The sequence below is a fragment of the Salmo salar genome, chromosome ssa03 (genome assembly GCF_905237065.1).
Source record: "Salmo salar chromosome ssa03, Ssal_v3.1, whole genome shotgun sequence".
In the NCBI taxonomy this organism is placed as follows: domain Eukaryota; kingdom Metazoa; phylum Chordata; class Actinopteri; order Salmoniformes; family Salmonidae; genus Salmo; species Salmo salar.
The window spans coordinates 10,396,059-10,467,840 of NC_059444.1; the positions used below are offsets into that span (position 1 = coordinate 10,396,059).

The 71,782-nt window shown below is 44.1% G+C and overlaps 4 protein-coding genes across 8 annotated transcripts in view; 3 read left to right on the forward strand and 1 right to left on the reverse strand.

Annotated features, from left to right (window-relative positions):
• Window positions 1-5,511: 5,511 nt before the first annotated feature.
• parla (presenilin associated, rhomboid-like a) lies at window positions 5,512-21,171 on the forward strand. Of its 4 annotated transcripts, none has more exons than XM_014189309.2 (10): window positions 5,512-5,722; window positions 9,137-9,365; window positions 11,132-11,236; window positions 14,064-14,196; window positions 14,783-14,878; window positions 15,199-15,363; window positions 17,907-17,977; window positions 18,243-18,344; window positions 18,618-18,715; window positions 20,139-21,171. In XM_014189309.2, the coding sequence occupies exons 1-10, from the start codon at window positions 5,643-5,645 to the stop codon at window positions 20,284-20,286; spliced, it is 1,227 nt and encodes a 408-aa protein (XP_014044784.1). In that variant the 5' UTR covers window positions 5,512-5,642; the 3' UTR covers window positions 20,287-21,171. The 4 variants fall into 4 exon arrangements, with proteins under 4 accessions (XP_014044784.1, XP_014044788.1, XP_045570435.1 ...); XM_014189313.2 differs by having other exon boundaries at window positions 15,199-15,348; XM_045714479.1 differs by having other exon boundaries at window positions 14,792-14,878.
• A 25,976-nt stretch (window positions 21,172-47,147) lies between these two features.
• Window positions 47,148-56,843, forward strand: LOC106598299 (vascular cell adhesion protein 1). 2 transcript variants are annotated; one of them, XM_014189350.2, is made up of 8 exons: window positions 47,148-47,684; window positions 47,778-48,059; window positions 50,075-50,371; window positions 50,908-51,168; window positions 51,505-51,828; window positions 52,154-52,414; window positions 53,998-54,237; window positions 56,174-56,843. In XM_014189350.2, the coding sequence occupies exons 1-8, from the start codon at window positions 47,546-47,548 to the stop codon at window positions 56,308-56,310; spliced, it is 1,941 nt and encodes a 646-aa protein (XP_014044825.2). In that variant the 5' UTR covers window positions 47,148-47,545; the 3' UTR covers window positions 56,311-56,843. The 2 variants fall into 2 exon arrangements, with proteins under 2 accessions (XP_014044825.2, XP_014044829.2); XM_014189354.2 differs by lacking the exon at window positions 53,998-54,237.
• Window positions 56,844-63,838: 6,995 nt separating this feature from the next.
• extl2 (exostosin-like glycosyltransferase 2) lies at window positions 63,839-70,228 on the reverse strand. The gene is given in 7 exon segments (NM_001173745.1): window positions 63,839-64,893; window positions 65,170-65,626; window positions 67,442-67,557; window positions 68,599-68,669; window positions 69,107-69,435; window positions 69,437-69,562; window positions 70,122-70,228. Coding segments are annotated over 6 exon segments (1,047 nt in total). The 5' UTR covers window positions 70,127-70,228; the 3' UTR covers window positions 63,839-64,893; window positions 65,170-65,226.
• A 145-nt stretch (window positions 70,229-70,373) lies between these two features.
• The window catches only part of zgc:110366 (oxidoreductase ZK1290.5), a 12,779-nt gene continuing 11,370 nt past the window's right edge, over window positions 70,374-71,782 (forward strand). The window contains 2 exon segments of the mRNA NM_001173792.1: window positions 70,374-70,510; window positions 71,195-71,782. The exon segment at window positions 71,195-71,782 is cut by the window's right edge and continues 776 nt beyond it. Coding sequence (NP_001167263.1) covers window positions 70,438-70,510; window positions 71,195-71,469 — 348 coding nt within the window. The 5' untranslated portion in view covers window positions 70,374-70,437 and the 3' untranslated portion in view covers window positions 71,470-71,782.

Below are 71,782 nucleotides of genomic sequence, written 5' to 3' on the forward strand. Positions count from 1 at the left end.
GGTGGGTGGGAGTGTCTGTCAGTCTGGTGGTGGGTGGGAGTGTCTGTCAGTCTGGTGGTGGGTGGGAGTGTCTGTCAGTATGGTGGTGGGTGGGAGTGTGTCAGTCTGGTGGTGGGTGGGTGGGAGTGTCTGTCAGTCTGGTGGTGTGTCAGTCTGGTGGTGGGTGGGAGTGTCTGTCAGTCTGGTGGTAGGTGGGAGTGTCTGTCAGTCTGGTGGTGGGTGGGAGTGTCTGTCAGTCTGGTGGTGGGTGGGAGTGTCTGTCAGTCTGGTGGTGGGTGGGAGTGTCTGTCAGTATGGTGGTGGGTGGGAGTGTGTCAGTCTGGTGGTGGGTGGGAGTGTCTGTCAGTCTGGTGGTGGGTGGGAGTGTCTGTCAGTCTGGTGGTGGGTGGGAGTGTCTGTCAGTCTGGTGGTGGGTGGGAGTGTGTCAGTCTGGTGGTGGGTGGGAGTGTCTGTCAGTCTGGTGGTGGGGGGAGTGTCTGTCAGTCTGGTGGTGGGTGGGAGTGTCTGTCAGTCTGGTGGTGGGTGGGAGTGTGTCAGTCTGGTGGTGGGTGGGAGTGTCTGTCAGTCTGGTGATGGGTGGGAGTGTCTGTCAGTCTGGTGGTGGGTGGGAGTGTCTGTCAGTCTGGTGGTGGGTGGGAGTGTCTGTCAGTATGGTGGTGGGTGGGAGTGTGTCAGTCTGGTGGTGGGTGGGAGTGTGTCAGTCTGGTGGTGGGTGGGAGTGTGTCAGTCTGGTGGGTGGGTGGGTGGAAGTGTCTGTCAGTCTGGTGGTGGTGGGTGGGAGTGTCTGTCAGTCTAGTGGTGGGTGGGAGTGTTTCAGTCTGGTGGTGGGTGGGAGTGTGTCAGTCTGGTGGTGGGTGGGAGTGTCTGTCAGTCTGGTGGTGGGTGGGAGTGTGTCAGTCTGGTGGTGGGTGGGAGTGTCTGTCAGTCTGGTGGTGGGTGGGAGTGTGTTAGTATGGTGGTGGGTGGGAGTGTCTGTCAGTCTGGTGGTGGGTGGGAGTGTCTGTCAGTCTAGTGGTGGGTGGGAGTGTCTGTCAGTCTGGTGGTGGGTGGGAGTGTGTCAGTCTGGTGGTGAGTGGGAGTGTCTGTCAGTGTGGTGGTGGGTGGGAGTGTCTGTCAGTCTGGTGGTGGGTGGGAGTGTCTGTCAGTGTGGTGGTGGGTGGGAGTGTCTGTCAGTCTGGTGGTGGGTGGGAGTGTGTCAGTCTGGTGGTGGGTGGGAGTGTCTGTCAGTCTGGTGGTGGGTGGGAGTGTCTGTCAGTCTGGTGGTGGGTGGGAGTGTCTGTCAGTCTGGTGGTGGGTGAGAGTGTCTGTCAGTCTGGTGGTAGGTGGGAGTGTCTGTCAGTCTGGTGGTGGGTGGGAGTGTCTGTCAGTCTGGTGGTGGGTGGGAGTGTCTGTCAGTCTGGTGGTGGGTGGGAGTGTCTGTCAGTCTGGTGGTGGGTGGGAGTGTCTGTCAGTCTGGTGGTGGGTGGGAGTGTCTGTCAGTCTGGTGGTGGGTGGGTGGGAGTGTCTATCACTCTGGTCAGACTTTTAAACAGGTTAACATTCACAAGGCTGCAGGGCCAGACTCCTGACTGGACGCCGCGAGGTGGTAAGTGTAGGCAACAACACATCCGCCACACTAACCCTCAACACGGGGGCCCCTCAGGGGTACGTGCTTAGTCCCCTTGACCTCCTGGTCAAGCACAACTCCAAAATTATCATTAAGTTTGCCGACGACACGACGGTGGTAGGCCTGATCACTGACGACAATAAGACAGCCTATAGGGAGGAGGTCAGAGACCTGGCAGTGTGGTGCCAGGACAACAACCTCTCCCTCAATGTGATCAAGACAAAGGAGCTGATTGTGGACTACAGGAAAAGGAGGGCCGAGCACGCCCCCATTCGCATCGACGGGGCTGTAGTGGAGCAGGTTGAGAGCTTCAAGTTCCTTGGTGTCCAAATCACTAAGGACCTGTCATGGTCCAAACACACCAACACAGTCGTGAAGAGGGCACAACAAAGCCTATTCCCCCTCAGGAGACTGAAAAGATTTGGCATGGGTCCTCAGATCCTCAAAAGGTTCTACAGCTGCAACATCGAGAGCATCCTGACTGGTTGTATCACTGCCTGGTACGGTAACTGCTCAGCCTCCGACCGCAAGGCACTACAGAGGGTAGTGCGTACGGCCCAGTACATCACTGGGGCTAAGCTGCCTGCCATCCAGGACCTCTATACCAGGCTGTGTCAGAGGAAGGTCCTAAAATTGTCAAAGACCCCAGCCACCCCAGCCATAGACTGTTCTCTCTACTACCGCATGGCAAGCAGTACCAGAGCGCCAAGTCTAGGACCAAAAGGCTTCTCAACAGCTTTTACCCCCAAGCCATAAGACTCCTGAACAGGTAATCAAATGGCTACCTGGACTATTTGCATTGTGTGCCCCCCCCCCCCAACCCCTCTTTTACGCAGCTGCTACTCTCTGTTTATCATATATGCATAGTCACTTTAACTATACATTCATGTACATACTACATCAATTAGCCCGACTAGCACATTGCCTCCCCGGTCTATCAGCATTGTGTCCCACCACCCGCCAACCCCTCTTTTAAGCTACTGCGACTCTCTGTTTATCATATATGCATAGTCACTTTAACCATACCTACATGTACATTCTACCTCAATTAGCCTGACTAACTGGTGCCTGTATATAGCCTCACTACTGTATATAGCCTCGCTACTGTAATTTTTCACTGTCTTTTTACTGTTGTTTTTATTTCTTTACTTAAGTATTGTTCACCTAATACCTATTTTTTTACTTAAAAATTGCACTGTTGGTTAGAGCTTGTAAGTAAGCATTTCACTGTAAGGTCTACACCTGTTGTATTCGGCTCACGTGACAAATAAACTTTGATTTGCTGAACAGTTAATCAAATGGCCATCAGGGCTATTTACATTGACCCCCTTATTTTACTCTTATTTATTACGATTTTTTGCACTCTTGCATAGGCTCGATGTACACTCACTGGACTCTACCCACACACTCATTCATACTACACTGACACTCCAACACACACACAGACAAACAAACACGGACACACACAAAACACACACATGCATATTGATGCTACACACACACCGCTGCTACTCTCTGTTTATTATCTATGTATAGTCACTTTACCCATACCTACATGTACAAATTACCCGTACCCCTGCACATTGGTACCAGTACCCCTTGTATATACTGTAGCCTTGTTATTGTTACTTTATTGTGTTACTATTTTTCCTTTAGTTTATTTAGCACATTTTTCTTAGTTACTTTTTTAAAACTCTGCATTGTTGGTTAAGGGCTCTTAAGTCAGCATTTCAGGGAAAGGTCTACCTATACCTATTGTATTTACATACTGTATATAGACTTTTGTTCTACTGTATTATTGACTGTATGTTTGCTTATTCCATGTGTAACTCTGTGTTGTTGTATGTGTCGAACTGCTTTGCTTTATACTTGGCCAGGTCGCAGTTGCAAATGAGAACTTGTTCTCAACTAGCTTACCTGGTTAAATAAAGGTGAAATAAAAAAATAAAAGTATTCGGCGCATGTGACAAATACAATTTGATTTGATTTGTCCTTCGAACTGGCCACCGTCTGTACCCTTGTGGGGATTATTGGGATATGAGGGAGAGAAAGAAGCTAGAGATAGAAGGGGTTGCAAGTTATATCCATCCATTCCAGACACACAGGCTGTGTTTATACAGGCAGCCTATTTTGGTCTTTAGCCACTAATTGGCCTTTTGACAGATCAGATATTTTGCCAATAGTTGGGCAAAATAATAGAATTGGGTTACCTGTTTAAATACAGCCACAGAGACACACCCAGACAAGACACTTCCTGTCACATGACTGATGCCATTGCCAGCCCTTATGCAGACAGAAGAGGACCCTGGTTGGCGTCTGTTCATGGGAGATCGATAAGAGGACCTGAAAGAAGACACCAGACCACTGCTGGGAAAAATGCACTGTATCGATCAGGGAGGAACCCAGAGTCCTCTATAGACTTTTCCACCACAGGGGGAGAGAGAGTGAAAGAGAGTGTGTGTGCAATTGTGCGTGTGTGTCTGTTGTTGCAGTGCTGAAGGGTTGAGCAGACTTGTGCGGTACACTAATGCAGTGGTTCTCAAACCTCTCCTCGGGGGATATTTCACAATTTTGTTGTAGCTCTGGACTAGCTCACCAGATTCACCTATTGAAGGGCTTGATGATTAGTTGCCAAGTTGAATGAGAATAGCTGTAGAATAGATCAAATACATGGAATGGCTGGGGATCCCTGAGGAGAGGTTAGAGAACCACTGCACTAATGTAATCATGCATGCTTAATAGAGCTTAACAGCCAACTCTAAACCACCAACAGCTTTTACCTAAGTCTACTTCTGGGGCCTCTCAAATATTTATGCCTCTCCCCTCTGTTCTTTTCTTCTTCTCCTTTCCATCTTGACATCTCCAATCTTTCTGTCGTTTCTCCTCCCCTGTACCTTCTCTCCTCTTCCCTCACCATCTCGCCTCATCCCTCTCCTCTCTTCAGACCTAGACCTGCAGAATATCATCTAACTTGACAGCGTGTCCTTGGGGTTTACACTCTCTGGCAAAGTTAGACTCTATCTCTCTCTACCCCTCGCTTTCTGTTTTTCATTTTCCTCTCTCACTATCTCTGTCCTAAAGTATCTCACTTTCTCTACTGGATCTGTCCGATTAGTTTCCAAACACAACAATGCTCCAACATCAACTCCTCTCGTCTTTCTTTCCTGTGTCTTTCCCCCTCTTAATTGCCTCGTATGTTCTTGTTCTCTCCCTATTGTCTTTCCTGTACACAACAAAGTAATACTAAATGGGGTACATTAAAGGTTAGCAGAGTGAAAGGATGAAATGTACAGTTAGTTACAGTAGCAAGCTCTGAGCAAGTCAAGCATGTGACGTGCAAGTTGTGGGACAGCACAATGGTGTGGGGCAGTTCCTTTTTCAAAGACTGCAGTGCAGCTATTCTAGAGGTAAATTCCACCTTAAGCCTACCTATTTCTGGGATCATTGGCAAGCTTTGTGAAAACTTTGTGGAGTCTGTCCAGGTGCCAATAATCAAGCCCAGGGCGGTCGATACTCTTAACCTCGTCCCAGTCGAGACAACACTCCTCTCCTGGTGGTCCTATGAATAAAGCCTATACATTTTATCTTGCTCCCTCTCCCCCCTCTCTCTCGCTCAACCATATTCTCACATCTCTTTGGTCCTCAGCCAGATGTTGCACAGTTGTTAGAACATTTCCCACTAGGGGGCAGTAAAATATGATAAATATTACTAACATGAGGTGGTTAGACTGTCTACTACTCTCAGTTCTGTTTTCCTATGTTTTGGGGGGAATGCACAAAGATTTCACATTTGCACATGTCTGATGTCTACACGCAGAAAATGAATTATACTGTAAAGTGTAGCTCTCTGTTCAAGATAGTCCTACTTACTCAGCACTGAATCCGAACGAAGATGTTCTAGAATTCTAAGATAACCTACCCTTCTCTGCTACGGTCGAACGTAGGCTACAGACTGTGTCTGTAATCTCGGTAACCATAGGATCTTTGTCCCAACCCGGCAGTGACGGTTGTGCGACGTTTGGTTGGGGTCATAAACATGGCGTGGAGAGGATATTTTGTCAAATGGACCAAAACAGAATGTATAAATTCTGTCTCCACAGTTTCGAGAGGTAGCAGGTGAGCAATTGAGACCCGGATGCGCGATATATTCACGTTGGAACATTGTTGCGAACAACGGCGAAGTTACGACATTGGTTGTTGCGCTGGTTACCTAAACATCTTCTGACTGTCATTTTTAGATCACTTTACTGCATTAATTGCGGTAGTTAAGTGTTTAAATACTATTGCTACAATTGTAGCTTTGTTCAATATCAAAGCTGTACAGTTGTCTCGTCATATATTTAGAATGACACTGGCCGTGTTCGAGAGCATCAAATTCATGATGAATAATGGGTAAATGGTCACTGACTGACTGACCTATAAATAATAATGAATAGTTATTTATGATGCATGGTGATTTGTAGATTAGTCAGTCGGCAGTCTCCTGGGATGTCGAATAAACCCAATGACAGTCGCATTCAAATCTAGTCAGCATAACGACACTTCCCTGTATTGTGTTTGGCTATTGCTTTGCAAAATAGGCCTAGTCCGTTACACTGTTATTATGCATCAACGATTTTTGAGGAATAAATTAATGGTAAACCGCAAAGAAATATCTGCAACATAGGCTAGGGAAAGATCTCAGTTGCATACACCTCGCGTCCTCTCTCCTTCTCAAAACCCACTGGATGAGAAAGCCAGAGATCCCGCCCCTCTGACCTTCTCCTCCAATGGGTTTTGAGAAGGAGACGAGGAGTGAGGAAGTAATATGCAATAGTGGTGAGGAGGAGGAGGAGTCTCCAGCTGTGTTGAATACTTATACTAACCGCACTATTTGTGACGTGAATTGAGTATATAGTATGCTTATTTGTCATAGTATGGATATAGTTAGTATGCCAGAAGTTCCCAGATGTCGTACAAAATTCTCCAAAATATGAAGTATACACGCAGAGGACACAATTTTCACACTTTTAGGGCCCATAATACAATTCTTCAGCAAATGGACGTGGCTACACATCGTTTTCAGATTTGAAGAAAATGGCAGAAAATATGCAGCCGAAGTACAACGAGAGCGGATACAAAATCATTGCTTTAACTAATTACTGACAAATGTTAAGAAAATGTTGAGCAATGTAATAAAGTAATGACTTTTCAAATAAGTTACCTTACACGTTATGTTGGCTGACAATGTGTTAGCTATGCTGTCCTTACGAACCACATAGCATATCATTACATCTGTATGTACCGGGATGTTAACTAGCTACCTAACGTTAGTTGGCTACTTATACATCAAACTTGCCAGTATATTAACTATAGGCTATCTAACTACCCAACGTTTATTGACTTGATTATTCCCGTCATTCTTAGCTTAACTAAATGGTATAGTCGTTGTGCAATCTGATAAAGCTCTGAACATACAAACTGACAACGCTCAGAACATACAAACTGACAATCTGACAACGCTCTGAACATACAAACTGACAATGCTCTGAACATACAAACTGACAATCTGACAACGCTCTGAACATACAAACTGACAATCTGACAACGCTCAGAACAGACAAACTGACAACGCTCAGAACATACAAAGACAATCTGACTACGCTCTGAACATACAAACTGACAACGCTCAGAACATACAAACTGACAATCTGACAATGCTCTGAACATACAATCTGACAATCTGACAACGCTCTGAACATACAAACTGACAATCTGACAACGCTCTGAACATACAAACTGACAATGCTCTGAACATACAAACTGACAATGCTCTGAACATACAAACTGACAATGCTCTGAACATACAAACTGACAAAGCTCTGAACATACAAACTGACAATCTGACAACGCTCTGAACATACAAACTGACAATCTGACAACGCTCTGAACATACAAACTGACAACGCTCTGAACATACAATCTGACAACGCTCTGAACATACAAACTGACAACGCTCTGAACATACAAACTGACAACGCTCTGAACATACAAACTGACAATCTGACAACGCTCTGAACATACAAACTGACAATCTGACAACGCTCTGAACATACAAACTGACAATCTGACAACGCTCTGAACATACAAACTGACAATCTGACAACGCTCTGAACATACAAACTGACAATCTGACAACGCTCTGAACAAACGCTCTGAACATACAAACTGACAATCTGACAACGCTCTGAACATACAATCTGACAACGCTCTGAACATACAAATTGACAATCTGACAACGCTCTGAACATACAATCTGACAACGCTCTGAACATACAAACTGACAATCTGACAACGCTCTGAACATACAAACTGACAACGCTCTGAACATACAATCTGACAACGCTCTGAACATACAAACTGACAATCTGACAACGCTCTGAACATACAATCTGACGCTCTGAACATACAAGCTGACAATCTGACAATGCTCTGATCATACAAATTGACAATCTGACAACGCTCTGAACATACAAACTGACAATCTGACAACGCTCTGAACATACAAACTGACAATCTGACAACGCTCTGAATTTACGAGCGCACTCTGGCACTCCACATTGAATTTAAGAACACACCCGAAGTCCTAAGATGTCAAACTATTCATGTGTTATGCTAACTAGCTAGCAAGAGGTTGCATAGCAACAGCATCAACTTCCGGTAGACAGGTTAAGAGCTAGTACGCCCAACTGAAAGCATACTGTTTGTTTACGAACTTGGCAAAACTAGGAATTTGTGGTAAATTCATGGGGGCCGCCATCTTTTTCACCTCTGCTATAGAGCTCACCGGCTTGTATCCCAAAACCCGGAAATTAGTTACCTCTGGTTCGTTCAGCCATCTGTACGGGGGAAAATGTTTTGGGATAAACGCTGAAGATGTTATGCGTTTTGTTCTATGAGATATAGTTATAAAAAAATATATCAGTCAGTTAACATGACCTTTTATGAATTATGAAGATTTGGCCTTGTTTTGATTACATAAATGCTTCAAAATTCACAAAAAGTAATATTAGCTGATGTCATAGAACAAAACGTATAAGATCTCCTAAGCACGTTACTCGTTTTACCACAAACATTATTCTCAGTGTTTATCCAAAAACCCTACAAAAACGGCATTCATTTCTCCATAGGCTTTGTCCAACGAACCATGGCAGAGTTAGTGCCTACAAAAAGACACCATTACTATTTCCCTAGGTCTTAACGTTAATCCGCATTGTGGCTGCCAGGAATTTACCAAACTGGGGTGTGGCCAGTGTGTTAAGGTTAAGAGGGTGCATCAGCAGTAGAGACCTGAAGTACAATGAGATATACTATTCTTGCAAAACCCATTTCGTCAGCGTTCGATGAGCTGTGACCTATGACCTACTCATCTGGATGAAACCAATGAAAAGATGAATGAAAACATCCACACATCCGCATAATCTGTAGATTTATGGATCATCTGTTCCCAACCAATGTGTGTTAACAAGTTGTCTTCCTGTCCTTCTAAAGGTTTACCCTCCACCCCCAGCAGAGGTGTGGTTTCCGGAAAGAAGCGAGGAAACCAGAGACATGGAAGAGGGACCGGGGCATCCCAGAAGAAACAGGCCCTCCCCCCTCTGAGGCTGCCGATGCGGTGGTGTCTCGGAAAGCGGTGCCCCCTAAAACAGGACCCCCACCCCCTGGCGCGGCCCCCAGGCGTACGGGGAAGCTGTTCAAGCCCTTTATGTTCACAATAGGGGTAAGTTCTAGCAAGACAGACCTTTTTTTTTATTCCCAAAGAATTGTCATATGGGAAGTCACCGTTCTATAGTTTTCATGCATTTGATTCATATGTATTCATATTTAACATAGTGAATCATATACAGTTGAAGTGGGAAGTTTAAATACACTTAGGTTGGAGTCATTAAAACAAATTTTTTCAACCACTCCACACATTTTTTGGCAAGTCGGTTAGGACATCTACTTTGTGCATGACACAAGTCATTTTTCCAACAATTGTTTACAGACAAATTATTTCACTTATTTCACTGTATCACAATTCCAGTGGGTCAGAAGTTTACATAAACTAAGTTGACTGTGCCTTTAAACAGCTTGGAAAATTCCAGAAAATGATGTCATGGCTTTATAATCTTCTGATAGGCTAATTGACATAATTTGAGTCAATTAGAGGTGTACCTGTGGATGTATTTCAAGGCCTACCTTCAAACTTAGTGGCTCTTTGCTTGACATAATGGGAAAATCAAAAGAAATCAGCCAAGACCTCAGAAAATTGAAGACCTCCACAAGTCTGGTTCATCATTGGGAGCAATTTCCAAACGCCTGAAGGTACTACGTTCATCTGTACAAACAATAGTACACAAGTATAAACACCATGGGACCACGCAGCCGTCATACCGCTCAGGAAGGAGACGCGTTCTGTCTCCTAGAGACAAACGTACTTTGGTGCGAAAAGTGCAAATCAATCCCAGAACAACAGCAAAGGACCTTGTGAAGATGCTGGAGGAAACAGGTACAAAAGTATCTATATCCATATAACCTGAAAGGCCTTTCAGCAAGGAAGAAGCCGCTGCTCCAAAACCGCCATAAAAAAGGCAGACTACGGTTTGCAACTGCACATGTGGACAAAGATTGTATCACTTTTTGGCTATAATGACCACCGTTATGTTTGGAGGAAAAAGGAGAAGGCTTGCAAGCCGAAGAACACCATCCCAACCGTGAAGCACAGGGGTGGCAGCATCATGTTGTAGGAGTGCTTTGCTGCAGGAGGGACTGGTGCACTTCACAAAATAGATGGCATCATGAGGGAGGGAAATTATGTGGATATATTGAAGCAACGTCTCAAGACATCAGTCAGGAAGTTAAAGCTTGGTCGCAAATGGGTCTTCTAAATGGACAATGACCCCAAGCATACTTCCAGAGTTGTGGCAAAATGGCTTAAGGAGTGGCCATCACAAAGCCCTGACCTTAATCCTATAGAAAATCTGTGGTCAGAACAGAAAAAGCGTGTGTGTGAGCAAGGAGTCCTACAAACCTGACTCAGTTACACCAGCTCTGTCAGGAGGAATGGGCCAAAATTCACCCAACTTATTGTGGGAGGCTTGTGGAAGGCTACCCAAAACGTTTGACCCAAGTTAAACAATTTAAAGGCAATGCTACCATATACTAATTGAGTGTATGTAAACTTCTGACCCACTGGGAATGTGATGAAAGAAATAAAAGCTGAAATAAATCATTCTCTCTACTATTATTCTGACATTTCACATTCTTAAAATAAAGTGGTGATCCTAACTAACCTAAAATAGAGAATTTTTACCAGGATTAAATGTCAGAAATTGTGAAAAATGTATTTGGCTAAGGTGTATGTAAACTTCCGACTTCAACTGTATAACATGCAATTCAATGTCTTTAAAGAGTAACTTACAAGTACATGTTCATCCAGTGAACAAAGCTGCACGGTGGGCAGTCCAAGAAAAAGGAAGGTAAGCTTGTCTGACTCCATGTTAGTTTACAGGGTGCTCCTTTGGTGCGGCCGCCATCTTGCAATACGAGTCCTTGAAGTCACGAGTGAAGACGGCCAGGGACGAGGCTGAGCAAGAGAAAAGCGAAAAGGTAAGGGTGTGATGGAGATGTATTGTGTGTGACAAAATGCAGGGTTTTGTACAAGATGCTTGAGGTGCTTGAATTTGGAACTTAAATACCTCAAATCTGACATTTTCTCAAGTTGGTACTTGAAAAGTACTTGAATTAAGAGGAGAACAGAAAATGGTCAAATATGTTAATATGAAAAATATTAGAACAGTTTAGTGGTTTTGCTAATTAATTTCCAGGCAGACTACTGAGTTTTATTTCCTCACGTGTTTCGCACTCTGGTTGGGTTGCCAGGCGAGCTCATTCCCCCCACAATACCACTCAACCAGGCAGGTACAGAACTGAGTGATTAGGTGCCGCCAAAACGTCACATCGATAGCTAGAATGCTGCGCAAATGTAGATTCCAATATTTTTTTATTGTCTTTAAAAAAAACTTTTACCCCTATTTCTCCCCAAGTTATAGACTTGTCCCATCGTTGCAACTCCCGTACGCACTCGGGAGAGGCGAAGGTCGAGAGCTATGCGTCCTTCGAAACACCACCCTGCCAAGCCGCACTGCTTCTTGACATACTGCTTGATTAACCCGGAAGCCAGCCGCACCAATGTGTCGGAGGAAACACCATACGCCTGGTGACAGTGTCAGCGTGCATTGTGCCCGGCCCGCCACAGGAGTCGCTCGTGTGCGATGGGACAAGAACATCCCTGCCAGCCAAACCCTCCCCTAACCCGGACGATGCTGGGCCAATTGTGCGCTGCCCCATGGGTCCCCTGGTCACGACTGAGCCTGGACCTCTAGTGGCACAGCTAGCACTGCGCCACTCGGGAGGCCCCATAAATTCAAACCTGCCTGGCAGGATATTGATGTTTATGAATGGGTTTTGCCAGAACCAACCAGGGATGTAGTTGGAGGGTGAATGTCGTTTATTCACCTTTTCTTTTGTTCATTATCGTTTATCCACTTATTATTGCTTTCCCAGTGTTGATCAACGCTCAGAAGGATTCTTGATCCGAGTTCTAGTTGCATCCCCTACCTCTACAAACGAGTGGAATCATGAATGATTCACGAGTGATTCACTAATGATTCATGTATTCTCGTTATGTTCGACCTCTCCCTCCGGATTTTCCTTTTTTTGAGCAGCGCCTTCATTCACCACTCTGTCCAAAGGGAAACTCTGCCCATGACATAGGCCAAGAGGTGAAATGAACTACCTCAGCCCAGACCTACAGTGGGCAAGTAGCAGAGAGACGCAGCTGACAGTGGGAATTATTGTAACATCCCTCGACTCCTGCCCTCTCAACAGACATTCTTCAAACAACACCCCCCTCCCCACAACTGGTAAATAGTTGCTGATATTTCAGTCAGATGTCTAACTAGCTCAAGGGCTCTGTCTTTTAGCTAGCTAGCTATAACTAGCTGGCTAGAAGGATGAAGTTGGAAGCTAACGGTGAACGGAGCCTGACTTCAGCAGGAGCAGTTGACTGAAATGAAGATAGCTATAATCAAAAGATGGGCTACTTTAAGTTCTCATAACAAAATAACTTTTCTTTATAGAGAGTAGTGAGACAGACAGTGGTGAGTCAGGCTGCAATGAAGGAGGCAAAGGAGATACACAGAGAGAGGAAGCATTGAAGCCAGCAGGGAGAGAGGTTAGTAGTACAGTGGTTCCCAAACTAGGGGGCCAGGACCCATGTGGGGTCCTCTGAGAAAATCTTTAATCTTATCAAACACATTAATAACTTGTTTCTCTTCAAATGGGTTGAGAACACAACATTTCAGAGTCAACTAAGATAATTTTATACTGTCAGAATTCACTTTCATGTCATTATGTGTTGGGACAGCCTGTGGGACCTAAAATTGTGTGAAATTTTAAGACATTTAATATGTACACTGAACAGAAATATAAACGCAACATGCAACAATTTCAAAGATTTTACTGAGTTACAGTTCATATGAGGAAATCAGTCAACATCATCAGTCCTGACTTACCACTCATGTATGTAGTAAATAAGTAGTGAAACGCGTATTATTGAGCAGTGGTGTAAAGTACTTAAGTAAAAATACTTTAAAGTACTACTTAAATCGTTTTTCAGACTATCTGTACTATACTATTTATATTTTTGACAACTTTTACTTCACTACATTCCTTATGAAAATAATGTACTTTTTACTCCATACATTTTCCCTGACACCCAGAAGCACTAGCTACATTTTGAATGCTTAGCAGGACAGGAAAATGATCCAATTCACGCACTTATCAAGAGAACATCCCTACTGCCTCTGATCTGGCTGACTCACTAAACACACGCTTCATTTGTAAATTATGTCTGAGTGTTGTAGTATGCCTCTGGCTATCAGTAAATAAAAAGGGGAAAAAAATAACATTTTGCAGTCTGATTTGCATAATAAGGAATTTGAAATGATTTATACTTTTATTTCTCATAAGTATATTTTAGCAAATACATTTAATACATAAGTATATGTAAAACCAAATACTTTTACTCAAGTAGTATTTTACTGGGTGACTCACTTTTACTTGAGTCATTTTCTGTTAAGGTAACGTTTACTTTTACTCAAGTATGACAATTGGGTACTTTTTCCACTACTGTTATTGAGTAGAACTTGTTAGGTAGTGATGAATAGTACTTTTTTGTTTGTTTGTGGCAATATACTGCCATCTGTGGCGACTGGAAACAATTGCATAATATGAATTATTACAAATTGATGGTCTTTGAAAATAAATATTAGTGCTTGAAAAAGTATCTGAAAGTCCTTGAATTTTACTTGCCACTGTCTGTACAAACCCTGAAAATGACAAATGTGTGTCTCCTCTTGTATTTGGATCCTAGGCATCGCAAGACATGACATACTGGCACAACTGGTGGAACCAGCTAACTGACTTCCAGAAACAGGTCATCCTGCTCATGTCCTTTGTGGACGATTTCTGGAGCAGCCTGACTGAGGGTCAGCAGATGGCCACTGGTAAGGATCCCTGAAAGGGTGATGCATAACGGGGAGATGGGCGACTACGGCCCAGAAGGACCACCGTGTGTGCTTCAGATGTCGTTCCAGCCCAGCTCTAACACGCCTAATTTGAAGTGGTCTATGGTTAAAATTTTACAGGCCATGATTAGTTGATTTGTAGTGTGTTAGAGCAGGGATGGAGCAAAATCTTGCACACACTATGGCGGCTGTTGCTTACCCCTGAATTGAGAGGGTATTACGGTCAACAAGATAGAGAGGCTGCCTTAGGACCAGCAAAGGCATAAATGTTCAAAGCATGAGTTGAAATTTAGTTGCATCATGCCATGGAATCAAGGTAGTGTTCATTAGGACACAGCGTAGAAAGAAAAATTCTAATGAGCGTTTCTTATTGGATGTGTTCAGATAATAAACGTTTGACATCGTTTTCTTACATTTCGTGCCTATCAAACATGACCCTGTGCATTATGCCGTCTGTACTAGCCTATATCCATAAGTGTTCTCTCTGTCCAGATGTGGCCCGTTCTCTCTTAGCTACCTTCTTAATATCCTCTAACCCTTGGTTCACATTATCTCTCTGTGATAGGGATAATAGCGGTCAATGCTGTGGTGCTCTGCTGTTGGCGAATACCCTCCATGCAACGATCCATGGTCAAGTACTTTACTGCCAACCCAGCCTCCAGTAAGTACTGTTTGTGTGTGTGAGTGTGGTGGTGGTCTTTTGGGGTTGAGTCATTTCAATGCAGCTGAATAATGTTATTTTTGGTCGATTTAGAAATCCCTCCTAACTATACATTGATTTGTTTTAATAGTCACACTCCCTCCTCCCTATAGTTTTCCTGGACTTCTGAAAAGTCTGAAAGCCTGCATTATCAACACACATAAGGGGATACATTTTCCTGGAGAGAAAGAGCAGATCTGTGCAAAAAAATACTGTTAGCCTCCATTTTCATTTTGCTCAATGATAAGACTGACGCGCTTCTCCCTTCCTCTTCCCCTCAGAGACGCGGTGCCTTCCCATGCTCCTCTCCACCTTCAGCCATTACTCTATAATCCACATGGCGGCCAACATGTACGTCCTGTGGACCTTCTCCTCCAGCATCGTCTCTCTCCTGGGGAAGGAGCAGTTCCTCGCTGTCTACCTCTCTGCTGGTACCAGCCTACATAGTGTGTGTGTGATGTCTGTTAATTTGCGTGTGTTTGAGTGTATATACAGCGGGGAGAACAAGTATTTGATACACTGCCGATTTTGCAGGTTTTCCTACTTACAAAGCATATAGAGGTCTGTAATTTTTATCATAGGTACACTTCAACTGTGAGAGACGGAATCTAAAACAAAAATCCAGAAAATCACATTGTATGATTTTTAATTAAATAATTTGCATTTTATTGCATGACATAAGTATTTGATACATCAGAAAAGCAGAACTTAATATTTGGTACAGAAACCTTTGTTTGCAATTACAGAGATCATACGTTTCCTGTAGTTCTTGACCAGGTTTGCACACACTGCAGCAGGGATTTTGGCCCTCCATACAGACCTTCTCCAGATCCTTCAGGTTTCGGGGCTGTCACTGGGCAATACGGACTTTCAGCTCCCTCCAAAGATTTTCTATTGGGTTCAGGTCTGGAGACTGGCTAGGCCACTCCAGGACCTTCAGATGCTTCTTACGGAGCCACTCCTTAGTTGCCCTGGCTGTGTGTTTCGGGTCGTTGTCATGCTGGAAGACCCAGCCACGACCCATCTTCAATGCTCTTACTGAGGGAAGGAGGTTGTTGGCCAAGATCTCGCGATACATGGCCCCATCCATCCTCCCCTCAATACGGTGCAGTTGTCCTGTCCCCTTTGCAGAAAAGCATCCCCAAATAATGATGTTTCCACCTCCATGCTTCACGGTTGGGATGGTGTTCTTGGGGTTGTACTCATCCTTCTTCTTCCTCCAAACACGGCGAGTGGAGTTTAGATCAAAAAGCTCTATTTTTGTCTCATCAGACCACATGACCTTCTCCCATTCCTCCTCTGGATCATCCAGATGGTCATTGGCAAACTTCAGACGGGCCTGGACATGCGCTGGCTTGAACAGGGGGACCTTGCGTGCGCTGCAGGATTTTAATCCATGACCGCGTAGTGTGTTACTAATGGTTTTCTTTGAGACTGTGGTCCCAGCTCTCTCTCAAAAATCCAGAAAATCACATTGTATGATTTTTAAGTAATTAATTTGCATTTTATTGCATGACATAGGTATTTGATCACCTACCAACCAGTAAGAATTCCGGCTCTCACAGACCTGTTAGTTTTTCATTAAGAAGCCCTCCTGTTCTCCACTCATTACCTGTATTAACTGCACCTGTTTGAACTCGTTACCTGTATAAAAGACACCTGTCCACACACTCAATCAAACAGACTCCAACCTCTCCACAATGGCCAAGACCAGAGAGCTGTGTAAGGACATCAGGGATAAAATTGTAGACCTGCACAAGGCTGGGATGGGCTACAGGACAATAGGCAAGCAGCTTGGTGAGAAGGCAACAACTGTTGGCGCAATTATTAGAAAATGGAAGAAGTTCAAGATGACGGTCAATCACCCTCGGTCTGGGGCTCCATGCAAGATCTCACCTCGTGGGGCATCAATGATCATGAGGAAGGTGAGGGATCAGCCCAGAACTACAGAGCAGGACCTGATCAATGACCTGAAGAGAGCTGGGACCACAGTCTCAAAGAAAACCATTAGTAACACACTACGCGGTCATGGATTAAAATCCTGCAGCGCACGCAAGGTCCCCCTGTTCAAGCCAGCGCATGTCCAGGCCCGTCTGAAGTTTGCCAATGACCATCTGGATGATCCAGAGGAGGAATGGGAGAAGGTCATGTGGTCTGATGAGACAAAAATAGAGCTTTTTGATCTAAACTCCACTCGCCGTGTTTGGAGGAAGAAGAAGGATGAGTACAACCCCAAGAACACCATCCCAACCGTGAAGCATGGAGGTGGAAACATCATTATTTGGGGATGCTTTTCTGCAAAGGGGACAGGACAACTGCACCGTATTGAGGGGAGGATGGATGGGGCCATGTATCGCGAGATCTTGGCCAACAACCTCCTTCCCTCAGTAAGAGCATTGAAGATGGGTCGTGGCTGGGTCTTCCAGCATGACAACGACCCGAAACACACAGCCAGGGCAACTAAGGAGTGGCTCCGTAAGAAGCATCTAAAGGTCCTGGAGTGGCCTAGCCAGTCTCCAGACCTGAACCCAATAGAAAATCTTTGGAGGGAGCTGAAAGTCCGTATTGCCCAGTGACAGCCCCGAAACCTGAAGGATCTGGAGAAGGTCTGTATGGAGGGCCAAAATCCCTGCTGCAGTGTGTGCAAACCTGGTCAAGAACTACAGGAAACGTATGATCTCTGTAATTGCAAACGAAGGTTTCTGTACCAAATATTAAGTTCTGCTTTTCTGATGTATCAAATACTTATGTCATGCAATAAAATGCAAATTATTTAATTAAAAATCATACAATGTGATTTTCTGGATTTTTGTTTTAGATTCCGTCTCTCACAGTTGAAGTGTACCTATGATAAAAATTACAGACCTCTACATGCTTTGTAAGTAGGAAAACCTGCAAAATCGGCAGTGTATCAAATACTTGTTCTCCCCACTGTATGTTAGGTTATTTTCAGAGACTGCTGTTGACCCTCATCTCTCTACATTGTCAGGTGTGATCTCCACTATGGTGAGCTACGTGTGTAAGACGAGCACGGGACGTCTGCATCCCTCTCTTGGGGCGGTAAGAGTCCTCACATGTCCCCCATTTGTGGTACACTTTACTATACAATACTGTCCACTTGTTCATTACTGTAGGACCAAAGAATATTGTACTGTGATTTCTTTAAACCAGGAAACATACACACATTATTACATTGTTGTTATGATTATTGCATGACAAAATGGCAGTTGGTGGTATAGTGATAATCAACATTACTCACGCCTCCTCCTCTGTTTATTACTGTGGTCGGTCCTGGCTCTGTCACTTCCTGTGATTTGACTTCCAGTCAGGTGCCATCATGACGGTCCTAGCCGCGGTCTGCACCAAGATGCCCGAGGCCAAACTGGGTATCATCCTCCTGCCCATGGTCAGCTTCACTGCAGGCAACGTGAGTGATGTGGCAGGGGTGCCTGTGTATGAACACGTCAAGCAAAGCAATGGTAACAACATTCCATTCATCTTCACTGAGGGAAACAGGAGACCAATAAAAAGTGTCTGTGAATGAAAGACTGGGTGTATGTGAAAGTAATGTATATAACATAGTTCATCTGCACTCAACACGTCTATTCATTGTAATTCAATGTGTGTATAAACATATGTGGTGTGTCATCTGTATGGCTGTGGGAGGCAGAGTCTTACCGCGCGCATTGCTCTTTTTTAGGCCTTGAAAGCGATCGTTGCCATGGATGCAGCGGGGCTCATTATGGGATGGAGGCTGTTTGATCATGCGGCTCACCTTGGAGGAGCCCTCTTCGGAGTGTGAGTATTTGATCACTGCAGAAATGGGCGACTGGACTCACCAGAGCCCAAATGGCATATCTGTATCTGTAAAACAACTGATTTCACGTATCAAGCATAGCCGTATCCCCAAGCCAATATTAGTGAGGTGATTCATATCCACAAGTGAGAGATGGGGAAAATGTGACTTCTGTTTGACTGTGAAATTACATACATTTTGTATCCTTTTTCAATTACAACTACAATTTCCACAAATAGTTGCACATTCAAAGACTGTTAAGACAGTGATTTCTGGACCTTTTAGGATGTATATCTGGTCAAATTAGATATAGCCTTATAATACCATAATACCCCTATGACACCAGACACCTTATAATTCCCCGGTGACACTGGACACCTTATAATACCATCATTCCCCTATGACACCGGACACCTTATAATACCCCTATGACACCTTATAATACCATCATTCCCCTATGACACCTTATAATACCATCATTCCCTTATAATACCATCATTCCCCTGTGACACCTTATACTACCATAATTCCCCTATGACACCTTATAATACCATAATTCCCCTATGACACCTTATAATACCATAATTCCCCTATAACACCGTGACACCTTATAATACCATAATTCCCCTATGACACCTTATAATACCATAATTCCCCTATAACACTGGACACCTTATAATACCATAATTCCCCTATGACACCTTATAATACCCCTATGACACCAGACACCTTATAATACCATAATTCCCCTATGACACCATAATTCCCCTATGAAACCTTATAATACCCCTATAACACCGGACACCTTATAATACCATAATTCCCCTATGACACCTTATAATACCATAATACCCCTATGACACCAGACACCTTATAATACCATAATTCCCCTATGACACCTTATAATACCATAATTCCCCTATGACACCTTATAATACCATAATTCCTCTATGACACCGGACACCTTATAATACCCCTATGACACCTTATAATACCATAATACCAGACACCTTATAATACCATAATTCCCCTATGACACCTTATAATACCATAATTCCCCTATGACACCTTATAATACCTTAATTCCTCTGTGACACCTCATGATATCTCCATATTATCATCCATGATTAGACTAGTTGTTTTATGTTAATTTAAAGCCATCTTTATTAGACAGAATTTCACTGAATATAATACATTTATAATAGTAATTAATACAAATAAAATAGTGGTCCTATTTTAGTTTAATAGTAAGTAATATTGTTGTCCTGTATGGCTCAGTTGGAACTTGCAAAGTCAAGATTGTGGGTTCGATTCCCAGGGCCACCCATATGTAAAACGCATGCACGCATGACTAAAAGCATCTGCTATTATTATATATTAAATAATATTGATAAATGAATATATTCCATACTGTCTTTCCTGCAGGTGGTATGTAGCATACGGCCACAAGCTCATGTGGAGGAAGAGGGAGCCACTGGTCAAGGCATGGCACAGCATGAGATCTCAGGCCCCTGGTGGACGGGGCAGGCCTGGGGGTTCGGGCAGCGACGGGGGCAGACCTGGTCCTGTGTAGGACCCCCAACATGGCACTCTGGGAAGTTGGCCCATAACCACTGATCAGGTGTCAGATATTCTTCACCCCCCCCCCCGCTATAGGGGGTATCTGATCCTAAATCTGTGGTTAGGGGGAATCTTCTACCTCAAGAAGCCTTTTTTTGGTACTTATGTCTGGTGATATCCAGCTGACAGCTGTGGAGGGCGGGACCCAGCACCCTCTGTTCTTCTAATTGGCGCGTTCCTCTGCCCAGGCGTTGCTGACGCATGCCATATCTTACAACGTCTGGATAGGTATTTTAAGTATCAGCCAACCACATCATATGTTATAGCGATCTGGAGCCTGACGGCACAGTCAATGACGTGGCACGCAACCATTGGTTGATGCATGCAACGTCTGAGCATGGTAACGCAACCAATCTAATCAGGGAGAACGGACATATTTGTGACTAAGATGGCAGTCTTGTTTTAGGAGGATTTCAGACAGTACTCTATTGTAACTAAGTCCTAAGGGATGATTAATTTGGTTTGATAACAGTGACTGTACTCTAGTACAGATGATGTTGGCTTTATCATTATGTGGTAGTTTCTATGAGAATGAAGATGTGAGATGTTACCATAGAGATATTGTATTACATAATGTATACATATTCTATGTCTATGGTTGATACAGAGACTGCTTCCTGTTCTCTAAACCTGACTTCCTGTTTGTATGGAAGTGGTTAACGGAGAATGACCGTCCTGGACTAAAACCACAAACTTCCTCGTTGACCATAAGAACTTCAACTTCCTTGTAGTTTGTAGATGTGCCGGCGCTGCCAGAGGTTTCTGAAAGGTTGAGGTGCTTATCTTGGTAAAACATTTTGTAAATCCTGAGCCTAATAAAAAAAGGTACATAACAATACGCCAAAAATGTCCTCAACACTGCAGTACTCATTTCATGGTACTCTTTAATTAAAAGGTCACCTTCATCTTCACTGGGGTAGTACATTTGGGTTTAAAAGGATACTTCAGGATTTTGGCAATTAAGCCCTATATCTACTTCCCCAGAGTCAAGATGAACTCATGGATATCATGTTCATATCTCTGCATGCAGTAGAGGTAGTTTTGCTGCACGCAGCACTGGCGCAAGGCAGTTTCTCTGGACCCCTGTAAGGTCGGAGTTCGTCCCCCTCTCCTCCCTAAAATAAAAATCGAATGCGTCAGCCAGACATCCATTCACAAAGTATAGACTACAGATTACTGTCCATGGTGCTGAAAATGCGACGTGTCTATGCAGCGGCCGATCGAATCAACCTGGTCTCGGAGCATTTCATATTGTTCTGTATGTAAATCCGAGACACTCCATTTAGTATGATATTTTACGAATTTGCAGAGCGTACAATGTTAAAAATTTGCTAAACGTGTTATGAATTTGAAAAACGTACAATATGTTAGAATTTTCTAAACGTATGATATGTTATGAATTCTAGCAAAGTGCTTAACATTAGCTAGGCTGAGGGTTAAGGTTAGGAGTTAGTTTAAAGGGTTGGGGGAAGGGTTAGCTAACATGCTAAGTAGCTGAAAAGTAGCTAAAATGCTAAAGTTCTCCGTGATGAGATTTGAACTCGCAACCTTTGGGTTGGTAGACATTCGCGTTATACGCCCAACCAACCAACGTACTTTCTTTTTTGCCTCAAGTAACCATCTGTCTTATGTTACGTTTCGTATGGTTACATATCCCCTGTGCGGCGGGACGGACATCTAGCGAAAAATCATATCGCCATTAGCATAACAAAATGTAATAATTTTATTTTTTTCTATTTTTTTCCCAAATTATATCGTTTTATAGATACACCTCTCCTGAATCGAACCACGTTGTCCGATTTCAAAAAGGCTTTACAGCAAAAGCAAAACATTAGATTATGTTAGAGGAGTATATCGTAAAAGTAGCCACATAGCCATTTTCCGACCAACCACATGCATCACAAATAACCAAAAAACAGCTAAATGCAGCACTAACCTTTTACAAACTTCATCAGATGACACTCCTAGGACATCATGTTACACAATACATGCATTCTTTTGTTCGATAAAGTTCATATTTATATATAAAAACAGCATTTTACATCGGTGCGTAACGTTGACTAACTTTTCCCTCATGCATCCGATGAAACAGAGCTTCAATTTACTAAATTACTATTCGAAAACATTTTTAAAATGTAATATTGTCATTCTAAGATTTTATAGATGAATATCTCTTGAAAGCACCTGTAATGCCAGATTTAAAAATAACTTTACTGGGTAATCACACTTTGCGATAAAAGGGGATGCGATACTCAGAACAATAGGCTAGCCATCTTGGAACAATCGCATATCACATCTAGTCTTGTATACTATTGTCAATAATCCCTTACCTTTGATTATCTTCATCCTTAGGCACTTCCAGGTCCACAACAAATGTATTTTCGTTCGAAAAAGTTAATCCTTTACGTCCCAATAGCTTGTTCTTGTTAGCGCGTTCTGAAGGCTTCACCAAAAGTTCCGACGTGCGCGGGGCTACTCTTTCAACAAAATGCATTTTTTTCTTATTTATGTTCGTTCAAACATGTCAAACGTTGTATAACATAAATCTGTAGGGCCTTTTTCAACGAGAGCTCCAATAAGATTCGAGGGGGACGATTGCATTGTGTTTCGAAAGGGGAGGGTAACCAGGGGCGCCGGCGTCATAATGGTGATGGCCCTCTCCGTGTGACCACGTTCCACAGCATGTCATTCAGTCAGTTTTCACAGTAGGAGACTCAAATCACTTTATAAAGACTGGGGACATCTAGTGGAAGCAATAGGAAGTGCTCAATGAACCATAGCTCACGGAGTGATTAACAGGCAACGTGATGAAGTTGAGTTCGCAATTCAGAATTCCACTTCCTGTTTCGATCTGTCTCGGGGCTTTGACTGCCATATGAGTTCTGTTATACTCACAGACACCATTCAAACAGTTTTAGAAACTTTAGGGTGTTTTCTATCCACAAGTATTAATTATATGCATATCCTAGCTTCTGAGTTTGAGTAGTAGGCCGTTTAAAATGGGCACACATTTTTTTCAAAATGCGCTGTGGCGCCCCCTATCCTAGGCGACCGTCAAGAGGATATCAGACTAAATGGATTGTCCTTAGATTTACGTACAGAATAATACAAAATTCTCTTGAGACCAGGCTGATTGAATTGATGATGGGCTTTCTGTGGTGCCCGAGCATGTAGCCTATAGCTTTGCTTCAGCTAACGGATATGTTTTTTAGGCCTATTTCGTTGTAATTTTCTCATGTTAAGCCTAACATTTCACTAAGCTATACAGGGTGTTGCAGGGCTGCCATGATTTAGACTTCTGGCTGGTGGCAATAATGTAATTCAAGTTAGAAATTCAAACATTGCAGATTGGTCAAATACATTTTCGGTACAACAGAATACTAATCGCCAACCAATTGATAAAAAATTTAAATTATACAACTGTCCTGTATAGCCTACCTGAACCTGCATGACATGAGCCGTCCTCGCACTCTCCCAGCTTGGATAGAAAGTTGTGCGTAAAACCAGTCTATTAATGCCAAATAATAGTCAGCACACCCTCAAAACATCAGCTTACATTGTTTCATTATGCAGTGTAGCCTACTATCTATAACTATATACTGTATTTATACAAATTACACATCAAATAGCCTAACAATGAGGACAAATCCTTTGCTTGGGATACATTATGCCACAATTTAGTGTCGAACTCAGCAGGTTTTGCCTGGCTAATAGTTGACAGAAATGGGCTGCAATCAAGGTAAATTAAGTCCAACTTGAGACTCCCGAGACATTGTACATTATATGATTACGCTGCACACATTTGAAACTTTGTCTTGAATGATGTATGCCAAGATATACCAGAGATAAGACTGAGTTGTGTGGTAGCAATATCAACAAACACAGGATCACCAGTATGAATAAAATCGCAAACCGCTTTTTTTGTCCAGCTTCCTATACACTTAATCTCTTTCCGGAACGTGTTGAGGCCGTCAATTAAGGAGAATGAGAGGCTCAAGATATAGGTCTGTAACAGTTTGGGTCTAGAGTGTCACCCCCTTTGAAGAGGCCCAGCTGACCGCGGCAGCTTTCCAATCTTTAGGAATTTCAGACGATACGAAAGAGCGGTTGAACAGACTAGTAATAGGGGTTGCAACAATGGCGGTGGATAATTTTAGAAAGAGAGGGTCCAGATTGTCTAGCCCAGCTGATTTGTACGGGTCCAGGTTTTGCAGCTCTTTCAGAACATCTGCTATCTGGGTGAAGGAGAAGCTGGGGAGGCTTGGGCAAGTAGCTGCGGGGGGTGTGGAGCTGATGGCCGGGGTAGGGGTAGCGAGGAGTAAGCATGGCCAGCCGTAGAAAAATGCTTATTGAAATTCTCGATTATCGTGGATTTATCGGTGGTGACAGTGCCTCAGTGCCTTGGGCAGCTGAGAGGATGTGCTCTTATTCTCCATGGACTTTACAGTGTCCCAGAACTTTTTGGAGATAGAGCTACAGGATGCAAATTTCTGTTTGAAAAAGCTAGCTTTTGCTTTCCTAACTAACTGTGTGTTTTGGTTCCTGACTTCCCTGAAAAGTTGCATATCGAGGGGACTATTCGATGCTAATGCAGAATGCCACAAGATGTTTTTGTGCTGGTCGAGGGCAGTCAGGTCTGGTGTGAACCAAGGGCTATATCTGTTTATTTAAGATGGTGAGGAAATGGCTTTTAAAGAACAACCAGACATCCTCTACTGATAGGATGAGGTCAATATCCTTCCAGGATACCCGGGCCAGGTTGATTAGAAAGGTCTGCTCGCAGAAAGTGTTTCAGGGAGCGTTTGACCGCGGACCCATAACAGATGCAGGCAATGAGGCAGTGATCGCTGAGATCCTGATTGAAAACAGCAGAGGTGTATTTGGAGGGCAAGTTGGTCAGGATAATATCATGCTGATAAAAAAAAAAAATCCATAGGCGTAAACTCACACACTTTTGATAGATTTAAAGGGGCAGTCTGTAGTTGCTACATACATTTTTGGACTTATAAATTATATATATCCATTGATTCTTGAAGAATATAACTTATAAATGCCTCATGAGCTTAGTTCAAATGTCGTACTTCATCACAACCCAAAATATAAGCTTGTTTTACTCCAATGTTTGTAAACATTGTAAATGTAAACAAACACTGTATAGCCTCATAACATGGTAAAACGATTTTGAAATCATGGATGGTCAGACATTTCTCCAGGCACATCCATCAGATTTTACCAAAACAGAGGCCGGGCGACCGTTTTGTTATTGTTTCATCTTTGGATTTGCCTTTTAAACAGCTGCAATTTATCAAGGCAACATGTATCGTATTGTCAAATAGAAAATACCAAAAAATACAAGGATCCCTGATGAATCAAGAACAAATTCACATCCATATTGGGGGGCACATGTTTCAAGAATTAGGCTAGCTTAAAATGTCTCTCTCACACACAATCAATGTTTCCTATATGTGTATTCATCAACCATTCTCTCTTTTACACACAGCTAGCATGACCAAATGTTGACATGATGACAGTGTTTTCTAAAGTTACTGTGATCAGCATCTCCCCATGGCAGCTGTCTAGGCCCCTTACTTTTTTCAATCTTTAATGACCTGCCACTGGCTTTGAGTAAAGCCAGAGTTTCTATGTATGCGGATGACTCAACACTATACACACCAGCTACCACAGCTACTGAAATGACTGCAACGCTTAACAAAGAGCTACAGTTACTTTCAGAATGGGTGGCAAGGAATAAGTTATTCCTAAATATTTAAAAAACTAAAAGCATTGTATTTAGGACAAATCATTCACTAAACCCTAAACCTCAACTAAATCTTGTAATTAATAACGTGGAAATTTAGCAAATTGAGGAGACTAAACTGCTTGGAGAAACCCTGGATTATAAACTGTCATGGTCAAAACATATTGATACAACAGTAGCTAAGATGGGGAGAAGTCTGTCCATAATAAAGCGCTGCTCTACCTTCTTAACAACACTATCAACAAGGTAGGTCCTATAGGCCCTAGTTGTGTCGCACCTGGACTAGTATTCAGTCGTGTGGTCAGGTGCCACAAAGAGGGACTCAGGAAAATCGCAATTGGCTCAGAACAGGGCAGCATGACTGGCCCTTGGATGTACACAGAGAGCCAACATTAATAATATGCATGTCAATCTCTCCTGGCTCAAAGTGGAGGACAGATTGACTTCATAACTACTTGTATTTGTGAGAGGTATTGACATGTTGAAATCACAGAGCTGTCTGTTTGAACAACTGTCACACAGCTCAGACACCCATGCATACCCCACAAGACATGCCACCAGAGGTCGCTTCACAGTCCCCAAGTCCAGAACAGACTATGGGAGGCGCACAGTACTACATAGAGCCATGACTGCACAGAACTCTATTCCACATCAAGTAACTCATGCAAGTAGTAAAATTGGATCTAAAAAACAGATAAAACTACACCTTATTGAACAGCAGCGACTGTGAAGCAACACAAACATAGGCACAGACACATGCATACAAACACACGAACACACAGATTTTGTGTTGTAGATATGTGGTAGTAGAGTAGGGGCCTGAGGGCACACACTTAATATGTTGTGAATGTATTGTAATGTTTAAAAAAAATAATATCTACATTAATTTTGCTGGACTTTCTTCTCCCCAACAAACCGCCGCTTTACTTACCAAAGTAAAACAAGAAGGAGAACTGGGTCTACCACTTAGCAGTCTAATCTTATAGAATTTTTTGTGTTCATTTAAAAAAAACTGTTGTTTTCCAGCTGTGTTGTTGTGTAGCTTACCGTATGGAACGTTGACCGCTCTGTCTCAACCGCCGTATGGAACGTTGACCGCTCTGTCCCAACCCGCCGTATGGAACGTTGACCGCTCTGTCTCACCCGCCGTATGGAACGTTGACCGCTCTGTCTCACCCGCCGTATGGAACGTTGACCGCTCTGTCTCACCCGCCGTATGGAACGTTGACCGCTCTGTCCCACCCGCCGTATGGAACGTTGACCGCTCTGTCTCACCCGCCGTATGGAACGTTGACCGCTCTGTCTCACCCGCCCGTATGGAACGTTGACCGCTCTGTCTCACCCGCCGTATGGAACGTTGACCGCTCTGTCCCACCCGCCGTATGGAACGTTGACCGCTCTGTCCCAACCGCCGTATGGAACGTTGACCGCTCTGTCCCAACCGCCGTATGGAACGTTGACCGCTCTGTCCCAACCGCCGTATGGAACGTTGACCGCTCTGTCTCACCCGCCGTATGGAACGTTGACCGCTCTGTCCCAACCGCCGTATGGAACGTTGACCGCTCTGTCCCAACCGCCGTATGGAACGTTGACCGCTCTGTCTCACCCGCCGTATGGAACGTTGACCGCTCTGTCTCACCCGCCGTATGGAACGTTGACCGCTCTGTCTCACCCGCCCGTATGGAACGTTGACCGCTCTGTCCCAACCGCCGTATGGAACGTTGACCGCTCTGTCCCAACCGCCGTATGGAACGTTGACCGCTCTGTCCCAACCGCCGTATGGAACGTTGACCGCTCTGTCTCACCCGCCGTATGGAACGTTGACCGCTCTGTCTCACCCGCCGTATGGAACGTTGACCGCTCTGTCTCACCCGCCGTATGGAACGTTGACCGCTCTGTCTCACCTGCCGTATGGAACGTTGACCGCTCTGTCTCACCCGCCGTATGGAACGTTGACCGCTCTGTCTCACCCGCCGTATGGAACGTTGACCGCTCTGTCTCAACCGCCGTATGGAACGTTGACCGCTCTGTCTCACCCGCCGTATGGAACGTTGACCGCTCTGTCCCAACCGCCGTATGGAACGTTGACCGCTCTGTCTCACCTGCCGTATGGAACGTTGACCGCTCTGTCCCAACCGCCGTATGGAACGTTGACCGCTCTGTCCCAACCGCCGTATGGAACGTTGACCGCTCTGTCTCACCCGCCGTATGGAACGTTGACCGCTCTGTCTCAACCGCCGTATGGAACGTTGACCGCTCTGTCTCACCCGCCCGTATGGAACGTTGACCGCTCTGTCTCACCCGCCGTATGGAACGTTGACCGCTCTGTCTCACCCGCCGTATGGAACGTTGACCGCTCTGTCTCACCCGCCGTATGGAACGTTGACCGCTCTGTCTCACCCGCCGTATGGAACGTTGACCGCTCTGTCCCAACCGGCCGTATGGAACGTTGATCGCTCTGTCTCAACCGCCGTATGGAACGTTGACCGCTCTGTCTCACCCGCCGTATGGAACGTTGACCGCTCTGTCTCACCCGCCGTATGGAACGTTGACCGCTCTGTCTCACCCTGCCGTATGGAACGTTGACCGCTCTGTCTCACCCGCCCGTATGGAACGTTGACCGCTCTGTCTCACCCGCCGTATGGAACGTTGACCGCTCTGTCTCACCCGCCCGTATGGAACGTTGACCGCTCTGTCCCAACCGCCGTATGGAACGTTGACCGCTCTGTCTCACCCGCCGTATGGAACGTTGACCGCTCTGTCTCAACCGCCGTATGGAACGTTGACCGCTCTGTCTCACCCGCCGTATGGAACGTTGACCGCTCTGTCTCACCCGCCGTATGGAACGTTGACCGCTCTGTCTCACCCGCCGTATGGAACGTTGACCGCTCTGTCCCAACCGCCGTATGGAACGTTGACCGCTCTGTCTCACCCGCCGTATGGAACGTTGACCGCTCTGTCTCACCTGCCGTATGGAACGTTGACCGCTCTGTCTCACCCGCCGTATGGAACGTTGACCGCTCTGTCTCACCCGCCGTATGGAACGTTGACCGCTCTGTCTCACCCGCCGTATGGAATGTTGACCGCTCTGTCTCACCCGCCGTATGGAACGTTGACCGCTCTGTCTCACCCGCCGTATGGAACGTTGACCGCTCTGTCTCACCCGCCGTATGGAACGTTGACCGCTCTGTCTCACCCGCCGTATGGAACGTTGACCGCTCTGTCCCAACCGCCGTATGGAACGTTGACCGCTCTGTCTCACCCGCCGTATGGAACGTTGACCGCTCTGTCCCAACCGCCGTATGGAACGTTGACCGCTCTGTCCCAACCGCCGTATGGAACGTTGACCGCTCTGTCTCACCCGCCGTATGGAACGTTGACCGCTCTGTCTCACCCGCCGTATGGAACGTTGACCGCTCTGTCTCACCCGCCGTATGGAACGTTGACCGCTCTGTCCCAACCGCCGTATGGAACGTTGACCGCTCTGTCTCACCCGCCGTATGGAACGTTGACCGCTCTGTCCCAACCGCCGTATGGAACGTTGACCGCTCTGTCCCAACCGCCGTATGGAACGTTGACCGCTCTGTCTCAACCGCCGTATGGAACGTTGACCGCTCTGTCTCACCCGCCCGTATGGAACGTTGACCGCTCTGTCCCAACCGCCGTATGGAACGTTGACCGCTCTGTCTCACCCGCCGTATGGAACGTTGACCGCTCTGTCTCACCCGCCGTATGGAACGTTGACCGCTCTGTCTCACCCGCCGTATGGAACGTTGACCGCTCTGTCTCACCCGCCGTATGGAACGTTGACCGCTCTGTCTCACCCGCCGTATGGAACGTTGACCGCTCTGTCTCACCCGCCGTATGGAACGTTGACCGCTCTGTCTCACCCGCCGTATGGAACGTTGACCGCTCTGTCTCACCCGCCGTATGGAACGTTGACCGCTCTGTCTCACCCGCCGTATGGAACGTTGACCGCTCTGTCTCACCCGCCGTATGGAACGTTGACCGCTCTGTCTCACCCGCCGTATGGAACGTTGACCGCTCTGTCTCACCCGCCGTATGGAACGTTGACCGCTCTGTCTCACCCGCCGTATGGAACGTTGACCGCTCTGTCTCACCCGCCGTATGGAACGTTGACCGCTCTGTCTCACCCGCCGTATGGAACGTTGACCGCTCTGTCTCACCCGCCGTATGGAACGTTGACCGCTCTGTCTCACCCGCCGTATGGAACGTTGACCGCTCTGTCTCACCCGCCGTATGGAACGTTGACCGCTCTGTCTCACCCGCCGTATGGAACGTTGACCGCTCTGTCTCACCCGCCGTATGGAACGTTGACCGCTCTGTCTCACCCGCCGTATGGAACGTTGACCGCTCTGTCTCACCCGCCGTATGGAACGTTGACCGCTCTGTCTCACCCGCCGTATGGAACGTTGACCGCTCTGTCTCACCCGCCGTATGGAACGTTGACCGCTCTGTCTCACCCGCCGTATGGAACGTTGACCGCTCTGTCTCACCCGCCGTATGGAACGTTGACCGCTCTGTCTCACCCGCCGTATGGAACGTTGACCGCTCTGTCTCACCCGCCGTATGGAACGTTGACCGCTCTGTCTCACCCGCCGTATGGAACGTTGACCGCTCTGTCCCAACCGCCGTATGGAACGTTGACCGCTCTGTCCCAACCGCCGTATGGAACGTTGATCGCTCTGTCCCAACTGCCGTATGGAACGTTGATCGCTCTGTCCCAACTGCCGTATGGAACGTTGATCGCTCTGTCCCAACTGCCGTATGGAACGTTGATCGCTCTGTCCCAAATGCCATATAAAATGTTGACCTCTATCCCAACTGTCGTATAAAATGTTTACCGATGCTCACAGATTCCAAATCAAGTTTTAGCTTGAACTGATATACTTACCTCCTTTAGCTACTGAAATTTTCAATAAAATTACTACATACATTATGTCAGTTGCTTTAAGGGATAATATTATAGTAATATTTTCAGGGTCAATTTCAGGTGCAATAATATTTTACTATAAATGGGATAAAAAAATGATTAGGGTTTTGTAAATCTTGGTGGATTGTAGTAGGATATTGAAATAAAAGACATAGGCTGTAATGATGGGGCGGTGAGTCAGAAGCAGGTGAAACGTTTTAATAAAACAAGAAAACCAAGAACACGACACTAACATACGGCAGTACGCCGATACACAAGAACAATACCAACTGGTGAGTGAACATGGGACAGTGACATATAAAGCGGAGGAAATGATGAAGGTAATGGAGTCTAGGTGTGAATAGTAATGATTCACTGGTGCGTGTAATGATGAGTGCCAGGTGTGCGTAATGATGAATCCCAGGACCGGTGGTTAGTACTCTAGCGACGTTGTACGCCGGAGGGGAGGAGCAGACGACACAGGCCTATCTGGTTATAAAACCGCCCAACCAGATTTCAACCAGTAAAAGACGTCTTTATCACATCGTATGCCCACTGGGTGGGTAAGCTCCACTCATTACACTGGCGCCGTCATATCCTTGAGCACGGCATTTGTTCACTGATATCCCCTTGCTTTCAATCACTACAATTATTAATTTTTTCAAAGGCCTGGGGCACTTTGATCAGTCACATTCTTTAAGCCCAAGAAACAAATACTTAGCTTCCTAGTATATGCGGAAATTAACAAGGTTTATGAATTACTTTTTGGAGACTTACTGTCGAAATGATTGACTAAATAAATAAAAAATAGACTTCCATGGGTGCAGGTCCGACAGCAAGATTAACTCGGCAAGGGGGCATCAGAAAGGACTAAGGGGGCACAACTATTTTCACTTGCTGATAACACAGGATGGATAATAATCCACACTGCCCTACCAAGCAAAAAAGCAGTAACTGCTCATAGCGTGGAACTGAGTAAAAAGGACTTTTATTTACCTTGGTTTCACAGTAACTTTATGCAGTTACTGCTAACATGACCCCCATTTTCTCCAAAACACAATACAATAGAGGCAGGATACTAGTCCACATGATTAAGCATGTATTTCATGTTGTAAAAAGGACATTAACTCATTTTCGACCAAATTAGCAGTTACTGCCTTTTTGCTTGGTAGGGCAGCATAGTACAATTACACACAATGTATTTGCAGCCATGCACGGCTATCTTGCCGCAAGAATACAGACTACTACACCGCTTTACAAACATGGACAGTTCATAACTGGCTCGAGAAATTGCAAATTATGACAACACTACACAGCTACATGCACAATACCCATCAATGCATTGTAAAACAGTTGCTAATTACCGTAATAACCCTTCTCCATGCCAATACAATGCATTTCCAATCGCGGAAAGCAAACAATAATATACAATGCACTACCATGACTTATTGGTACAATGCAGCTTGGACGCAGCTACCAAGCTGTCTTCCCACAAGAGTGTCGTACTACGCTGCGTATGATAAGAGAAATTAGTATTCAATAGCAACGAGTTGTTTATGGCAACACTGTAGCTACATCGCTACTCAACCATTGGTCAAGGTCTGCCCAACCTCATCAATGTAATGCAAAGCACCTCTTCTACCATATTAAACAACATTAAAAACAATACGATTATACTATAAACCAAACATTTCCAATCACATCACAGAAATCAAGCAGTAGACTTGGCAGCAACGCCAATAAAGAAAATCACATCAACGCCTATTGCTGACATTTGCCACGCATTTCCAAAAACTAGTAAATATCAAAATAATACAAGCCCTGCCAGGCTGCCTGTTCTTACCCAGATTCAAAAGAGTTGCTGCCGCCTTGATGCTGTATTGAACCTCCTCAGAAGTCTCTCACTCTACCCACGGAATGTGCTTGTAAGATCCCTCTCAAATGCCAGTTGAATCATCTACGCTTTCCTCCTGTGCAACATGCTCTGTCTGTGCTTACTGAATAAGTTTTTCAATGTTGAAAAAGAGTTCTCGCAAGTTGCCGTGGATGCTCCGAATGTTAATCCCAGCTTCAATGCCATCATCACAGTAGGCGTTGCTGTTTGAGGCCCGGAGTATGTATCCAAAATGCTCTGCATAGTAAATTTTTCTTCTCCAGATCGGGCGATTTCAGTCTGTAGAAACTGGCGTGTGACAGTAAACTCAGCTTCCACAAAGACAAGCAGTGGTTTCACCTTTTTCACATCCATAAAGGTTTCATTCTCTAGGTGCAAGGCACACAGGGCCTCAACAAGTTGGCTGTTTCGTTCGTTAAATCTTGCTGACATTTCTCCTAGTACAGGATCCAGAATGCTGAAAAACAGTCTGTTGCACTCCCTCTCATTGTCCTCTTCTTGCTGACCCATTGTTGTTTCGACCACATATTCTTTCAGATTACTACTCACTACTCTTTGCCATTTTCTTGGAGCGGGGGTGTCCGTGTGCTTGTATTTCTCCCATAACTCATCAAACTCATTGTTACGTCACAGTTTTTCCACACAATTGGCCTTGGCCTCTGGAGCAGATTTCTTGCCCTCCCCGCCGCTTTGATCCGATGTTGAAGTTGTGCTTTGGCGAAACCACTTTCTAATATCCATCATGCTGTCAGTTACTTACCTAACTGTTATCATTAGCTAAATTCTATCCAGCTGCACGTTGAAACCTTTTTTTTTTTTTTACGTAGTACGTAACTTTGAAAGTAAACCTAAATGGTCAAATTGACCCCGCCCTTCTACTGTGAAGGCCAATCGTTTTTTTCAACTGGTAAAATGTTTATGACGTTTGTATGATGCGTGCAAGGCAGTTGCATGAATGAAGCATACACAACAAATCGGTTGGGCATGACGGAGGGGGCAGATTGTGGGACAGAATAGGGATACAAAACTGAGGGGGCACAATATTCAACTAAGGGGCATTGCCCCCTTTTGCCCCTTCGTGGCGCCGGGCCTGGATGGGTGTCCTGTAAGCCAGTGCACACAGAGACATAAAAGTGATATCCACAAGTTCTTTTGGGAAGTAGCGAGTTCTTTAGTGCAAGTAACCAAAAGGACGCTGGTTCGAATAGCCAAGCCGACAAGGCGAATAATCTGTCGATATGTCCTATTTTAAGCTATCTGGTATTAGTGCATAAACCTGAATGTAGGGTTTAACTGTACGCGTGCAAAATAGCCTACACATCCAAATAATGCTTTTGGGAACAGGCAGATAACGTTTACATCAATCCACGGAGGCAAAAAGGACATTGTTGAAGTTGAATTCAATAAGACAAAAGCTGCAAAAGGAGAGTTGAAAATAAAGAGGGGGGAGGGGGGCAGAAGTATTGTTTGGGAAAGATTTGGTGAAGTGGTAAAAGAGGATGATAGCAGTGTCATGTGACGATTGTGAGTCGCTACACAAATTCAACAGTCAAAAGATGGGACTTCAAATGGCATATCAAGGGAACTGTATGGAAACTGAAATGTGGACACTGTAGATCTATAACCTCTCACATAGCCTTAATAATAAGTCCTGCAGAATTAAGCATTTCTTGCAGTAAAATTATACACCCAATGTAGGGAAACAGGAGTGAAGAAATAGGATTTATTTCTGCATCTTGAGAGAACGCAATGCTCAGATACAATCTGTATAGGTGCTGTCTTCATCATAAAAGCTGATAGTATTTTAACCACATAAAATATTAATCAAAGCCAAACTGCAATCTTATCAGAAACACTTTGGGTCCTTTTCACAGTTTTCTTTTTCCTTACAACCGGTCAAACTGATGTCATTTGGAAATTTTGCGCAGAAAATCTTTCCCATTTTTTGTTGTTGCGTTATTGTATTTTCTCCCCAGACCCTAAATGGCTTTAGGGGACTGGGGAGAAAGATGACAGAAAAAAACTTTGATAGAATGAATGCTTCAATCTAATCGGTAATCTATTACATTATTCTGTTAAGAAAGGATTTATTTAGTCGTCTAGGGCAACATATAATGACAGAAGAGAAGCTGCATGTATCTAATTATATTGACTAACAAATAGGCTACCAAAATGTCGGAAATTATAAGCAGAAACATATCTAAATCAGGCAAAAAAATGATCCTGTAGCCCCGTCAAAGAAAATCGCTCTGCCATCTTTGACTGTAGCCAATAGCACATTTTCTATATTTGCGGGTTAGGGTTGGGTGCCTTAGATTTTCTTTTCACTTTATCACATATAGTCGGGCGGTTGCGGATGGGTTATAATCAATTGCATGCTGGTGAGGGTGAAGAAAGAGCTGACCCACGGACCACTAGTAGTGGACACCGGTACACAGTGTCTTCGCTCCCTGCCTGCCGAGCACTGCTTTCCCACAGTTCTGTTAACGTTACCACATAATGGAGTAACCTCAGCAGGTAGTAGTAACCTCAGCAGGTAGGTAGTAGTAACCTCAGCAGGTAGGTAGTAGTAACCTCAGCAGGTAGGTAGTAGTAACCTCAGCGGGTAGGTAGTAGTAACCTCAGCAGGTTGTAGTAACCTCAGCAGGTAGTAGTAACCTCAGCGGGTAGGTAGTAGTAACCTCAGCGGGTAGTAGTAACCTCAGCGGGTAGTAGTAACCTCAGCGGGTAGTAGTAACCTCAGCGGGTAGTAGTAACCTCAGCGGGTAGTAGTAACCTCAGTGGGTAGTAGTAACCTCAGCGGGTAGTAGTAACCTCAGGAGGTAGGTAGTAGTAACCTCAGCAGGTAGGTGGTAGTAACCTCAGCAGGTAGGTGGTAGTAACCTCAGCAGGTAGGTGGTAGTAACCTCAGCAGGTAGGTGGTAGTAACCTCAGCAGGTAGGTGGTAGTAACCTCAGCAGGTAGGTGGTAGTAACCTCAGCAGGTAGGTGGTAGTAACCTCAGCAGGTAGGTGGTAGTAACCTCAGCAGGTAGGTGAGGGTAACCTCAGCAGGTAGGTAGTAGTAACCTCAGCAGGTAGGTAGTAGTAACCTCAGCAGGTAGGTAGTAGTAACCTCAGCAGGTAGGTAGTAGTAACCTCAGCAGGTAGGTAGTAGTAACCTCAGCAGGTAGGTAGTAGTAACCTCAGCAGGTAGGTAGTAGTAACCGCAGCAGGTAGTAGTAACCGCAGCAGGTAGTAGTAACCGCAGCAGGTAGTAGTAACCGCAGCAGGTAGTAGTAACCGCAGCAGGTAGTGGTAACCTCAAGCAGGTAGTAGAAACCTCAAGCAGGTAGTAGTAACCTCAGCAGGTAGGTAGTAGTAACCTCAGCAGGTAGATAGTAGTAACCTCAGCAGGTAGTAGTAACCTCAGCATGTAGATAGTAGTAACCTCAGCGGGTAGTAGTAACCGCAGCGGGTAGTAGTAACCGCAGCAGGTAGTAGTAACCGCAGCAGGTAGTAGTAACCGCAGCAGGTAGTAGTAACCTCAGCAGGTAGGTAGTAGTAACCTCAGCAGGTAGGTAGTAGTAACCTCAGCAGGTAGGTAGTAGTAATCTCAGCAGGTAGGTAGTAGTAACCTCAGCAGGTAGGTAGTAGTAACCTCAGCAGGTAGTAGTAACCTCAGCAGGTTGTAGTAACCTCAGCAGGTTGTAGTAACCTCAGCAGGTAGTAGTAACCTCAGCAGGTAGTAGTAACCTCAGCAGGTAGGTAGTAGTAACTTCAGCAGGTAGGTAGTAGTAACCTCAGCAGGTAGGTCGTAGTAACCTCAGCAGGTAGGTCGTAGTAACCTCAGCAGGTAGGTCGTAGTAACCTCAGCAGGTAGGTAGTAGTAACCTCAGCAGGTAGGTAGTAGTAACCTCAGCAGGTAGTAGTAACCGCAGGTAGGTAGTAGTAACCTCAGCAGGTAGGTAGTAGTAACCTCAGCAGGTAGGTAGTAGTAACCTCAGCAGGTAGGTAGTAGTAACCTCAGCAGGTAGGTAGTAGTAACCTCAGCAGGTAGGTAGTAGTAACCTCAGCAGGTAGGTAGTAGTAACCTCAGCAGGTAGTAGTAACCTCAGCAGGTAGTAGAAATCTCAGCAGGTAGGTAGTAGTAACCTCAGCAGGTAGGTAGTAGTAACCTCAGCAGGTAGGTAGTAGTAACCTCAGCAGGTAGGTAGTAGTAACCTCAGCAGGTAGGTAGTAGTAACCTCAGCAGGTAGGTAGTAGTAACCTCAGCAGGTAGGGAGTAGTAACCTCAGCAGGTAGGTAGTAGTAACCTCAGCATGTAGTAGTAACCTCAGCAGGTAGTAGTAACCTCAGCAGGTAGTAGTAACCTCAGCAGGTAGGTAGTAGTAACCTCAGCAGGTAGGTAGTAGTAACCTCAGCAGGTAGGTAGTAGTAACCTCAGCAGGTAGGTAGTAGTAACCTCAGCAGGTAGAAGTAACCTCAGCAGGTAGAAGTAACCTCAGCAGGTAGTAGTAACCTCAGCATGTAGTAGTAACCTCAGCAGGTAGGTAGTAGTAACCTCAGCAGGTAGGTAGTAGTAACCTCAGCAGGTAGTAGTAACCTCAGCAGGTAGGTAGTAGTAACCTCAGCAGGTAGGTAGTAGTAACCTCAGCAGGTAGAAGTAACCTCAGCAGGTAGGTAGTAGTAAACTCAGCAGGTAGGTAGTAGTAACCTCAGCAGGTAGGTAGTAGTAACCTCAGCAGGTAGGTAGTAGTAACCTCAGCAGGTAGGTAGTAGTAACCTCAGCAGGTAGGTAGTAGTAACCTCAGCAGGTAGGTAGTAGTAACCTCAGCAGGTAGGTAGTAGTAACCTCAGCAGGTAGGTAGTAGTAACCTCAGCAGGTAGTAGTAACCTCAGCAGGTAGTAGAAATCTCAGCAGGTAGGTAGTAGTAACCTCAGCAGGTAGGTAGTAGTAACCTCAGCAGGTAGGTAGTAGTAACCTCAGCAGGTAGGTAGTAGTAACCTCAGCAGGTAGGTAGTAGTAACCTCAGCAGGTAGGTAGTAGTAACCTCAGCAGGTAGGTAGTAGTAACCTCAGCAGGTAGGGAGTAGTAACCTCAGCAGGTAGGGAGTAGTAACCTCAGCAGGTAGGTAGTAGTAACCTCAGCATGTAGTAGTAACCGCAGCAGGTAGTAGTAACCGCAGCAGGTAGGTAGTAGTAACCTCAGCAGGTAGGTAGTAGTAACCTCAGCAGGTAGGTAGTAGTAACCTCAGCAGGTAGGTAGTAGTAACCTCAGCAGGTAGGTAGTAGTAACCTCAGCAGGTAGGTAGTAGTAACCTCAGCAGGTAGGGAGTAGTAACCTCAGCAGGTAGGTAGTAGTAACCTCAGCATGTAGTAGTAACCGCAGCAGGTAGTAGTAACCGCAGCAGGTAGTAGTAACCTCAGCAGGTAGTAGTAACCTCAGCAGGTAGGTAGTAGTAACCTCAGCAGGTAGGTAGTAACCTCAGCAGGTAGAAGTAACCTCAGCAGGTAGAAGTAACCTCAGCAGGTAGTAGTAACCTCAGCAGGTAGTAGTAACCTCAGCAGGTAGAAGTAACCTCAGCAGGTAGTAGTAACCTCAGCAGGTAGGTAGTAGTAACCTCGGCAGGTGGGTAGTAGTAACCTCGGCAGGTAGGTAGTAGTAACCTCGGCAGGTAGGTAGTAGTAACCGCAGCAGGTAGTAGTAACCGCAGCAGGTAGTAGTAACCTCAGCAGGTAGTAGTAACCTCAGCAGGTAGTAGTAACCTCAGCAGGTAGTAGTAACCTCAGCAGGTTGTAGTAACCTCAGCAGGTAGTAGTAACCTCAGCAGGTAGTAGTAACCTCAGCAGGTAGTAGTAACTTCAGCAGGTAGGTAGTAGTAACCTCAGCAGGTAGGTAGTAGTAACCTCAGCAGGTAGGTAGTAGTAACCTCAGCAGGTAGGTAGTAGTAACCTCAGCAGGTAGGTAGTAGTAACCTCAGCAGGTAGGTAGTAGTAACCTCAGCAGGTAGGTAGTAGTAACCTCAGCAGGTAGGTAGTAGTAACCTCAGCAGGTAGGTAGTAGTAACCTCAGCAGGTAGGTAGTAGTAACCTCAGCAGGTAGGTAGTAGTAACCTCAGCAGGTAGGTAGTAGTAACCTCAGCAGGTAGTAGTAATCTCAGCAGGTAGGTAGTAGTAACCTCAGCAGGTAGGTAGTAGTAACCTCAGCAGGTAGGTAGTAGTAACCTCAGCAGGTAGGTAGTAGTAACCTCAGCAGGTAGGTAGTAGTAACCTCAGCAGGTAGGTTGTAGTAACCTCAGCAGGTAGGTAGTAGTAACTTCAGCAGGTAGGTGGTAGTAACCTCAGCAGGTAGGTAGTAGTAACCTCAGCAGGTAGGTAGTAGTAACCTCAGCAGGTAGTAGTAACCTCAGCATGTAGTAGTAACCTCAGCAGGTAGTAGTAACCTCAGCAGGTAGGTAGTAGTAACCTCAGCAGGTAGGTAGTAGTAACCTCAGCAGGTAGGTGGTAGTAACCTCAACAGGTAGGTAGCAGTAAACTCAGCATGTAGTAGTAACCTCAGCAGGTAGGTAGTAGTAACCTCAGCAGGTAGGTGGTAGTAACCTCAGCAGGTAGGTGGTAGTAACCTCAGCAGGTAGGTAGTAGTAACCTCAGCAGGTAGGTAGTAGTAACCTCAGCAGGTAGTAGTAACCTCAGCAGGTAGTAGTAACCTCAGCAGGTAGAAGTAAACTCAGCAGGTAGAAGTAACCTCAGCAGGTAGGTAGTAGTAACCTCGGCAGGTGGGTAGTAGTAACCTCGGCAGGTGGGTAGTAGTAACCTCGGCAGGTGGGTAGTAGTAACCTCGGCAGGTAGTAGTAACCTCGGCAGGTAGTAGTAACCTCGGCAGGTAGTAGTAACCTCGGCAGGTAGTAGTAACCGCGGCAGGTAGTAGTAACCTCGGCAGGTAGTAGTAACCTCAGCAGGTTGTAGTAACCTCAGCAGGTTGTAGTAACCTCAGCAGGTTGTAGTAACCTCAGCAGGTTGTAGTAACCTCAGCAGGTAGGTAGTAGTAACTTCAGCAGGTAGGTAGTAGTAACTTCAGCAGGTAGGTAGTAGTAACTTCAGCAGGTAGGTAGTAGTAACCTCAGCAGGTAGGTAGTAGTAACCTCAGCAGGTAGGTAGTAGTAACCTCAGCAGGTAGGTAGCAGTAACCTCAGCAGGTAGGTAGCAGTAACCTCATCGGGTAGTAGTAACCTCAGCGGGTAGTAGTAACCTCAGCGGGTAGTAGTACCCTCAGCAGGTAGGTAGTAGTAACCTCAGCAGGTAGGTAGTAGTAACCTCAGCAGGTAGGTAGTAGTAACCTCAGCAGGTAGGTAGTAGTAACCGCAGCAGGTAGTATTAACCTCAGCAGGTAGTAGTAACCTCAGCAGGTAGTAGTAACCGCAGCAGGTAGTAGTAACCTCAGCAGGTAGGTAGTAGTAACCTCAGCAGGTAGGTAGTAGTAACCTCAGCAGGTAGGTAGTAGTAACCTCAGCAGGTTGTAGTAACCGCAGCAGGTAGTAGTAACCTCAGCAGGTAGTAGTAACCTCAGCAGGTAGTAGTAACCTCAGCAGGTAGTAGTAACCGCAGCAGGTAGTAGTAACCTCAGCAGGTAGGTAGTAGTAACCTCAGCAGGTAGGTAGTAGTAACCTCAGCAGGTAGGTAGTAGTAACCTCAGCAGGTAGGTAGTAGTAACCTCAGCAGGTAGGTAGTAACCTCAGCAGGTAGGTAGTAGTAACCTCAGCAGGTAGGTAGTAGTAACCTCAGCAGGTAGGTAGTAGTAACCTCAGCAGGTAGGTAGTAGTAACCTCAGCAGGTAGGTAGTAGTAACCTCAGCAGGTAGGTAGTATTAACCTCCGCATGTAGTAGTAACCTCAGCAGGTAGGTAGTAGTAATCTCAGCATGTAGGTAGTAGTAACCTCAGCAGGTAGGTAGTAGTAACCTCAGCAGGTAGGTAGTAGTAACCTCAGCAGGTAGGTAGTAGTAACCTCAGCAGGTAGGTAGTAGTAACCTCAGCATGTAGGTAGTAGTAACCTCAGCAGGTAGTAGTAACCTCAGCATGTAGTAGTAACCTCAGCAGGTAGTAGTAACCTCAGCAGGTAGGTAGTAATAACCTCAGCATGTAGTAGTAACCTCAGCAGGTAGGTAGTAGTAACCTCAGCAGGTAGTAGTAACCTCAGCAGGTAGTAGTAACCTCAGCAGGTAGTAGTAACCTCAGCAGGTTGTAGTAACCTCAGCAGGTAGTAGTAACCTCAGCAGGTAGTAGTAACCTCAGCAGGTAGTAGTAACCTCAGCAGGTAGAAGTAACCTCAGCAGGTAGTAGTAACCTCAGCAGGTAGAAGTAACCTCAGCAGGTAGTAGTAACCTCAGCAGGTAGAAGTAACCTCAGCAGGTAGAAGTAACCTCAGCCGGTAGAAGTAACCTCAGCAGGTTGTAGTAACCTCAGCAGGAGGTAGTAGTAACCTCAGCAGGAGGTAGTAGTAACCTCAGCAGGTAGTAGTAACCTCAGCAGGTAGAAGTAACCTCAGCAGGTAGTAGTAACCTCAGCAGGTAGAAGTAACCTCAGCAGGTAGAAGTAACCTCAGCCGGAGGTAGTAGTAACCTCAGCAGGAGGTAGTAGTAACCTCAGCAGGAGGTAGTAGTAACCTCAGCAGGTAGTAGTAACCTCAGCAGGTAGAAGTAACCTCAGCAGGTAGAAGTAACCTCAGCAGGTAGAAGTAACCTCAGCAGGTAGTAGTAACCTCAGCAGGTAGTAGTAACCTCAGCAGGTAGTAGTAACCTCAGCAGGTAGTAGTAACCTCAGCAGGTAGTAGTAACCTCAGCATGTAGTAGTAACCTCAGCAGGTAGTAGTAACCTCAGCAGGTAGAAGTAACCTCAGCAGGTAGTAGTAACCTCAGCAGGTAGTAGTAACCTCAGCATGTAGTAGTAACCTCAGCAGGTAGTAGTAACCTCAGCAGGTAGTAGTAACCTCAGCAGGTAGTAGTAACCGCAGCAGGTAGTAGTAACCTCAACACACTGGAATTTATCCTGGCCTTAATGATTTCCTATGGCAGGGATCATTTATGTGAAATCTCTATCGGTATTTTCCTGCCCTATGTGGAAAATCCCACTCCCCAAACCAGACCTTTTGACTTTCTGCAGGGAATTCATTGACTTTACTTGAGCTGGGCTCCAAATTAGACAATGCAACGCATAAACATGGGAAATACCCAAATGTTCCATGAAAGTGCCAGAACGAAAGTGAAAGCTGCAAATGTAGGGCAGAGGGTGGAGGAATATGGTACAAACACATGTTTTACTAGAAGCCTGCAACCTTAAAATCATAGCCTTTTACATTGAAATAATACTTCTCCCACACTCTCCCTCTGTATATGTGTTGCACATGGCTGCTACCAAGACATTAAAAATGAAAACCTTGGCATGTAGAAGAGCCTTCTATCTATACAGTAGCTAGCTGTACAGGATAATACATTTCAATAAAATGATAACCTTCCTGGGGCCAATAACACTGCTGTATAGTAGCAAGATAGGACTGGCATGTGGAGTGTGACCTGGCTGTCGTCGATGATGATAGATAGAGAGCTTATCCATAGGACCTCAAACGACCAGTCTTCCTGATAGGTGACTCTGTGACCCCCTGAGCTTATCTTCATCCCTGGATGATTTGACATCAGTTCATTAACTAATATAAAGATGATATGTGGTTCCAAAACTAAAGGACACGACCCCAGGATTTTGGGAGAATTTCCAAAATCCTGAACCAAAAAAAATTATTCTACAAAAAATATATTATAATATTATCTTTGTATCTCAAAATCGTTGTAATATGGTTAACTTTAAAAATCTAAATAAATTATTCAAATTAAAACGATAAAATACAACCAGAGTGCCCTTACATCATGGGAAAAGGCCGCACTTGCTATGCTATGAAATCACACACTATTACAGAGACTTTGTTACCGGATGCAATTGATATGGTGAAAACAATGTGTGGGCAGAGGCACAGAAACTAACATCATACCTTTGTCTGATAACACTGTTGAACAAATAATTTATGCTAGGTCCAAAAAGAGTTTGGGAACTCCTGTGTTAAAGGCTGCATCTACACAGATAGTCCAATTCAGATAATTTTTCACTATTTGGTCTTTTGACCAAAGAAAATTATCTGATGTGAAAAGATCTGATGTGATTGGTCACAAGACCAAATATTGGAAAAGAGATCAGAATTGGGATCCCTGTGTAAACGAGAGCCAGAGTGGAGAACAGAGAACCTAAACATAAAATTGTTAGAGGTATGCAAAACATACATGTAGGTCTATAGTAGGCTACAGTCAATACAAACATAACATATTGATACGATTTTCTTTGTATCTAATCTCACATTCTCTGAATGAGTTATCCCCTGTCACTGCAACCGGGTCTCAGAGTATTTCGTATTATTCTCGACGTAAATCCGGAACACTCCATTTTAGTGTTACGTTACGTATGGTATGTATTAATTTGTGGATTTCCATCACCCATTTTGTATGATATGTTACGAATTTGCCAAACGTATGCTAGCTGGGTTAGGGTTAAGGGGAAGGGTGAGCTAACATGCTAAGTAGTTACAAAGTAGATAAAAAATGTGTAAGTAGTTTAAAAGTTGCTAATTAGCTAAACTTGCCTCTGATGATATTCGAACTCGCATCCTTTGGGTTGTTAGATGTTTGCATTATACACCCATCCATGCACCCTGACCTAACCCTACCAATTGTAAAATATTATACTAATTTGCATGTCCCTGATTTCCGTTTACGATGTTACTTCTAGGCTGCGTTTCAAACTCAAAGTAGACAGCCTTCGGCCCTACACCCTCAGCCCTCTTCACATCCAAGTGTACCTTAAATGTCCCTTGCCCAAGCAAGGGAGAGTGATGATCAGAGAGGCAACATCCTTGGTGGAAATCTTGAAATTGAGCTTAAAAACAACCAACCTAAAGTTATTAATGTAACGTTACCTAGTAAGCTAACGTATCTACAGTTGAAATCGGAAGTTTACATTCACCTTAGCCAAATACATTTAAACTCCATTTTTCACAATTCCTGACATTTTATCCTAGTAAGAATTCCCTGTCTTAGGTCAATTAGGATCACCACTTTATTTTAAGATTGTGAAATGTCAGAATAATATTAGAGAGTGATTTATTTTAGCTTTTATTTCTTTCATCACATTCCCAGTGGATCATACGTTTACATACACTCAATTAGTATTTGGTAGCATTGCCTTTAAATTGTTTAACTTGGGTCAAATGTTTTGGGTTGCCTTACACAAACTTCCCACAGTAAGTTGGGTGAATGTTGGCCCATTCCTCCTGACAGAGCTAGTGTAACTGAGTCAGGTTTGTAAGGCCTCCTTGCTCGCACACACTTTTTCAGTTCTGCCCACAGATTTTCTATGGGCTTGAGGTCAGGGCTTTGTGATGGCCACTCCAATACCTTGACTTTGTTGTCCTTAAGCCATTTTGCCACAACTTTGGAAGTATGCTTGAGGTTATTGTCCATTTGGAAGACCAATTTGCGACCAAGCTTTAACTTCCTGACTGATGTCTTGAGATGTTGCTTCAATATATCCACATAATTTTCCTACCTCGTGATGCCATCTATTTTGTGAAGTGCACCAGTCCCTCCTGCAGCAAAGCACCCCCACAACATGATGCTGCCACCCCTATGCTTCACGGTAGGGATGGTGTTCTTCAGGTTGCAAGCCTCCCCCTTTTTCCTCCAAACATAACATTGGTCATTATGGCCAAACAGTTCTTTTTTTGTTTCATCAGACCAGAGGATATTTCTCAAAAAAGTATGATCTTTGCACCCATGTGCAGTTGCAAACCGTAGTCTGGCTTTTTTATGGAGGTTTTGGAGCAGTGGCTTCTTCCTTGCTGAGCGGCCTTTCAGGTTATGTCAATATAGGACTCGTTTTACTGTGGATATAGATACTTTTGTACCTGTTTCCTCCAGCATCTTCACAAGGTCCTTTGCTGTTGTTCTGGGATTGATTTGCACTTTTCGCACCAAAGTACATTCATGTCTAGGAGACAGAACGCGTCTCCTTCCTGAGCGGTATGACGGCTGTGTGGTCCCATGGTGTTTATACTTGCGTACTATTGTTTGTACAGATGAACGTGATACCTTTAGGCATTTGGAAATGGCTCCCAAGGATGAACCAGACTTGTGGAGGTCTAGGCTAATTTCTTTAGATTTTCCCATGATGTCAAGCAAAGAGGCACTGAGTTTGAAGGTAGGCCTTAAAATACATCCACAGGTACACCTCCAATTGACTCAAATTATGTCAATTAGCCTATCAGAAGATTATAAAGCCATGACATCATTTTCTGGAATTTTCCAAGCTGTTTAAAGGCACAGTCAACTTAGTGTCTGTAAACTTCTGACCCACTGGAATTGTGTTACAGTGAATTATAAGTGAAATAATCTGTCTGTAAACAATTGTTGGAAAAATTACTTGTGTCATGCACAAAGTAGATGTCCTAACCGACTTGCCAAAACTGTAGTTTGTTAACAAGAAATTTGTGGAGTGATTGAAACACTTACAGTGGGGGGGAGAAATTATTTGATCCCCTGCTGATTTTGTACGTTTGCCCACTGACAAAGAAAGGATCAGTGTATAATTTTAATGGTAGGTTTATTTGAACAGTGAGAGACAGAATAACAACAAAAATATCCAGAAAAACGCATGTCAGAAATTTTATAAATTGATTTGCATTTTAATGAGGGAAATAAGTATTTGACCGCCTCTGAATCAGGAAGATTTCTGGCTCCCAGGTGTCTTTTATACAGGTAACGAGCTGAGATTAGGAGCACACTCTTAAAGGGAGTGCTCCTAACCGCAGCTTGTTACCTGTAAAAAAGACACCTGTCCACAGAAGCAATCAATCAATCAGATTCCAAACTCTCCACCATGGCCAAGACCAAAGAGCTCTCCAAGGATGTCAGGGACAAGATTGTAGACCTACACAAGGCTGGAATGGGCTACAAGACCATCGCCAAGCAGCTTGGTGAGAAGGGGACAACATTTGGTGCGATTATTTGCAAATAGAAGAAACACAAAAGAACTGTCAATATCCCTCGGCCTGGGGCTCCATGCAAGATCTCACCTCGTGGAGTTGCAATGATCATGAGAACGGTGAGGAATCAGCCCAGAACTACACAGGAGGATCTTGTCAATGATCTCAAGGCAGCTGGGACCATAGTCACCAAGAAAACAATTGGTAACACACTACACCGTGAAGGACTGAAATCCTGCAGCGCCCGCAAGGTCCCCCTGCTCAAGAATACATATACATGCCCATCTGAAGTTTGCCAATGAACATCTGAATGACTCAGAGGACAACTGGTGAAAGTGTTGTGGTCAGATGAGACCAAAATGGAGCTCATTGACATCAACTCGCCGTGTTTGGAGGAGGAATGCTGCCTATGACCCCAAGAACACCATACCCACCGTCAAACATGGAGGTGGAAACATTATGCTTTGGGGATGTTTTTCTGCTAAAGGGACAGGACAACTTCACCGCATCAAAGGGACGATAGACGGGGCCATGTACCGTCAAATCTTGGGTGAGAACCTCCTTCCCTCAGCCAGGGCATTGAAAATGGGTCGTGGATGGGTATTCCAGCATGACAATGACCCAAAACACACGGCCAAGGCAACAAAGGAGTGGCTCAAGAAGAAGCACATTAAGGTCCTGGAGTGGCCTAGCCAGTCTCCAGACCTTAATCCCATAGAAAATTTGTGGAGGGAGCAGAAGGTTCGAGTTGCCAAACGTCAGCCTCAAAACCTTAATGACTTGGAGAAGATCTGCAAAGAGGAGTGGACCAAAATCCCTCCTAAGATGTGTGCAAACCTGGTGGCCAACTACAAGAAACGTCTGACCTCTGTGATTGCCAACAAGGGTTTTGCCACCAAGTACTAAGGCATGTTTTGCAGAGGGGTCAAATACTTATTTCCCTCATTAAAATGCAAATCATTTTATAACATTTTTGACATGCGTTTTTCAGGATTTTTTTGTTGTTATTCTGTCTCTCACTGTTCAAATAAACCTACCATTAAAATGATAGACTGATCATTTCTTTGTAAGTGGGCAAACCTACAAAATCAGCAGGGGTTCAAATACTTTTCCCCCCCACTGTAGGTTGGAGTCATTAAAACTTGTTTATGTAAACTTCCGACTTCAACTGTAGCTAGCACTCCTGTCAGGTCGCTAGCTACAGTTACCCATAGCTTAAATATATATATTTAAGCAAGCTAGCTTCATACTTTTTTCTGACATGCTGAAAACGCAGCCTTTTTTTATTAAAATGTACACTTCGCAGCCACCAGAGTTTGACATATGACTACAGTTTGCATTGAATTGTAGGTCATATCACTCGCCGAGAGGACAGAGTTAGTAAATTTGACCACTTAAGATGCCAATCAAACTGCATCCGGTTTCGATGGAGACTTTCGGAGGGAAAGTGGCTAGGGCAGGGGCTAAAAATAACGTGTTTGGACTGCAGCCCAAGTCTGAGACCAGGGCGCATGGATTAATAGGCTACAAAACTTCCAAGGGGAGTCTGCAATGGGAACCCCCCCAATAAAATGACATGTATAAATATCAACATGGGCAAAGGACAGACGTCTATGTCTCAAGGTTTCTACAAGAGAAGAGCTACCTGTAATTTCTCAAAACAGATAATGACTGCGTTCGCGCTTTGGATGGTATTGCTGCCTATTGCAGGTAAGAACTTAACATTTTTCCTAAAATGCAGCAGTTTTAAGTTTTGAGGTTAAATATAATAATTTGTCCAAATTAAACATCTCTCTTTTAAAGCGTCGAAATTTGTCCTAAACCTCACACCGAAAGATCCCATGGCTCGAGTCGGAGACAGTCTGGTCCTGACGTGCAAAGCCAGTGGCTGCGCCGGAGACGTTATGTTCACCTGGGCTTCATTGCTTGACCGGTCACTCTACGGTAAAACGGAGACCAACGGGACAGTGTCCCTGCAAATATTTAACCAATTGGGAATTCGGCACATCAACAAGGTCCTCTGTAAGGCCACATGCACAACCAAAGGAGAAAAAGCGCAAACGTCTACTAAGGTGAACGTCTATGGTAAGTTTTATGCGTCTTTGTTTATTGTAGGCTTTTATAGTAGAACGTCTTCATTAACAGTAGCTTATAACTTCTTCAGATCAAGCGCAATTGCTTGGAAGTTTATAATATTAAATGAATCCACGAATATACACTCTCGGGTTCCTCCCAAATAAAATAACATTCCAATGAATCTAAAGTGTTTTAAGCAGGACTACTGTATGTCGATAGGCATCCATCCTACTGTATGTAGACTAGGGTGACCATATTTTAGTTTTCAAAAAAAGAGGACATGTCCGGGAAAAAGAGGACGTATGGTCACCCTAGTATCAGCTGTCTCATTTGGAGTGTTTTTAACTTCTTCCAATCAAAATACTGAATAAGCAGAGGGAATATTTTCACAGCACCGTGATTGCTCCCATCAGTAGAAACACCACAGTAAGGTATGTCTTCTAGTGCTTTCTGAGCTATGTCGACAGAATGTGGTGCTTTCACAGCGTTAATAACAGTCGCTTCGGTCTTAGTACGAGCGCTTGAACATGTCCGCGCAGTCTCGGAATCAGGGAAAGCCTTTTTTAACAAGGCAGACGTGCAGTCCATTTATCTGTAGCTAATGTGATGCTTCGTGTTGTGGAATACAAAAACTCCCTTTCGCAGCAGTAACAGCGTCTTCTGTTTTACCTTCTCTCACAAAACAGTCAGTTAATTTACCTGACGAACTCTCCTTTAGCTGCAATTTTGTGTTTTGCGGAGCTTATCTGGGCTTCTAGGTTGCTAGCACCTTTATTTGACACTGACACGTACGTGCCAGCTTTGCAGGTCATGAATTCTGTTTCACACGGATCCCGACCAAGACGAAAACACGGGAATTTTCTCTGTAAATCGTCTGTGAATTTACATTTGCGTTTGGGCATTTTTACGCTGTTCTGGAGCCATGTGCCACTGTTGACAAGCAAGCTGCTGCTCTGTCTCTTGGCTGTTGCCATGGTGAGGGTAATGATTGAGATGCAGTTTGACCAATGTTTGCGTAGGCCCTACATGACCCACCAATGGTGGCGTGTGAGAAGGCGGGACCTAACGAGAAAGGTCAAAGCAATGCAAAACCCCCAAAAACACACACAATGAATGGCGACTGTAGAAAGCAAAAGCCGAATCCCGGACATTTTGGGCTCCTTCGACAAAAAAAAGTATAAAACATTTGCCAATAAGCGTTGAGCTAAACTGTGAATGGTCCTGGAGCCGAAAAAAAGTGTAAATGGAAGCCTGCTTGGATTTGGCTTCTATCAAATCGCTTTGACAGCATATGTCATTAACAGAAACAACTTGAATTGTTGCATCTCGTTGTGTTGTTGTCCTCCTGTGGCTAGCTAGCTAGCTAGATAAAATTGTCCCTTTCCTAAATTAGCCATGGATGGAGATAGGGATTTGGACTTGTGGTTTTACTTAATTCTATGTACTGGCCAAGGATTATAAAGGCGATTCTGATGTTGAAATATTGAAGTTGAAATGGTGCTGGAATAGGGAGGCAGCTCCTGCGGTAACTCTATGTGGTTCTAAATCAATAGTTGTTTAGTGGTCCAAAAATGTCGGAAACATTGACTTGCTTAACAATGCTGTAGGTCATGTAACTGTCTGTTACATGCAATGGGTGTCGTGGACTTCACCGGACAGAGGTTGCTATCCGGTTTTGTGATAAAACAAAGGTGTGGTTGAATTTATTCTGCCACTGTCTTCTTATTGTCTCTTTACCCGTGCAACGCTACTGATGCCTATATGAAATGGGCATGACGGATCATGATGGACTTGATTAAAACATGTATGAATGAATTGATAAATAAATAGCTAAATGAATTGCTACAGTTAGTGGGTTAAAATGCAACTTGGACACAAGTTAGTTTGTCTGTAGCTGTATATATCTTCTCTTTGGCTACAATCTGTAGAGCTTATTTCAAATTACTGCTACAAAACGCATTGTCTTCTGGAATGCTACGACCCAATGTATTTTGATTAACCATTAATTGATTTGTCATTGACAGCCTTACCAAAGGATCCCACCATATCAAGAAGTGACCTTTTGACTGAGGGTCAGGAGAGTAACCTCACTTGTACAGTTCCAGATGTGTACCCAGCTGAACGTCTAATCATTGAGTGGCTACTGGGAGATGAAGTTCTCCTCAAACAAGATGAACATCTGGAAGTTGAGCCTGTCACCTCAGTGTTGAAATACAGACCGACAGCCCAGAACATTGGACAGAATGTTACCTGCAGAGCCACGCTGGACATTGGGATTGACAAGAGAACCAGAGAGACTGTCGCATCAATGACCGTTCAATGTAAATACATATCTGTCAAGAGTTGTTCAATCATTCTCATCAGACAATGTTTCAAAATACAATTTGGGGTACAAGTTAAAGGAGCTATGCAGAACGTTTGCCTCTGGGGGGCTCTTGAGACGGGGTCCCCTAAATTGTATTTTTATATAACCAGGCAAGACAATTAAGAACAAATTCTTATTTACAATGACAGCCTAGGAACAGTGGGTTAACTGTCTTGTTCAGGGGCAGAATGACAGATTTTTACCTTGTCAGCTCGGGGACTCAATCCAGCAACCTTTCGGTTACTGGCCCAACGCTCTAACCACTAGGCTACCTGCCGCCCCAGAACGAACAGAAATATTCTCCAGAAATTATCTCATTGGACAGAAAGGACCATACCCATGAGCAAAATAATACATTGTTTGCATAAAACTAAGGGTTTGTTTAATATTATGTCATAGGTATATCAACCATACAGCCATCATTTGACGTGAACAATTAGCAACTTCTCTTCCATAATGTATGTCTAACTACCATTATTTTCCCCAATGTAGATTCCCCCAGAAATATCACTATCTCAGAGAACACTCAGGTGAATATCGGAGACAGTTTTACACTGACGTGTCGTGCTGAGGGGAACCCTGAACCTACAGTGTTGTGGAGAAAACTGGACCAAGATGGCCGCTCAGTCGTGGCAGGAGAGGGTGCGACCCTATTGGTGGAAGAAGCATCATGGTCCCACGGTGGAGAGTATGAATGCGTGGCCCACAACGTCGTAGGAAACCGTACAGCTCACATGACTGTTAATGTTCAAGGTGGGTCAAATAAAAGCGAACTATATCAGCTTGTATTGTAGTTATTAATGGTATATCCCATTGCGTAATCCCATTTCTAGTTGACAAATACTGACCAGAAGGCAAAGACTAAATAATAACCAAGTAAGATTATAATTCATAAGGACAAAAAAGCATGCTTAATATTGTGTCAACGTTGGAACCATGAAGATGCCCTTGGAAATCAACTAGTTCATTTTACTTTGTGAAATAACTTATTAACATAGTTTACCATCATTATTATTCCCATTTTATGTTGACATTTTTGTATTTATATAACTTAATTGATCTATGATTGTTACTCATTGCCCCTGGCAGGTCCTCCAGAGAAGCCTGTTATTTATCGGAGCCCATCTGGTGAGCTGAAAGCGGGGGACAGTGTGACCATTACCTGCCAATCAGAGAGTGGGCGTGTGGCGTTACGCCAGTTGACTGGCAGTCAGGGGGCGGAGCTACAGTCCAACCAGGGCCACACCTCCATCACTGTCCAATCGCTGACAGCTACAGACTCGGGACTGTACGAATGTCAGGCTACCAATCCCTATGGGAAACAGACATCTTTCTTAAACTTCACAGTCTTAGATGAGCTTTATACAGAGAACCAGAGAACCACAGAGACTATCACATCAATGACAGTTCAATGTAAGTACATTTCTGTCAAGAGTTGTTCATTCTCATTAGACAATGTTTCAATATACAATTTGGGTACAAGTTAATGAGGCTATACAAAACTTTTGCCTTTGGGGTGCTCGAGATAAAAGGGGTCCCATAAATGGACAGAAATATTCTCCAGAAATTACCTCATTGGACAAAAAGGAGCACATTGTTTGCCTAAAACTAAAGCTTTGTTTCATATTATGTCATAGGTATATGAACTATACAGCAAACAAGCCAATATTTGACGTAAACAATTAGCAACTTCTCTTCCATAATGTATGTCTAACAAACATTATTTTCCCCAATGTAGATTCCCCCAGAAATATCACTATCTCAGAGAACACTCAGGTGAATATCGGAGACAGTTTTACACTGACGTGTCGTGCTGAGGGGAACCCTGAACCTACAGTGTTGTGGAGAAAACTGGACCAAGATGGCCGCTCAGTCGTGGCAGGAGAAGGTGCGACCCTATTGGTGGAAGAAGCATCATGGTCCCACGGTGGAGAGTATGAATGCGTGGCCCACAACGTCGTAGGAAACCGTACAGCTCACATGACTGTTAATGTTCGAGGTGAGTCAAATAAAAGCGAACTATATCAGCTTGTATTGTAGTTATTAATGGTATATCCCATTGCGTAATCCCATTTCTAGTTGACAAATACTGACCAGAAGGCAAAGACTAAATAATAACCAAGTAAGATTATAATACATAAGGACAAAAAAGCGTGCTAAATATTGTGTCAACTTTAGCCCCAGTGACAGTTGCTTCAATGAGTTTACCATGTAAGTACACAAGGCATTCCTAGTGGGAAAAACTGGTTGCAATGTCATTGGAACACATCAAGTTTTATTTGGCACATGCAACAGGTGTAGGTAGACCTTACCGTGAAATGCTTACTTACAAGCCCTTAACCAACAATGCAGTTCAAGAACTAGAGTTAAAGTACTTACTAAATAAACTAAAGTAAAAAATAAGTAAAAGGTTGTTTTCGTCTTTTTAGCTAGAAAGTGAAAAACACTTTGTCTTAATCATTTCACATTTGACGCATTTAGCAGACACACTTATCCAGAGCGACTTAGTTAGTGCATTCATCTGTCATAGCGAGGTGAGACAACCACATCTCTCAGTCATAGCGAGGTGAGACAACCACATCTCAGTTATAGCGAGGTGAGACAACCACATCTCTCAGTCTTAGCGAGGTGAGACAACCACATCTCTGTCTTAGCGAGGTGAGACGACCACATCTCAGTCTTAGCGAGGTGAGACGACCACATCTCAGTCATAGCGAGGTGAGACGACCACATCTCTCAGTCTTAGCGAGGTGAGACAACCACATCTCTGTCTTAGCGAGGTGAGACGACCACATCTCAGTCTTAGCGAGGTGAGACGACCACATCTCAGTCATAGCGAGGTGAGACGACCACATCTCAGTCATAGCGAGGTGAGACAACCACACATCTCAGTCATAGCGAGGTGAGACAACCACACATCTCAGTCATAGCGAGGTGAGACAACCACATTTACATTTTAGTCATTTAGCAGATGCCTTATCCAGAGCGACTTACAGTAGTGAATGCATTTTTTATTTTTTCCCCCCTGTACTGGCCCCCCGTGGGAATCGAACCCACAACCCTGGCATTGCAAACACCATGCTCATTGCAAACACCAACTGAGCCACATCTCTGTCATAGCGAGGTGAGACAACCACACATCTCAGTCATAGCGAGGTGAGACAACCACACATTTCAGTCATAGCGAGGTGAGACAACCACATATTTCAGTCATAGCGAGGTGAGACAACCACACATCTCAGTCATAGTGAGGTGAGACAACCACATATTTCAGTAATAGCGAGGTGAGACAACCACATATTTCAGTCATAGCGAGGTGAGACAACCACACATTTCAGTCATAGCGAGGTGAGACAACCACACATCTCAGTCATTGCGAGGTGAGACAACCACACATCTCAGTCATTGCGAGGTGAGACAACCACACATCTCAGTCATTGCGAGGTGAGACAACCACACATCTCAGTCATTGCGAGGTGAGACAACCACACATTTCAGTGATAGCGAGGTGAGACTACCACATATTTCAGTGATAGCGAGGTGTGACAACCACACATTTGCTACCTTTCTGTCCCCCTGAAGCACCGCCCACAAACCTGTCCGTGGAGGTGTTCCCGTCTGCTGAGTTTGAGAAGGGGCAGAACGTGACCATCCGGAGCTGGGCTGTAGGCGTTCCCACCCCCTCGGCCACCCTGGTGAGGCTGCGGGACGGGGTGGAGCTGCACTCCTCTGATGGAACCTTCCACCTGGTCCACCTGGGCCCGGAGCACGCAGGGCTCTACCTGCTCAATGTCACCAATGTAGTGGGACACCAGAGCCTGGGTGAGACCACTGAGATATACTCACACAAAAACATGCGGGCACACACACACTCTCTCTGTGTCTCTCACACAAACACTCACACTAATGGTTTATATACATAATTGACGCACACAAAAAAATTATATGTTGTATTGACACATACACCAGATAGGTCCATTGAAATGTGTTGTTTTACAGGATCAGCCATAGTAGTAAGATAGGTGCAGTGAAATGTGTTGTTTTACAGGGTCAGCCGTAGTAGTAAGATAGGTGCAGTGAAATGTGTTGTTTTACAGGGTCAGCCGTAGTAGTAAGATAGGTGCAGTGAAATGTGATGTTTTACAGGGTCAGCCGTAGTAGTAAGATAGGTGCAGTGAAATGTGTTGTTTTACAGGGTCAGCCGTAGTAGTAAGATAGGTGCAGTGAAATGTGATGTTTTACAGGGTCAGCCGTAGTAGTAAGATAGGTGCAGTGAAATGTGTTGTTTTACAGGGTCAGCCGTAGTAGTAAGATAGGTGCAGTGAAATGTGTTGTTTTACAGGGTCAGCCGTAGTAGTAAGATAGGTGCAGTGAAATGTGTTGTTTTACAGGGTCAGCCGTAGTAGTAAGATGGGCGCAGTGAAATGTTGTTTTACAGGGTCAGCCGTAGTAGTAAGATAGGTGCAGTGAAATGTTGTTTTACAGGGTCAGCCGTAGTAGTGCAGCGCCCCTGGAGCAAGTTAGGGTTAAGTGCCTTGCTCAAGGGACAAATCGCTAGATTTTTCACATTATTGGCTTGGGTATTCGAACTAGCAACCTTTCGGTTACTGTCCTAACGCTTTAACCCACTAGGGGACACAACACACACACACACAAACACACACACACACACACACACACACACACACACACACACACCTGAACTCGGGCATTGCCATAAACCTCAAGCTCCTACAAACTGAACAAAAATAGAAACGCAACATACAACAAAATCTGTCAATTGAAATAAATTAATTCGGCCCTAATCTATGGATTTCACAGATATGCATCTGTTGATCGCAGATACCTTAAAAAAACTAAATGGGAGTAACAATGGACCTCAGGATCTCATCACGGTATCTCTGTGCATTCCAATTGCCAACGATAAAATGCAATTGTTTGTTGTCCGTAGCTTATGCCTGCCCATACCATAACCCCACCCCCACCATGGGGCACTCTGTTCACAATGTTGACATCAGCAAACCGCTCGCACCACATGATCCCATACACGTGGTCTGCGGTTGTGAGGCCGGTTGGCCATACTGCTAAATTCTCTAAAATAGCGTTGGAGGAGGCTTATGGTAGAGAAATGAACATTCCATTCTCTGGCTAAAGCGCTGGTGGAAATTCCTACAGTCAGCTTGCCAATTGCACTCCCTTAAAACTTAAAGACATCTGTGGCATTGTGTTGTCTGACAAAATGCACAAGGTGCACCTGTGTAATGATCACGCTGTTTATCTGCTTCTTGATATGCCACACCTGTCAGGTGGATGGATTATCTTGGTAAAGGAGAAATGCTCACTAACAGGGAGGTAAACACATTTGTGCACAACATTTGAGAGAAATATACTTCTTTGTGCATATAGAACATTTCTGGGATCTTTTATTTCAGCTCAGGAAACATGGGACCAACACTTTACATGTTGTGTTTATATTTTTGTTCAGTATGCATACAGACATACACCCCCAAAAAATGCACTTGTCTTTTTCTACTGACACTGACTTTGCTGATAACTACCTTTTGTTAAGGGACAATTGTGATATGTGGTTGTCTCACCTAGCGATCTTAAGATGAATGCACTAATGTAAGTCACTCTGGACAAGATCGTCTGATAATTGAGTAAAATGTAAATATGACAGGCTTAGAGTGAACCGAGACACAGAATGTTTGAAAAAAATTGATATGGAGTTTGCTAACTTTAAATCTCATCCCTCCAGATAAATCCGTCAATCCAAAGACTGTCATCATACCTGCCGTGTGCTTCGTTTCTATGACCGCTGCTGCAGCGACTCTGATGCGATTCCTGAGGAGAGCAAAAAATACAAGTTCATATGAACTTGCAATGACAGTTTAGACTCCCCCTGTGGAGGGAAGAGAGATGGTCTCAACATCAGTCTGCAATTGAGCACTGTAACAGTCCACTTCTAGCATCGAGGGGGTGTTTTCCTCAGAGGTGGACAGAGCTGTGCTTTTGGCAGTGAGAGACTATTTCTCGTTGCTATTGGTCAAGTGAAGCTCAAACACGCACGCACTGAAATCATGGTCTCGATTCAATCCGTATCGTGGAAGTTTAGCGCGATTTAAATGTAAATGTTTTCCAATTGAGCCGACATATGCAGCGGTTACCGTGAATGAAGTCTCCACGGGAACATTGCCTTTTAAAATTCAATCACGCTACAGCGATGAAACTTCCCCGATACAGATTGTATCGAGGCCTAATTGTCTGTTATGCGTGTTCATAACTGGTGGATGTACAAAGCCGTGAATGTAACTGATGATTGCACAGATATGACTTATAGCATCTGATAATAACTTAGTCAACCACCAGCCCAGGGCATTGCATCACTGCAGCATCAGACCTTCTTTCACTGGAGTTTATACACTGCTCAAAAAAATAAAGGGAACACTTAAACAACACAATGTAACTCCAAGTCAATCACACTTCTGTGAAATCAAACTGTCCACTTAGGAAGCAACACTGATTGACAATACATTTCACATGATGTTGTGCAAATGGAATAGACAACAGGTGGAAATTATAGGCAATTAGCAAGACACCCCCAATAAAGGAGTGGTTCTGCAGGTGGTGACCACAGACCACTTCTCAGTTCCTATGCTTCCTGGCTGATGTTTTGGTCACTTTTGAATGCTGGAGGTGCTTTCACTCTAGTGGTAGTCTACAACCCACACAAGTGGCTCAGGTAGTGCAGCTCATCCAGGATGGTACATCAATGCGACCTGTGGCAAGAAGGTTTGCTGTGTCTGTCAGCATAGTGTCCAGAGCATGGAGGCGCTACCAGGAGACAGGCCAGTACATCAGGAGACGTGGAGGAGGCCGTAGGAGGGCAACAACCCAGCAGCAGGACCGCTACCTCCGCCTTTGTGCAAGGAGGAGCAGGAGAAGCACTGCCAGAGCCCAGCAAAATGACCTCCAGCAGGCCACAAATGTGCATGTGTCTGCTCAAACGGTCAGAAACTGACTCCATGAGGGTGGTATGAGGGCCCGACATCCACAGGTGGGGGTTGTGCTTACAGCCCAACACCGTGCAGGACGTTTGGCATTTGCCAGAGAACACCAAGATTGGCAAATTCGCCACTGGCGCCCTGTGCTCTTCACAGATGAAAGCAGGTTCACACTGAGCACGTGACAGACGTGACAGAGTCTGGAGACGCCGTGGAGAACGTTCTGCTGCCTGCAACATCCTCCAGCATGACCGGTTTGGCGGTGGGTCAGTCATGGTGTGGGGTGGCATATCTTTGGGGGGCCGCATAGCCCTTCATGTGCTCGCCAGAGGTAGCCTGACTGCCATTAGGTACCGAGATGAGATCCTCAGACCCCTTGTGAGACCATATGCTGGTGCGGTTGGCCCTGGGTTCCTCCTAATGCAAGACAATGCTAGACCTCATGTGGCTGGAGTGTGTCAGCAGTTCCTGCAAGAGGAAGGCATTGATGCTATGGACTGGCCCGCCCGTTCCCCAGACCTGAATCCAATTGAGCACATCTGGGACATCATGTCTCGCTCCATCCACCAACGCCACGTTGCACCACAGACTGTCCAGGAGTTGGCGGATGCTTTAGTCCAGGTCTGGGAGGAGATCCCTCAGGAGACCATCCGCCACCTCATCAGGAGCATGCCCAGGCGTTGTAGGGAGGTCATACTGGCACGTGGAGGCCACACACACTACTGAGCCTCATTTTTACTTGTTTTAAGGACATTACATCAAAGTTGGATCAGCCTGTAGTGTGGTTTTCCACTTTAATTTTGAGTGTGACTCCAAATCCAGACCTCCATGGGTTGATAAATTGGATTTCCATATATTCTTTTTATGTGATTTTGTTGTCAGCACATTCAACTATGTAAAGAAAAAAGTATTTAATAAGATTATTTCTTTCATTCAGATCTAGGATGTGTTGTTTAAGTGTTCCCTTTATTTTTTTGAGCAGTATATTATTGCTATATATATATATATATATAATGTTTTGTACAGACTTATTGTAATAAAGATGGCAATGAAAAGGTGTACTCTGCCTCCTGTTTGAACAGACACACGCAGATACAAGGTTTAGATAAGAGTTGGAGGGTGAGGAAGAAACAAGGAAACAGGCATACCTCCAAAGCACACAAATACAAAATAGACTTGACTGAGGATATGGCACTCCGTATCAAGGAAACCATCTCAGAAACAAACACTCATGGTCCACAAACTCTTGTGGGAAGTGTGTGACTAATCTTCCATTTGAGACTGTGTGTTTGTTGAAAAAAAGCGGAAAAGCGTTTTTTATCCCTATCACATACGTACAATGCTTTATTTGTCCCAAGGGCTCAGTCAATGGGAGGAGCAGTTTGGAGTTCATTGTGCTTACAGACACCAATCCCAAATTACCTCTGGTTAGCTTCCCCTTTAATAGCTTTCAGCCAAAACTGAGGAAATCTTCTGGGGACAAATAGTAAAATCGAAATTATTTCCTTTTCTTTTTGTTCAGTATACATATCATGAAATTAGATGCTTCTGTTATATTTTTGAGTTAGTCATTAAATTGACAAATAAATTCGGCCCTCATCTATGGATTTCACAGGAATGGGCAGGAACACACTCATGGATGGGCCTGGTAGGACATAGGCCCACCCACTGAGGAGCCAGGCCCAGCCAGTCAGAATGAGTTTTTCTCCACAAAAGGGCTTTAATTACAGACAGAAATACTCCTCAGTTTCATCAACTGTCCGGGTGGCTGGTCTCAGATGATCCCACAGGTGACGAGGTCGGATGTGGAGGTCCTGGGCTGGTGTGGTTACATGTGGTCTGCGTTTTTGAGGCCGGTTGAACGTACTGCCATATTCTCTAATGGTAGAGATTAACATTCAATTATCTGCCAACAGCTCTGGTGGACATCCCTGCAGTCAGCATGCCAATTGTACGTTCCCTCAAAACTTGAGACATCTGTGGCATAGTGTTGTGTGACAAAACAGCACATTTTAGAGTGGCCTTTTGTCCCCAACGCAAGGTGCACCTGTGTAATGATCATGCTGTTTAATCAGCTTCTTGATATGCCACACTTGTCAGGTGGATGGATTATCTTGGTAAAGGTAAAATGCTCACTAACAGGGAGGTAAACAAATTTGTGCACAAAATTTGAGAAGCTTTTTGTGTGTTCTGGGATCTTTTATTTCAGCTCATGAAACCAACACTATACAGGTTGTGTTTATATTGTTGCTCAGTGTAGTAGGGAAAGTGTTGTGGGTATTCGGTAATGATGATGTAGCAGGGACAACATGCATCCCACTATCAGTAACACTTCTCTTCCGGGTCTAGAGATTAATAGTCAGGTTGACCTCATCGCCGTCCTCAGGTCATAGGTCACATATACGGATCAAAGTAGAGACATATTTCCACCGACAGCCTTAGACCAGACGTAATGCCCAAATACTTTTACACACGTTGAATCATGGGATGTTTTTACGCACATCTTCTCAGGGCACAAACAGGTTAAAGGTGACAATGACAGTGTTTTTTAAAAGGATACAACTAAGTAATGCACTTTTTATTTGCTGAGCTCTCATCTAAGAAGCACTGTGCAGTCTGAAGGGGTTTGTTTGTTTACCGTCTCCAGTAATGAACAAGTGTTGGTTAGCCCATCTTCACAGTTAATAAGGTATGTCCTCCAGTCAGAAGTAATCAGATGTCTTTGCTGTGACCTGTAGATCTGTGTGTCAGGATGTGTGTGTGTTAGGGTGATTGTGTGTAGAGGCATCAGTCTAGATAAAATTACTACATATTTGCAAAACCTAACCCATGTCTTTTGTGAGAGGAACATTTATTTTGGAGTCAAAACGGCGATGTTCTGATCTTTCATCTTTCAATACATAATTAACTTCAGTGGTTTAGAACGTTCTTCCTCTACTGGATAGAATTCAGACTGGTCATAAACCAAGCGGATAGTGAGGTCTTCTAGTCTATTGCACAGGCACTCAACTGGCTAACTGTTCAAACAGAAACATTGTGTCTCTTCCTTTTTGTTCCCCTTGAAAATGGGAACTTCCCTGCCAATACAAACACTATTTTGTAAACCATGCAATATGGTCGACAAAGATAACATAAAAAGCTGTTTTGCTAAACTGCCCCCTACTGTTAGCAACCAAATGGTATATGTTCTCAAACCTAGGTAACATGAGGAAATAAGAGGGACTATACGGGCTGCATTGTGGAACAGTAATGCAAAGATGGATTCTGAAGTTGGTTGGTTCGTATTCATTACGCACCAATCAATAAAAAACAGACTAGAACAGGAAGGGGCTAGTTGGAAATGCTCATTTTATTTTTCCATTACAACATATTTTTCCATGTGTGCCCCAATGACCCTGGTCTATTGGAAGTTCCAGGGAGTGGGTTTGTTACATGTTTCAGTTTCCTCAGATGTGCCTCAACCCAGAGATGAAATGATGATTACAATCTTAAAAGGTCTGAACTAAAATCATGAATTTAGGCCTGGGAATTTCCAGAATGTGTTTAAGTATGGGACAAAGAGAAAACAAAACAACCAGCATTTTGTTTGATTATTCAGGCTTGGGTCCATAAGACCCAGGGGTGGAAATCCCGGGTGGGACGGGGGATTTGCTAGCTACCTTTTAGATCAAAGCCCAAATAGAATGATAAAAGATAAGATGATAGAAGCCCATCTCCTACTGTAAATAACCTACACACTGTGTGTGTGTGTGTGTGTGTAGCCAGCCAGGTAGAAAAATGGCAGAAAAATTAAAGACGGACAGAGTATTTTTCAGTACACCAAAACGCACAGTAAGAACCCTAGTAGCCTAATATCTCAAAGACTAGTTGATAAAATGTTCATAAGAAAGAAATGAAATTATAATGGAAATGTTTCACAATGATGTCATTAGGCAGAGCAGGCAACAGATGGCACACAGACAGCAGAGTTGGGGACAGATATGCAGGGACAGACTGGCAGAGACAGGGAGTCTCAGGTAAGTTTGTTGAGTCTTTGTTTGGCAACATTATGAAAGGTTCTCCATTTTTTTTACTTGTAAAATAGGAACATAATTGGAAAATGCCATGGATACCCCCCACTCTCAACTTAAACTGGTGACTAAACTAAGATTTGTTAAAGGCAATGGTATTGCTGTTGTGATTAGTTGTGTAGTTTTGGGTACCGGTAGTTAGGAGTACGGCAAACACCTTATTTCTTTGGTTCCTCAATATACATTTACCATATTACAATGTAGGCTATGTGTTACAGCACTACTTTTGGTGTCCCCCTCAGGAATTGCTCTTGAGAAAATTTCATGTAATTGTCCCCTCCAAAGTTGATATCAGATTTTCGCCCCTGGTAAGACCAGGTGTTCTGGGAAGTGTTTTCAGCCTGTGTTTTCCTGGGACCCAAGCGTAGGAAAACATGCAACTATACATAAATATCAGTACATTTCACTGCCCTTATGCCTAAAACAAATGGAATATAAATAAATAATTTTTATTCTGAACTGGAATAAACGGATTGATCACATCACACAGATATAGACCAGAAAACACACACGCTGTCCTTGTCTGGTCTATATCTGTGTGATGTGATTAATCCGTTTATTCCAGTTCAGAATAAAAATTATTTATTGTATTTTAACAGCAACAGTTCCAACCTAGACATATATGTAAGAGTGTTTTTAATGGGGGAAAATAACATTAATAGATATTTATATGGATATTTAATTTCATTGTTATTTGTATGTCAGAGTTGAGAACCCTGACTCACATAGGTATGATGATGAAAATTACAGGCCTCTCTCATCTTTTTAAGTGGGAGAACTTGCACAATTGGTGGCTGACTAAATACTTTTTTTGCCCCACTGTATGTGGTGCCAAACTGGACCAGAACATCTACTGCTTCCTCAGTCAGGCAGGAGACAGCTTCCTGCTGCAGATGAACAATCCAGAACTATGTGAGTGTGTTTATCTCAAAAAGCACCTTGCTTCAATCAGTGTATTCCAGTTAAGAATAACAATTATTATTGTATTTTAACAGCAACAGTTCCAACCTAGACTAGTTTAACAGTCATTTCTACAGTGAGATGTACAGTGGGCCTGATCATTTCTACAGTGAGATGTACAGTAGGCCTGATCATTTCTACAGTAAGATGTACAGTAGGCCTGATCATTTCTACAGTAAGATGTACAGTGGGCCTGATCATTTCTACAGTGAGATGTACAGTGGACTTGATCATTTCTACTGTAAGATGTACAGTAGGCCTGATCATTTCTACAGTAAGATGTACAGTAGGCCTGATCATTTCTACAGTAAGATGTACAGTGGGCCTGATCATTTCTACAGTAAGATGTACAGTAGGCCTGATCATTTCTACAGTGAGATGTACAGTGGGCCTGATCATTTTTCATCCAGGGTTGCAGTATCAGTAGCTTTGGTGAATGTTAGCTATTAGCTGTGTACAAAACCAGGGGATTGTTGGAAAGAGAAACTCACATCTACTATGAGAGTTAGTACTCCCTTATTTCTGCTGATCATCACCTGTTATAAAAAGACAACAATGCCTTGCTAGCTGACTTACTTTTCCACTGTCGAGGCACTGTTTCCTGAAACATTCTGCCCTGTCCTGTAAGGACTTCCTGGGTTTACCATCAGGCTGTGGATGTTTGGTCAGGACGTGTCGTTTTATAAAATTTGTTCGTTTTGCTAGACTCATTACTAAGCACTTCCACACACAAAACACATTGTGGGCGCTCCTCGTTATAAGAGTGTGTGAAAGAGAGAGAAACTCATCGCTGTATATGCGTTTCATGACGATTGAGCTCAGTCAGATCTTGTCGCTAACATGAGTCCATTTGATGACAGCGGTGAGTGGGAATAACAAGTCAGTGGCTGACAGCACATCATCTGCTGCCTGAACCACAGCGATGTTTCTTCAGGAAAAAAAGATCCGGTAAACTCGCGAAGCACACAGGCGTCTACCTCTCACACAGCTGCTAAACTGAGAAGCAGAGAGCGCAGATGCACTTGGCCAAATCAATTCCAGTAACTAATGAAACAATTACAAATTTACACTGACATGTCGCGACCAATACTATAAGGCTGTATTAAACCACTATCTAATCAGAATCAGAGCCTGTTCAATAGGAGTGCAATGTAACAGAATGTTCAGATAAACAGCCAGCTGGATGTCTCACATAATAGTCCATATGTCTCACATAATAGTCCATATGTCTCATATGTCTCCATAATAGTCCATATGTCTCCATAATAGTCCATGTCTCCATAAGTCTCCATAATAGTCCATATGTCTCACATAGTAGTCCATATGTCTCCATATGTCTCACATAGTAGTCCATCTGCTGACATAAACCTTTTTATAACAACAAAAAAAGTATATTAAAACCTTTAATTATTGCACAGCACACTAAGCCCAAACAAATGATTTGCAACAAAGCTCTACCAACAGCATATGCAAACAAAGACAAATCAATGAGAGAATAAATGTTACAGTGGTCTACACGTCATGTAGAAAAGAAACATTGTTTTTCGGTTTGAGATGCACAATAGTAGATTTTTGGCAGACAAACCATTTTAAGGGAGATAATATGAAATCTGATCGAAGGACAAACAGTTTGGAGGGACAGCTTTTTTCAATGCATCACAATTTCAGGCTCTTAATGCAACAGAAACGGTAAAAGAGAGAGGATACTTGCTACAAGTCCTGTAGATATTCACCCTGAAACAGTCATGTCAGGGAGGCAATCGCTAGAAACAGCACCAGTTTTCACCAGAACAAAGTCAGCGCAACATTCACATAATTCCAGTAAGTACCGTTTAACACCGCAAAGTTTGAGCCGAGCAAGAGCAGAAAGCATCCATTATTCAAGTCATGACGTCGGAATAATGTTTAAACCAGTAGATTTAAAAAGAATGTTCGCTTGACCTTCCAATGCTATGCATCTCAGAATCAAAGGAATAGTCTCAGTTGTCTTGTGATTGTATGAGCACCTGTGTATGTGTCTCTCATCCTATTTAATCATTTATCATATACACATCTGAATACCTGACAAGTTAAACCTGTCATGGGAGTGCAAGTACTGACAAAGGCAAAAGTAAAATTTGGCTTTTGAACAGTTACAGTACATACCCTGTGCAAATGTGCATATTGCAATGCTGACATCAGCTGGCAGTAAAAGCAATTGCACTAACTAAAGTTATTTACAGTGCCACGTAATATCCTATGATTTTGGCAACAGCAAAAGTCCTCTGGTTTAATACTGATTATCTTGTCTGTCAGATTGTCAAGAACAGGTTAACGTAAAGAGTCCATCTTTAGTAAGGCACCGCTTGTTGGACCATCTGCCGTGTTGTCAGTGTTGGTCCTGGAGGTAACCGTCACAGAGATCTAGTCCCGATGAGATCATAATAAGGAATCCCTTCTCTCTCCTACAAAAAGACAACAGAATGAGAACCTTACTTTAGGGTATCCCAAAAACCCAACCGTTACCCAACCAAAATCCTCACATTTTACAGTAAGTGTTAATCCTCTTAACGCTTTGGTTCACAATCCTGCATACTTCAATTCAGCTTTACAATACTAACTTCAGTATTAACCCCGCCATTCTATTCCATTAACCTTGGCATGCAATCTACTGTTTCCTCACCCAAAACTGATCAAATCCTCATCCCCTATCACATCCCAACACCTGTACATTGACCTACCTGAATGCCCGCTGTGTTCGACACCTGTCAATGCCAGTCCGTGCTTCGCTGTGCCAGTCAGCCCCTGCCCTTGTGGTTGGCATAGCTTGGGAAGCCAAACTGGCACAGCATCATGTTAGAGTACCTCAGGGGCATTGTGCCGTAGATCTGTGCCAGCCGGTTCAGGCAGTAGGAGCGCTGGAGCAGGTGTTCGGGACGGTGCCACATGCCTAGGTACCCGCTGCTGGCGTCCCTCTCCAGGTTGCGCATATCCACGGGCTTCACAAAGATGCCAGAGGGTCTACTTTTTATGGCCCCAGAACCTCGCTGTAGCTCCGCTGCCACGGCAAAGTTCACGGCAATGTCGTCGCAGTTCTGCGTGTCATCCACCAGGGCGTGCACCTCGGGCGGCTGCTCCTGGAAGAGCTGCAGGTAGCGGTGGTGGAAGAAGGCGGCGCCGATCAGCACCATGGAGTATCTGCAGCAGTGTGGAAAGCAGGGCCCACATTCAGATTGTTTTAAAAACGCATCAGGTCGCAAGACACAGATGAACATGGTTTAGAGCAACACCGTCTACATCTAGGCCTTCAGTGTCAAACTTCTACAGTTATAGTTATGCAGTTATAGTGTCTTCAGAAAGTATTCACACCCCTTCACTTATTCCCAGATTTTGTGTGTTACAGCCTGAATTCAACATGGATTACATAGATTTTCTCTCTCTCTCACCCATCTACACCCAATACCCCATAATGACAAAGTGAAAATATGTTTAGACATTTTTGCTAATTTATTGGAAAAAAGTATTCACACCCCTGAATCACCTTTGGCAGTGATAACTGTGCTTATTTCTGGATAAGTCTAAGAACTGGCCTTCCCTGTAGCTCAGTTGGTAGAGCATGGTGTTTGCAACGCCAGGGTTGTGGGTTCGATTCCCACGGGGGGCCAGCACAGAAAAAAAAAAAAAAAAAATTGTATGAAATGAAATGTATGCATTCACTACTGTAAGTCGCTCTGGATAAGAGCGTCTGCTAAATGACTAAAATGTAAAAAAATTTAAATGTAAAATTGTACAATATTTGCCCATTATTCTTTTCTAAATTCTTCAACCTCTTTCAAATTGATTGTTGATCATTGCTAGACAACCATTTTCAAGTCTTGCCGCAGATTTAAGTCAAAACTGTAACTACAGTAGGCCACTCAGGAACATTCAATGTAGTCTTGGTAAGCAACTCCAGTGTATATTTGGCCTTGTGTTTTAGGTTATTGTCCTTACCAAAAGGTGAATTTGTCTCCCAGTGTCTGGTGGAAAGTAGACTGAACCAGGTTTCCTCTAGGATTTTACCTGTGCTTAGCTCTATTCTGTGTCTTTTTATCATAAAACAACTCCCTAGTCCTTGCCAATGACAAGCATACCCATAACATGATGCAGCCACCACCATGCTTGAAAATATGGAGTGGTACTCAGTGATGTGTTGTGCTGGATTTGCCCCAAACATAACACTTTGTATTCAGGACAGAAAGTTAATTTATTTTCCACATTTTTTGCAGTTTTACTTTAGTGCCTTATTGCAAACAGGATGCATGTTTTGGAATATTTGTATTCTGTACAGGCTTCCTTCTTTTCACTCTGTCATTTAGGTTGAATTGTGGAGTAACTACAATGTTGTTAATCCATCCTCAGTTTTCTCCTATCACAGCCATTACACTCTGTAACTGTTATAAAAATCACCATTGGTCTCATCGTGAAATCCCTGAGCGGTTTATTTCCTCTCTGGCAACTGAGTTAGGAAGGACACCTGTATATTTGTAGTGACTGGGTGTATTGGTGCGTAATTAATAACTTCACCATACTCAAAAGGGATATTCAATGTCTGCTTTTTATATCAATAGATAGGTTTGCAAGGCAGGGTATTTGTGGTTGAATCTGTGTTTGAAATTCACTGCTCGACTGAGGAACCTTACAGATAATTGTATGTGTGGGGTACAGAGATGAGGTAGTCATAAAAAATTATGTTAAACACTATTATTGAACACAGAGAGTCACATTTTTACTCCTGAACTTATTTAGGCTTGCCATAACAAAGGGGTTGAATACTTATTGATGCAAAATATTTCATATTTTCATTAATTAATTTGTAAAAATGTCTAAAAACATAATTCCACTTTGACAATATGGGGTATTGTGTGTAGGCCAGTGACACAAAATCTCAATTTAATACATTTTAAATTCAGGCTGCAACACAACAAAATGTGGAAAAAGTCAAGGGGTGTGAATACCTTGACTACACTGTACCTGTCACCTCCTCCCATCTCTGGGTCCTGGAGTTCAAAGCTGCCGTAGCTGTAGACCCCTGTCACCGTGGTAACGTGTTTACGGGGGACAAATCCAACTATCTGATCTGGGAATTGCTGTTGGAGGATGAGAGTAAGGGGATTGAGGAACAATCCAATACTAATACAGTATAAGCTATTATGTAGAAGAGGGCACGACAAAACCTATTCCCCTCAGGAGTCTGAAAAGATTTGGCATGGGTCCTCAGATCCTCAAAGGGTTCTACAGCTGCACCATCGAGAGCATCCTGACTGGTTGCATCACTGCCTGGTAGGGCAAGTGCTCAGAGGAAGGCCCTAAAAAGGCGGTGTCAGAGGAAGGCCCTAAAAATTGTCAAAGACTCCAGACACCCTAGTCATAGACTGTTCTCTCTGCTACCGCACGGCAAGCGGTACTGGAGTGCCAAGTCTAGGTCCAAGAGGCTTCTAAACAGCTTCTACCCCCAAGCCATAAGACTCCTGAACATCTAGTCAAATGGCTACCCAGACTATTTGCATTGCCCACCCCCACCCCCCTCTTTTACGCTGCTGCTGCTCTGTTATTATCTATGCATAGTCACTTTAATAACTCCACCTAATTGTACATATTATCTCAATTACCTCGACTAACCGGGGCCCCCGCACATTGAATCTGCACCGGTACCCCCTTGTATAAAGTTACGCTATTGTTTTTACTGTTGCTCTTTAAATTACTTGTTACTTTTATTTCTATTCATATTTTTTTTAAACGCATTGTTGGTTAGGGGCTTGTAATTAAGCATTTCACTGTAAGGTCTACTACACCTGTTGTATTCAGCATTTCACTGTAAGGTCTACTACACCTGTTGTATTCAGCATTTCACTGTAAGGTCTACTACACCTGTTGTATTCAGCATTTCACTGTAAGGTCTACTACACCTGTTGTATTCAGCATTTCACTGTAAGGTCTACTACACCTGTTGTATTCAGCATTTCACTGTAAGGTCCACTACACCTGTTGTATTCAGCATTTCACTGTAAGGTCTACTACACCTGTTGTATTCAGCATTTCACTGTAAGGTCTACTACACCTGTTGTATTCGGCGCATGTGACTAATAACATTTGATTTGATTTCAATGTGTATTGTTGGAAGTACATACCTTCCACACAGAGAAGGCAAAACTGATATCTGGAACGCTGACCAACGTGTCATCATCCAGCATCAACACAGCTGAGGAGATAAGTTAAACACAGACTATTACCATTAAATGATTAAATACTTCCAATACACAGTGTTGTTGTGCCTGTATACTCGACTGGCCAATTTTGCGACGTAGCTGAGGAAAGGAGACGAGGAAAGTGTCTGTCAGTCTGTGTCTCAGTGGAGGCTGCTGAAGGAAAGGACGGCCATAATAATGGCTGGAATGGAGTCAATGGAATGGTATCAACCACATGGAAACCACATCCTCGATGTGTTTGATGCCATTATTATGAGCGGTCCTCCCCTCAGCAGCCTCCACTGGTCTGTCTGTGTCTCTCTTTCACACCCCACACATCACAGTCAGTATCTATCTTCGGTTGAACGGCTAAGTGAGGTAGACACTTTGGAAAGACATGTCTGTCTGTCTGACCCTCTCTCTCTCTCTCTCACTCACTCACACCCCTCACCGTCGGTATCGATCTCAGCAAACGGCTGCAGGCGGTTGCGCATGCGGTTGACGCTCTGCTCTTTGAACACCACGGGGATGGGATGGGGCCCCAGGGCGTCCCAGAGCTCTTGGGGGGTCCGCTCCCCAATGTTGTTCCACACGATGATGACCCGCCGCAGGTGTGGCACCGCCTGGTAATGGTTGAGCAGTTTCAGCAGGACGTCGGTGCGGTTATACGTCTGTATGACTATGGTAAATGCGGTGGCGTCCTCCTCTTCCGTTTGGCGCCCGGGAATGGCGTTGGCATTGCTGCCGGCGATGGCTCTATGGCGAAGGGCTCCCATGGCCCTCGACATGGCCCCGGTCCTCGATGGAAGGGAGGAGGGCAGTCAAAGCAGCACCAACCAGGAGAAGGAGTAGTATGGGAGCAACGAGATAAGACCGCCGAAGACCTTTGCAGCCACGGATAAGAACTCTGCACTCAGGAGAAAGAAGACAACAATGGACATATATACTGATTCCCAAATCAACCCCTAGCCCATACTCCCTATGCACTTGTGGAGATCTGAGAGGATTAGATAGACAAACAATATGGAAATAGGTCAGGGGGAATTTTCGCCATATTGCTAATCCACACAGATCTTCAGTGTTTAGCGTGCAGGAGCTAGGGGTCGATTGGAGGAGCCATATTTTACAGACTAGGCTTGGGCACTAAGAAACTATTTCACAGAATAGGCTTTTTAAAAAGATGGACTATTTGTCAAGCGCAAACATTGTAAAGCCAGGACATTCCCATCACAACACCCTCCATGATAATAATCGACGACAACATGTTGCGCGCGTGCATATGCAGAATTCATTTGATTGGGCCTATTAGGCTATGGCATCATCAAAAAGTTAACTTCATTAAACTGTACTTTAACGGCGTTAGTGACTTTTAAAGTAGCCTAATGAAAATGGGTTACAAACCTCGGCCTACAATAGACTAGGCCACTTAACAATACAACAGTGGGGAAAAACACTAAGCTACCTACCTCATTGTTGTATCGTTATAACGCACGTTCCAAAACAATTAATTCATCTACTTTATTTGTCTCCCTCTTTTCCCATTCCACACAGACTTCTGTTGATTGACGCAACGTAGACTTGCAGGAAAGTATTTGTAGGCAAAGTCAGGAAAACTACAATGACGCACAACTGTACTGCTTTATGGCGATGGTTTTCGGCGCAAAGTGAGAGACTTTAAGTTTTACGACGTATTTGGAAAATTGGATACTAGCGGCACCCTGGAAACGTCCTAGTGAATATAATACAACGCATTAGTTGGTTTTAAGTCACAGTTGAACAAACATGAATTCTATTGTAACGACTTGTCCTAAAGTTTCTCTTTCTAATGGCCTGCAAATTCCAATTCTTGGACTGGGTAAGATAAAACAATTTAAAAAAATCTATGATAACAATGTTCAAAGCTTCCTTTATTTTACATCAAGTGCAACCTTTTAAAGAGAAATGTAATGTTATTTGCATAAGGTGACGATTTTGCAACAATGTTTACTACTGTGCTCAGGAGTAGTCCGTTAATCCATATAATATATATATATATACACACACATACCGTATGGAATTACTCTGATGAATTTCTGCTGAAACATCGCCACATTGTGTCAAACTAGCCTACATAGAGGACTGACTGTTCTAGCATGAATTCCATCAAGAACACAACCTCAAACTTTTGAACTGAACTGAATATGAAAACACCACAGACCAGTGTGAAAGTAGTGGGCTTCTCAATAGTGTCTAACCAAAAAGGTTTTGTAGATCAGTAATCAGTGTGAATGAAGAGACAGGCGACACAGTAGTCCAGAGGCATCCTCTCTGGTTCCCCTGTTCCTTTTCCTTTTCTGCTCTGTGAAAGAGCTGGACTGGTAGGCCTGTCCTCCAAATTGCTTTCATCTTATGTTGTTAAAGGAGTGCAGATGGAGGAGAAGATTCTAAGGAGAGTGAACCATCTCAGACTATTGAGATGGCCCCATTGAAAGGAAGAAGTTTGAAATTCATACCAGTAATTCTAAATCAGGGAAAGTGATGTCTTTCTTTTCTTCCCAAGGAACATCGCATGACGGCGGGTATTCACATGATGCCGTGTTGTACGCACTCCGCGAGTGTGGCATGCGGCACATCGACACAGCGAAGCGTTACGGCTGTGAGGAGCAGCTGAGTAAAGCAGTGCAGGAGAGCGGAGTACCGCGGCAAGACCTATGGCTTACAACCAAACTGTGGCCCGGAGAATACGGCTATACCTCTGCCAAAAAGGCCTGCCGTGACTCGTGTTCCCGCCTAGGGGTGGAATACCTTGGTAAGGCTCAAGACAATATGGTCTGAGTACTTTTTACTTATCTGATAGATAAAAAGTATTCAGTCCTTTTTGATCTAATAGATAAGGGAAACGTATACCAGGTCAATTGAAACCGGTTCTCATTTGCAAGAGACAACGTCCACAACAAGATTATCTCCCCCTACTCAAACCAAAGCTTGTCCACTATAGGTAAAAAAAACAAATGCTTTCCTCTCTTTTCACTCTCACCCACCTTGGTGGAATGTCTACCGTCTACCTTGGCGTGGTGGAATGTCTACGTCTCCTTGGCGTGGTGGAATGTCTACGTCACCTTGGCGTGGTGGAATGTCTACCGTCTCC

Excerpts from the sequence above, each read along its gene's own strand:
- parla (XM_014189309.2), top strand. The coding sequence starts at position 5,643 with ATGGCGTGGAGAGGATATTTTGTCAAATGGACCAAAACAGAATGTATA. Across the intron at positions 9,366-11,131 it reads CCTTTATGTTCACAATAGGG|TTTACAGGGTGCTCCTTTGG; the intron begins GTAAGTTCTAGC and ends ACTCCATGTTAG. Across the intron at positions 18,345-18,617 it reads TCAGCTTCACTGCAGGCAAC|GCCTTGAAAGCGATCGTTGC; the intron begins GTGAGTGATGTG and ends GCTCTTTTTTAG.
- LOC106598299 (XM_014189350.2), top strand. The coding sequence starts at position 47,546 with ATGACATGTATAAATATCAACATGGGCAAAGGACAGACGTCTATGTCT. Across the intron at positions 51,169-51,504 it reads CATGACTGTTAATGTTCAAG|GTCCTCCAGAGAAGCCTGTT; the intron begins GTGGGTCAAATA and ends TGCCCCTGGCAG. Across the intron at positions 52,415-53,997 it reads CATGACTGTTAATGTTCGAG|CACCGCCCACAAACCTGTCC; the intron begins GTGAGTCAAATA and ends GTCCCCCTGAAG.